The 72,089-nt window shown below is 41.4% G+C and overlaps 1 protein-coding gene across 1 annotated transcript; it reads left to right on the plus strand.

Annotated features, from left to right (window-relative positions):
- Positions 1–6,232: 6,232 nt before the first annotated feature.
- Positions 6,233–41,898, plus strand: cplx1 (complexin 1; the record flags this gene model as incomplete). Its single annotated transcript, XM_079744280.1, has 3 exons — positions 6,233–6,263; positions 37,206–37,381; positions 41,701–41,898. 3 exons carry the CDS (start codon positions 6,233–6,235, stop codon positions 41,896–41,898), a joined length of 405 nt encoding a protein of 134 aa, XP_079600406.1.
- Positions 41,899–72,089: the final 30,191 nt, after the last annotated feature.

The following is a 72,089-nucleotide window of genomic DNA, read 5'->3' on the forward strand; positions in this document are numbered from 1 at the left end:
ATCCCGCTTAATACACCGCTAGATACTGAAGAAATTAACAATGACACAAATATAACAATACAACAATAAAAAAAAAAAATTGTGTTAATTTCTACATTTGGAAATAGCGTCCATAGCAACGCTCTATTATTCATAGCAGCAGTCTGCTTTACAGAAATAACTGAGCTGAATGCCATATTTGACCAGAATCAGAATCTAGTATTTATTAAAGCCGTTGAATAAAGTATAATAGTAAAGTTTGCGTAATGGAGGGCAGTAAAGTGTTGTAGAACACTATGGCTTGAAAACTTTTTAGGAGGATTTCCTCCTGCCTCCCTACTGAGAAAACCACATTCCTATGGCACCATATTACCTGGCAGGCGGTGCTGACATAAACACAGCAGTCAGCTTTGGGGTGGAGTGGGGGAGTATGAATCTAAGACGAGGGAAAGAGGAAGAGAACGTGGGGGCTGGTAGGTTTGCCACAAGAGGTTAAACTGCCAGAATTTAGCTGCTTGTTTCTCATACAGCGATTAGGCAGAAACAAAGCATTGGGAGAGGAGTTACATTTCAAGGTTAGAAAGTGAAAGTCACCCTTTCGCAATTCAAGGCAAACATCTAGGTTAATGCATCAGGTGTAGCTTGGACCACACTGAACCATTTTTAAGACCAATTTGGGAACCAAATAACAGTATGGTCATCAGCAGAGTCAGAAAAAGCCGTCCTTCGGAGGAGAAGTAAAACCGAGGTCGTGACTCACTGAGGTCATAAAAGATCCCAGGGCACTTATCTCAAAGAGTAGGGGTCTCCCCGGTGTCCTGGCTAAAACTGCCCAACCAGGCTCATTCAATCTGGCCCCCACAATCATCCCCCTGTATAAATGGCAGATTTATAAATTTCCTCATTCTCCACCTAAAACTGATTGGCTGCCGTGCATCACCCCAGTGGTTTCTCCACATTGATGGTAGTAAGTGAGGTCCCCCCCTTCACTGTAAATTTTTTGAGTTTCCAGAAAAAAAAACGCTTTATAAATTCAATGAATTATTATTTATTATTATAAAAACAGCAGTCGACAGGATCTGTGTCCCCTTCATAGCTGAATGCGAATCAACAGGAGGTTTTCAAACCCAAGGACTATACCTTGGGTTTGTCTCTCTACCTGGAGGCATTTCTGGAAAAGATTGGTATCTAGCTGCTTCAGGGTTTTAACGGTTGCTGGATAATTAAGTTCCTCTGTCAATGTAAGCCTGAGACCTTCTCTTTTGAGACCCTGATGTGGAAGTTCCTTATTTTTCTTTCTTAGTTGTCAATTATCTGGGATTTTTTGCATGTTATTATGGCTTTTTTATTTTTATTTGAGGGACCTTTGTTTGGTAGCAGAAATGGAAAAATAAGCATAAAAGGATTCATTATGTTGCTCAAGTATGTCTTACGACTCAATGATAATGTGTCTCGTTTAGGGCTGGGCGATTAATCGAATTGCGATCTCAATTTCGATTTTAGCGTCAAACGATCACAAAACAGAACAGCTGGATACATATCTGTACATTATTTTAGATTTGAATATTTTCTTTTGAACTATTTTGTGTATTCAAAGTTCTCAGTTACAAAGTGTTTTTCAGAGAGATGTGCTGAATAAATACATCATGTTTTCAAACTCAAAAAATAATCGTTTGAATAACGTGGTTTCAATATTGACCAAAATAATCGTGATTATGATTTTTTCCATAATCGAGCAGCCCTAGTCTCGTTGTTAATCGTCGAAAACAAAACTTAATAAAGTTGGCTTGAACTTCTTGACTAGCCTCCCCCCTCATTGTTGCTGTCACCAACCAGGCCTATAACGTGTTGTTGCTTAGCAATATTACCGAAAGCTCTGGAATTCTTGTGAAAAATCGTTGCTATGCAACATACTTTTAGGAGGCTCATGAAAGGTAATGGTGGGTGTGCTGTCTTCCCAATCTGACAATTCCTGGATCAATGGGCAAGATGTGCGAGACAAACGGTCCTCCACAGGCCGGCAGGTTTCATCTGCCATGCACCGCGCTGTCTAAATTTAGCCTGCTGGAAATTATTTGACAGTCAAACGATCATCTTGTCTAGGTGAGAAGAGAAGCCAGGATTTGGGGGAGGGGTTGCATTTGTGGTCCTCCCATTCATATGGGGATGCCCAGCTGTGGGGCTCTTATTTCACGTGTGAAAGAGTTTATGTGTGAGAGAACATGTGCGTCTGTTAGTGCCTGTATAGTGTGATGATTGTACTTCATATGTGAGCGTAGGTGTGAGAGTTTATTTCCGTACTGTGTTCATTGGCCAATGAGTGTGATTGTGTATGTGTGTCTGTGTGTTTGTCTGTGTGTGTGTTTGTGCGTGTGTGTTGGTGCCTAATAAGTGTGTGTGTGTGTGTGTGTGTGTGTGTGTGTGTGTGTGTGTGTGTGTGTGTGTGTGTGTGTCAGTGCATGTCAACCAGTGTATTATGCATCTCTGTGTGACAATCGTATTTCATGTGTGCGTGAGAAGGTGTGTTTCTGTGATATGCTTTAAGAGCAAGCACTTGTTGCTGTATATTGTTGGGTCTGGTCTTCTCTGTATGATTGTCTGCGATATGAGTTTCATGCCTTGAATACAAAAACAACTGATTCACAATGCTTTACAATAGATGAGTCATATTCACACCCACACGGACGTACACCGACACATTCATACATGCACACACATGCCCATATACAAGCATACATTCATGCACACAAACATGTGACACGCACGCATCCACACACACGCAAATACATAAACAAACACGCATACATGTACATGAACCCAAACACACATACATGCACACACTCATAAGGCAAACACACAGGCACACACATAAACAGACTCACACACACATACGTACACCCGCAAAAAAAACAAACCAGTGATGGTGACGTGTTTCTGCAGCTCCTTTTCCCTGGATGATGGTAGGACCTTTCAGCCTCAACTCCATGAGGTGCGTTGGGTTTTAGGCTGTGTTTCAGTTGCACACTTTGACCTGGGCTGGCTGTCTCCGAGGCAAGGTGCGTGATGTAATGAAAGTAATGACATTCTCAATCATTCAAATACATATTAATAAAACCCTAAATTCCTGCATGTCTACCCCCAATACAAAGCCGCAGGGACCGGCCCTGCAGGGAATGATGTTCAGTAATTGTCTACGTTTAACTATTGCGTCATGCGTCAGGTAAATGTTGCGTCAGGTAAATGTTAGTTGGGATTATTATTTATAAATAAAGTTTAGAATTAATTAGGTTAGAGGTTAGATTATAGAAATATAATCTTTCTTAACACACTGACCAATATTAAGAAGACCAACTGCAGTACCAGCAGTGTGCGTGTGTGTGTGTGTGTGTGTGTGTGTGTGTGTGTGTGTGTGTGTGTGTGTGTGTGTGTGTGTGTGTGTGTGTGTTCATACCTTTGTACAGATAACAGCTGATAGATTAAATAAAAGCAAGTATGTTCTGTTATCATTTGGTTAATTAAATGACTAAATGCATTCCATCTCCCATGTGATCCTGGTCTGGGCACTATTGAAAGGACTCAGGTGAATTAACAACAACCAAAGGGTCATAGTTGACCCCTGCCACCTCTCTTCACGGAAGCGTTCAAAGCAGAACACACTGTGTGATGCAAGGAGGGTAATTCCCTGTGCCTGGCTGCCCTTGTGCCGATATTCGTGGTTGCATTGCCTCAAATGAAACCGTGCCCCAAAGTCTTCCACCACGTCTGGACAACAGGTTTGAAAGCAGTGGTGAGAAAATGAGAAAACGCTTCTGGAAAAGGCTGGAATAGGGGGGAGCTAAAGGTGTTTAGTTAGATTACAAAGTAACATTTTGTCAAGCTAGTTAGTTGAGTGCTGCATGCAGCGCTCAACTCTTGTTCTTCTTAGGCTGTGTACTTTCCTTCTTGCTCTACAAAATTTGGGGCCCTACTCCTAGCACAAGTATCACCTAAAGACTATTATTTTTAAAAAGTTCACACACACTCTGACACTTCAACTACTTCAGACATCGTAACTTGTCCAATTTTAGACCGCTAACCTTCGTTCAAACATTTAACAAGTCAACACACTTTTGTCTTCAAACAGATTTTAAATATATTTTATACTTTTCTCAGAATCAGAATCAATCAATACAAATATTTACCTCTTAATGGTATGGGGAAAAAGAGCAATGACATTATATTATAATGGCCTACATTAGGTCTACTTTACATTATGCTGTAGCCTATACAATGTTTCATTATATTACATCATATTATATAATAATAGATTATATTAGATTTGATTCGATTACACTGTGATGCCCAAATCAGGTCTCTTTCGGGAAAAAGATGCCTACTCTAAATGAGACAGACCTGTACAAAAAAGTATACCTTAATTTACATTCTATTGCATTGTATTTTGTTATATTGTGGTATATTAAATTAGTTGAGTTTTGCTGAATTTAGTTTAGATTAGAGTATTGGTGGTTAATGGTGAATGTGTAGGGCCTACCCTACAGTGTACAATCGTCTAGCAGAAACGCCTTTCAGGAAATCGGTTACATCTGGAAAAACATTCCGTATAATGACAACAATCCATACTGCCTCATCGTCGATGTATGTAAATCAAGCATTGATCCTCGCATACTTTCATAATACTACACTACAGTACTCATGTGAGTTGCATGTGTCATAAGTGTCCTTGAAAGGAACTAATGCCACAAGACTCGGTGCCATCGCACGACAACAATTAGACGAGCTTGGCGCTTGTCTTCCCCCCGTTGTTTCCTTTGCGTGCAGCCGGTGGAGCATCTCTCCCGGTGCAGCGGAAAGGGCAGGCTAAACAACGACAGAGCACACATGATTGATCTCTCTCTCTCTCTCTCTCTCTCTCTCTCTCTCTCCCTCTCTCCCTCTCTCCCTCTCCTCCTCCTCCTCCTCCTTCTGGTCAGAGAGAAACGTGGGACGTTTTGATACGTCCCAAACACTCCGTTGGTCCAAGAAGAAGAGGAGGCGCGTGTGTGAGATCGTCGCGATCGAGAGAGAGAGAGAGAGAGAGAGAGAGAGAGAGAGAGAGAGAGCGAGAGCGAGCGCGTGCGAGAGATAAGCTCCAAGGACGTCCTTCTCCAGCACTATATTTGATAGGGACAGCTTGAAGAACTCAACTTGGCTACGGGCAATTGTTACTGTTAATCTTTCAACGGTGAGAAGGAATATTTCCACCTCTGGATCCCCTGGAGAAAGGTAATCACAAGACCCCTCCAGAGCCGTGCTTTGTGCCTTTAGCCTCGAAAAGCTGGCGGTCCACTAACCGTGGTGCTGAAAACAGCCTCGGATGGAACAAGGAGGAGGAGCTCGCCTTATGTATCCCATGGTCTAGTTTTATTATAATTAACCACGCAATGAGCGATCGGATTACCTTTATAGTCCTTGGCTTGAAATCGTGCATGCTATGTGTTGCATGCGTGTGGCTGTGCTTTAAGTGTGCATGCTTTGTCTTTTCGTTTTCTTCGGGATGTGCTGGTGGTGTACGCACAACGATGGATTTCTCTCGTATCTCAGAACACCGGACGTGGGAAGAAACAAGTGTCTCGATCTGTACGAGGGAAAGTTTCGCCACATGAACAGAATTATAGTTTTTTTGTCTGCCGTTTGGCTTTGTGCTGCTACATGATGAATATCCTACTAGGCTATATAGAAGTCTAAATGGACTTTAATAAAATAGTTTCAATCTGGTGTAAATAGGACCAATATTTTGTCCAGAAACGGTTAAAGTGGACTGATAAGCCACACGCTCGTATCGGGTCAATCTGAAAGAAGACGTCATCACACGTACTTTGCAGAATAGTTAATTTTTTGTTGTTGTTTTCATGTTCTTTGGTTGAATTGTACATTTATGAGTTAAGGGCGTGTTTCATGACCTTGCTTGGAGCCTTGTTTGTGCATGAATATTTGACCTTGTTGTCCTTTGTTTGACGCATTGGAGACCCATACCCCCCCCAACACCAACTCTAACTATAGAGTCAGTAGCTTTGTTGTTGTTACTAGATGCGCCATTGTTCAAATGCTGTATGCATTTCATTAGAACTGTCGTTTGATTCCGGATATTAAACAATAAATTGTAAAGGTAATTGTTTGTTTTCCACTGAACTTAACAGGTGCTACTCTTGGCTTGTGGCTGCAGTGAATGTAACATCGAGCGGATAAAGGAGGCGAGGAAGTAAAAGCCATCGAGATGAATTTCGTGATGAAACAAGCGCTGGGAGGTGAGTTCTAGTTCCACTTTGTTTGGGTCTCAGAGACGGTGCGAGTTTTGAACAAAGAGAAAGTAAACGGGAGGGGAGAGCATGTGTTGAATGAGCATGGTTTGCGCATTGTTCAAGTCAAGATTTTCCTTTTTGCTTGAGGACAAAAAACATATGTAATCCAGACTTTTGTCAAATCCTTTTGATTGCTGAAATCGAGAACTGGAGGCAGCGGACGAAAACAAACTAACTTGCTAATTTCATAATTTCACCTCTCTCTTCCAATGATGGGTGGCTGGCGGCTCTCCCGCCCGTGATAGTAGCCTATACACGGACGGCAGTAGAGCGCGTGCGTGTCCCTCTTTTCTTCTCCGCATCGTGCATTGCACACGCATCTGCAGAGTTCTCTGCGCACACACTGACGCACGCACAGGCACACACTTAAACACACGATTAAAAGCCCCGGGGGAGACCCGACCTGGCTTACTGTAACAGGCTGGTGATTTGTAACATAGAACATAACGCTGCGTTCTGCTGCAATGCTACGTGCAGCCCCGGAGCCCCGTGGCCCCGCGAATAGCAGTTACCACAGCAAGCAATACTGCACCTTTTGCACCAAACAACACGACAAATAATCATCGAGGATCTAATTGAAACCTCAAAAATGCAGCATTCTGCCGTGGAAACGGGACGCATAGCTGATGGTTAACTGACTGCATATACGGATGTGTTGATTAAGTCACGGGAGTGGGTAATAAAATACAGATGTTGTCTATGGCGAATGGATGTGGGGAAGGTGTTGGTGGCGTTGGTGTTGGAGGTGTGAGTGGGGATTTAGCGTAAAATGGAGATAATGGTTTTATTCACAACGCTGGTTGATCATCTGTACATGTCAGCCGTGCTGCATTGCACGCACACCCACACACATATTTTTACTATTATATTTGTAGGTATTTGCCTGGATAAAAACACTGAGAGACGTGCGTGTCTGTGTGTTTGCGTGTATGCGTGTGTGTTCTGTGTTGCTTTCAGGTGTGTTATGGAGTGGTCCCTCCCCTCCCATGAAGTAGTGTGTCAGTGCAGACAGGGGCTGACTCAGCTGAACCGTGCCCAGGCTGAATGCACTGCCAGCGGGTAGCGTTGGCAGCGCGTGAGCCCTGCCTCCAACCTGAGGCTACAGATAACTTTCTGACTACGGGCAAACGCTGCTGCTTCTCTTTCTTCCTCTCCGAGGAGTAATACGTTTGTGATTTAGATTAGCTCTGGGGTGTTCTCTCTCTTTCTCATTTTTTTTCTCGTTCTCTCTCTCTCCGCTCTCTCTTTCTCTCGTCTCCCTCTCTCTCATTTTTTCCCTCTCATTCTCTATCTCTCTCTCTCTTTCGCGCTCACTCTCTTTGCTCTCTTTCTATTTATTACTCTCTGTAATTTTCTCACTCTATTTCCCTCCCCTTATCCGTTCTCTCTATCCATCACCTCTTTTTAATCTTTCTGTCTTTTTCCTCTCTTACTAGTCACTTTTTCTTGTATTTGTCCCTCTTTCTGACATGTAACTCTCTCTTTCCTCCATCCCTCACACTCTTTTCCTTCTTCATCTTTTTGCCCCATATCTTGTTCTCTTTCTCTTCTGATAAAAGACTCTTTCCTCACTCCTTTCCTCGCTCCTTACCTTCTCCCTCTCCTTCCCGCTCTCTTTCTCGCTGTGATGATAAATCACTCTCCCTCGCTCTCTCTCTTCTGCTGATGAATGACTCTCTCCCACCAGTCAGTGGTTGGTAGTCTGTCAAATAGACAAAGTCTAGGTCTTTCTGCTACACGGAAGATAGATTGACCATATCATTTAAGCATGACATAATGGTCAGCAGGTGTCACTCACACATGAATTCATGCACACTCACAACTCCCCCTCCCCCCCACACACACGTACACATCCCCACACAAACACACACTCACATACAGACTCAAACAACCTCTCACCTACACCTACACACACACACACACACACACACACACACACACACACACACACGCACTAATATATCCTTGTCTCTCCCAGTGCTGCTAATTAGGGTTCTCAAACTGTGGCTTGGGAGCCCTATGTTCAAGGGTCCGCCTAAATTAATCACAATTTAACTAAATAGAAGCTCCTCAAATGGAAAGGTCAAAGCCTAACCACACACCGCCACCATCTCTGCAATAATCGACATGATACCTTCTTCCATTAATATTACAGTATATGCCTGGTGTGTGTGTATGCGTGGTGTGTTGGTATTCATGTGTGTGTTAATTTGTTTTTGTATTTGAGTGCATCAGTTCTCTACTATCTTGGTATACTCATCTCTCCATCACTCCATCTCCTTTCTTTTTTTCCTGTCTTGATCTCTTCTCTTCTCCTCTCCATCTATCTACCTTTGCTGTATCTCCATCAATCTCAATCTCCATCCATCTCTTACACTCTCTCTCTCTCTTCCAAGGGCGAAGAACTAGAGAGTTTGTGTGTGTGTGTGTGTGTGTGTGTGTGTGTGTGTGTGTGTGTGTGTGTGTGTGTGTGTGTGTGTGTGTGTGTGTGCGTGCGTGTACAGGCATGATGTAGCTGTTTATATTAGATATCTGCAGTCTTGCTGTTCTGGAGGAATCAACATATTTGTCTAGACATTTCCTTGTGGCGGTGATGACTCTGATGGGCAGCTTAAAAAAGCAAAAGCAGTATGGGTAATGAAGGCATTCTAACCGCCTCAATCGGCTTTCCTAAAGCCTCTGTTACCAATGTCATTTGTGAAAAGGACCTGTGCCGATTCGGCTGAAGCATTTAAAATAATTTTTTTTTAACCCTTTCCTCTGTTTGAATCAATGTGTCAGAACTTTATTAAAGGAGTTTAAAGAAGCATTGATGTATATTATCACTGAGACCAAAGTGGTACTCCCATCTTTACGTTCATCGTGCGATCACTCTAAATACTTTGGCAGAATCGGCACGACAAAGTCATTTTGACAAATAATCGTGGCAACAGAAGTTTTAGTGAAGCTGTAGGAGAGACGGTTATGATGTCCCGCCAAGACCCAGATTGTCCTTTAATCTTCCAATCATTTCTTTGCCACCACAAAAAAAAATATTTTCCTCCATTCACTTTTCGTAAAATCGTTATATGAGTTTTAAGCCTGGAACCAAGCCAATCATTCGTCAAGGTAGTCGTATCCAGAAAACAACTGAACGAGTGAAGGAACTACTCATCCCATAAACCATTGCAAACTTTTCCTCAATGGTTACAACCCAATAGTGTAGCACGTTTCTTGCATCTTATAACCTCATTATTATATTTGTCATTATTATATTGTTTATATTGTTAATAAAGGTTTTGTCAAATACTGTGTGTGTGTGTATAGTGTTTCATCTAGTGTTGTCAGCAACATGGTATGTTAATTTGTTCCTGACTGCAATCACCTCTTTGGAAGGTCCATCAATTTTGGTTCTACCAATTGCCAAACAGTGTGTTTGCAAGATTGAGTATTAATACATGTGAATTCAATCGCGTATTCCAGTTACGTTTTATTCAACATTATGTATTCCTAGCTTTAATCCTACCCAAATTACTACATAGCACTGCTGGTGCTATATCATATATTTTTACTTATATTTTGATCAAATGTTCTATATCAGGGGTCGGCAACCTTTTCTTTGTAAAGGCCCATTTTTGGTTAGAATTTGGGTGTGGATAGCTGTCTGGGGTCAAATATAATTCTTGTGTAACAGACTATTTAGCTACTTTAGCAATTAAATAGCCTGCATAGGCATAAACAACAATTTGAGTTCATGCAATGAATATATGCAATTGCAATAAAACATAGGCTACAAAACAAGCAACTTTTTTTAGTGGATGTTATATCTAACAAGACATGAGGGAGGAAAGAAGGAAAAATCCGCTAACAGGTTTTCAAGTCGAAATTGAGTCGGCCTAGCTCTGTAGTTTCAGTCCATGATTGTGCAATTTAAATGAATATCATTACATCATAGATAATATCAGCCTAACCCTGAATTTGAAAATGAAATTTCTTTAAAACGACAACACGTAAACATTTCAAACAATTGAATTTTGACTGTCCAGTTCGGTGCTAAGTTGTCTTGTTGCATTGATTCCAAGCAACACTTGGACCGTACATGAGCAAAAAACAATATTAGCTCAGGGTTTTTTCTAAGAAAAAATGACAACAACTTGCTATAATGAGATAATCAAACAGACCCTACCTTTCTCATCCAGTATAATGGGATTTTGGTTTCGGAATTTCATTGCAGAGCTTCTGAATATCATGTCTGTATGATGTTGTTTTCAGCCTATATATCTTTCTCTTCTTCGGATCCATAGCTAGGCGATCTTAGCAAGCCACCCGCTCATAGGCTACTGCACTCAGAAAATAGGCACAAGGATAGTCTCTTAACAAATTGATAATGTATGGTTGACTTTTGGCTTGCAACAATCATAGGAAAATGAATCCCATAAATATTAGTTTTCAGTTAGGGCCTCAAGGGGCCCAGACCTCGGGTTGCCAACCCCTATTCCAAATCAACATATTTTTACATGTACAGCTCATTTCCTCTACAGCTCTAACAACAACTCGTTGTTATGGTTACAGCGTGTTCCACCAATCAAAGACATTGTGTTACACTTTACGATTGTGGGTAGTGTAGTGTTAAATTACATAACATGTTTTTCTAAAAACGTTTGCATCGGCAGGAGCCTTTACCATAGTTCACAATATAACGTCTTGTTGTAAGTATACCTCGGATGGTTACGTCGTAATGGCTTTTAATCAAAACCTCTATGATATTTACTTCCAGAACCACACTGTTGCGCTCTATTGGGACACAATGATGGCAGATTGACACGCCAGCGTCCCCTTTCTGCCTTGCAACAGCAACTGGGTTGGAAGTAAAGGTGGTGCAACTTCAACTGGGTTGTGTTGGGTGTGCGCATGTGCGTGTGCGAGTGTGCGCGTGTGCGCGTGCGTGCGTGTCGGTCGGAGAGGCGTGACTGCTAAGGGACTCCCAAAGTGGCGGAAATGGACTGTCAATCATTTCTACTGTCAACATGAAAGGGTGCACAGGGGGGCAGGAAGGGGAGAGCATTGTGAATAAATCCTCTGTGGAACGTGAGCGGAATGCACTGGCAGCACAGTGTAAGAAACACACATAGAGCCAGCTAAAAGCCTTCGTACCTGCAGCTCTCTCAGTGAGGAATCTCTCACTCTGGGTTCAGTCATGCATGTTGAAAGCACAGATTACAGTTCTTAGCCATTTCCCAGAATTCCTGGTCACCATATTGCCCTGAAGCAAAGTTATGGAACATTATATTTGTAAGAAGAATGAATCCTTCCAATTTCTTCCAAATAGAAGGGCAAATCCATTTAAAGACCAGCATGAAGAAATGTGTCATTTGTTTTATTCTACATACATTCTATACAATATGTTATATCTATATAGAATATAAAATGTAGTTGTCCCCAACCTGACCGCTAACTAATACAAGCTTTTAAAGCTAAAATACAGAAATCCTTAAATTAGTAAAATAAGTTAATAAGTCTCTGCTCTTGTCTTCGATTGGTGTCTTTTCTTTTTGTGGAGTTTTTACATTATCCGATTATCAGCCTTGAAACTTAGGAAGCTATACACACTAAGAGAACAACACTTTCTTAAGCTTACCGTCTGCTTACGTAGCACAAACACGTAAGTGTGTTCCCCAGCTGGACTGGCATGCTTTTTCAAGTAATTTCTCCTCTTGTTGAGGCCAACCTGGCCACACCAGGTTTGGCCCTGTGTCTCCATGTCTTTGGCCCGGGAAGGGCCGGAAAGCTTTTTGGATAGATTGATTAGAGCTATATCAAATTTGCATGGATGTGTGTTTGGATTTGGCAATTTATAACAAACTCTATTTATCACAAGTTGCACCAGTGATGCAGCACTTACTTGGAGAAATAAAACGTCTTACTAGCTAGATGTATTTGAGTAGAAGCAGATGGGTGCTAACAGCCAGGGCGTAGGTTTTGTATGAGCTTTGGTGGGGACACTACCCAGACACCCCCCCACCCCCACACACACACATACTAAATTAAATAACGTATGATGTACGCCTGACTTTAACTTTCTTGCATATGCAGTAAAACATTTAGTATAGCACCATTCCAATTGTACACATCTGCTTGGTAAGCAAAGACAAAGATTCCGTCCACCTACTAAATTATAAAACAGATCTGTCTCAAAAGACGTTTTTACACTGCCAAATATGCCCTTCTTATGCACACCTTTTTCCCGGCATTGTTCCCGCGTTTACACTGCCCGAGGTAAATTGTCGGCTTGAGCTAGCACCCCAATTTACCCTCCCGACCCTACACACATTGGCGGTTTCATTTTGATGTCAATGCGATTAGAAGCTCCGCGGGGGGGAGGGGGGTAAAGGTGTGGCTGCGTTGTCTAGACAGAGACAACGCAGCGATATCAACATGAGTAGTTCTAGCTGGAGAAGGGCATGTGTTAATTCTTTTGAAGTCTACGCAATACTATTGTATAGCCTACTATGGTTGTTTTTATAATTGCCATTTCACTATTTTCCTCAAATTCATGCGCTGGATAGTGACCTGATTGTGCGTGCGTGTGTTTCTGTTGGGTTATCTGGATTGTAAAGGATGTAACAAGCAAGTGATAACCAGTGATAACAAGATAAGACGGTGAAAACCGCAAGCTACTGACCATCATGGGAGAGAAGGTGGTGCAGGCGCATTACACAAGGACGGAGAGAGATGATGCAACATACGAGAAAGACGCAAAGGAACTTTCCTTACGAGAAGTCGCGACCGAACCGGCTGGGCAGTGTAAAAATTATGTTAGCCCTTGGCTAACATAATAATTATGTTATAATAAATATATAATAAACATGTTATAATTACCGCCATCACTATCATGACAAATACCACACATCAACGCAACCAAAAAGATAACCTAAGCATCTCAAGTCATACACTTAAAGGAAACTTATTTTCGATCATTTTGGGTCTAAGGGACTAATTCATTAGAATTAGAATTAAATAAAAAAAACAAATTGGACCAGCATGAGAACGCTGCAGCAACAATCTGCAAAAACGGACTGTAATGTAATCCTTTGGGGCAATAACGCCGGTCAATGTACGTTCTCTAATAATGCTTGTTTTACTGACAGGCTCTGATTACATTATACCATTATGGAAAGGATCCCTATAGAGAAATCCAACTTGATTGTACAATTCGCTTGATCCAGGTCTGTTTGTCATTGTTTCTCTCTGAAATCCTGATGTTGCATTGTTGCTAGATATTTCCCTTATGTCATTGCAGTCTCAACTCCCTGAATCTTTTCTATAACACCAAGCTAGGCTTTCCGTTGTCCAACAGAATAAACTTTTTTCTCTCTAGCTTTCACTCGTTTCGACCATTCACATCCTTAGCCAGTCAAACCTTAGCAATATACACTAAATATACAAAACTTTAACAACATCATTGGTTGTACCAGTACGACTTCTAGTTAAGAGAGGCTTGGTTCGACACAAAGTAAGCAGTGAATAGCACTTTAGTGACTATTGCACTGCAAAGGCTCCACTATAGCTCCAGCCATACAGGTGTGCAGCATTCCAACTGTTCAGTGATGAAAGGTAAACATAGGACTCTTATAATGCAGTGACTCTACCTGTCTGGTTAGTGTGCAGTAGTCTCAGTAGGCAGCCAAACTCAAATCTTTGTGAAGGGGGCGTTTCTGTCTTCATATTGTTTCGACCAATCGTGTTGCTCTAAACAGGGACATGAAAATGCGAAATTGGCTATTTAGCATACAATTCAGCCAGCAAATTAAACAGTTAAAAAGTTTCTGTAAAGGTTTCAAATCAACAACATGTAAACTGGCCACTTTCAACACACTTGTTAAAAAACCCAGCTGAAAGCTACGTATACTTGCACAGATAATGTTCTCTTCAGGACATTTTCTCCTTAACAAAACAAGAAACAAGGCGTAACTCTGCCCTTTCAGTGTTTGGATTCCGGCCCTGGTTCTGTGGTCCCCAATAGCTTTTTGCTGATGGATCAGGGGTTCTGCTGTAACATAATAGGACAGCTTGATCCCATATTAGGTGTGCAAGGACTTTGGCACTGAAGATGATCTAGCACCATATTGGTTCTCACTGTGTCGTAACATTGCCGTCTTTTATATGAGGAATACTCTACTTGTTGTTTTTATGAGTTCAAGACAAGCAGTCAACCCTACCTCCTTCCTGCTGTCCAATGCCAACACTGTCGGTATTGAACTGTGTGTGCGTGCGTGCATGCTTGCGTGGAAGAGTGGGTGGGTGGGTGAATTTGAGGCATTAACTCTCAAAGTGCTTTGAGTGGCCACAGTGGATAGAAAATCTCGATTTAACTTAGGACCATTTAACATTTACCACTCCAACCAACTGGGTAAAGTGGATTTTAAGTTTTTGGGCATCACTTGACGGAACCACAGCTGCCTAAAATAACCCTGGTGACGCGAGGCCCACTATTGGATCATCTTGGCTGTAACATACCCTGCCGCTAGGCTCTGTGGAAGCCATGTCCCATCCTCTGAGCTGAGGCCAAGGTCTGTCTGCCAGGGAACAGACGATCCTCCCTGCACTCTGTTGATGGCTGGCCAACATGGCCACCCCCTTCAGTATGCCACTTTGGCAGACCGTGGGCCTCTCATCATGGCTTCAGACGTCATCACCTGTTTCACCAGGTGAGATGGAGGTGGTTCCCTGAAAGTCTCAAATTGCTTTTAAACTCCCAACATGAACGCACGGCACACTCACTCAAACACTGATGCGCACATAAAATTGGAAGAATAACATGAACTGAATCCCAAACACAAATGCGTACACAAATATACAGAGATACACACAAACACAAAATGCGCACATGCATGAAGACTAATGGCACGTTTCCACCGGCGGGAGTGCTTCGGCCCAGCACGCCTTGGCCCATTAGTGAAGGTGCGGTTTGGCCCAGCTCAGTTACGGCTCACGTTTCAACCACCTGGTAGGGCGGTTGAAACGCGAGCCCTACCCTTACGGTAGGGCGGGGTTTAAGCCGGATGTCAAACGCCGTGGCAGCTACGTAAACATCGTGACCTCATAGCAGACCGACACAGTGTAGCCTGCTAATAAATCAAAGGAAAAAGGACGGCAAACACATGAACAATAAACACACACACACACACACACACACACACACACACACTATTTCTGGCAAATGCAATACTCAGTGCCTGTAGTCTCATCCATTATGTGTGCCACAGGTGGAGGTGGGCCCATTAGAGCCAGTTCCTCCATGTGATGTACGATGTCATTAGTTGGCGGGACGTTTGCATTGGGAATGAGGTGTGTATGTGTGTGTGTGTGTGTGTGTGTGTGTGTGTGTGTGTGTGTGTGTGTGTGTGTGTGTGTGTGTGTGTGTGTGTGTGTGTGTGCGTGTAGTGTATACATTTGTATGTGTGAAGAGCAAAATGTTTTTGTGTGGTTTCCCCTTCTCCACCTTCACCTGCTGCCATCCAACTAACACAGACAACTGGGGATGCCAGCCCAGTGCCTATGGGCTAGGATATGGGCCCAGCCATATTGCCCTGGTTATGTTATGAATACTGATTTGGAACTAGTTGATTGTACTTCATCATCATTTCAGATTTGGAGCAACAAATTCAAATCACAACTGCAGTGATATTGAATTTTATGACGCAAAATCTCTACTTTAGTTTTCCTATTTCGATTAAATATCTTATCAACCAAACCCTCGCAAATCCCCCCTCATATGGATCTAAATGCAGACCAGGATAGTCCTTTTGCAATCAAAACACTAAAATCAACCACAGGAGCTTGTATTAGTAATCTCTGATGTATATTTTCTGGGGCAGGGTAGTCTACTAGTTAGGTTGATTGACTCCCAGCTGAAAAGTTCTGTGTTCAAACCCCAATGTCCACCGTCTGAGCAAGATCCTAAGTGAATGTTCCTTAATGTTATGCATCTGTATGTTGCTTTGGATAAAAATGTCTGTATTACAGCTAAATAGTAATCTTACTATTTTAAAAGATTCCGGGCCACAGACAGAGGCTTGTTCTGCTGTGGTGATCAGAGTGCAGCTTAAGCATAGATATAATACAGTCTAATGAGTGTCAGAAAGGCTCTAATGGATTAAGTGGAGTGAGCCTCATCATAGTTAAGCTCTTGCTTATTGTGATGATAGACCTGGACAGTAGGGTTGGGCGATCGTCTACCAGCTTCCATCATCTGATTGCGCCCCCTAGCGATCGTCGAAAGCCCATCTGATCGTCCGTTTCATGTAACGCTGGATGCATCTAACTCCGCTCCGTTCATTCACTTTTTTTTAAGCTGATCTATTACATCATAATATTGCCGTTTTATTTTCTCATTTTCTCTTATAAACTATTATCAAGGGGGTCGTCAATATCACCGTTTCATGTAACGCCGGATGCAACTACCCCTTTCTACTACTTTCAGTTGTTTAATTGAAGCCGTCTTGTCAACCTCTGACAATTCAACACATCGTAACCAATTCATCTTTCAATCGTTTACCTTCGTTAAAACCATTGAAATCTACACACCTAGCCTTTATATTTTTTTCAGAATCACAGTTTTAGTTTCTTACCGGCTAGTTTTCAGTTGCTGTCATTGATCTCCGTTGACGCAGATATAGATTTAAAGATTTATTTACAGGCTATATATTTTACATTTGTCCTTTCAACATGCATCTTATTTAAAGTAGTAGGGAAATAATATATTCAAGTTTAATTAACTTAAACACAAGATTCTCGTCCAATTCAGTTTTCGCTATCTAGATTTCATAATTCTCCATTGTCAACAGGTTCCATAAAAAATAAATTTGGTACAATTAACATATTTTGGCTATTTCCTTTGTTAACAAACAGAGCATTCAGTTAACACTTTGTATGTAAAAAACAAGACATTACATTTTTTTGGCACATTATGCAACATTATGGTGCAGCATGGTCCAAGAATAACAGTTGTAATATATTATAACATCTTATTATTATTTTATTTTTTTATCACCCTCTCCTCTGATCCCTGTTATGTTGCCTGTGTCTTAAATGTCTCGTCTGTCATGTGTGGAGAAAGCCAGCTTACTTAACTGTACACCAAATCTACCACCGGGTATTAAAAAAGTTATCAAGTCTTCTTTTATTTTTATAGATTTATTTTTTCATTTTATTAGAGTGAGAAAGACAGGAAGGTATGGGATAGAGTGGGGATGACATGCAGCAAAGGACCATGGGCAATGTTCAAACCCGGGTCGCTGGGATCAGGTCTAGGCCTTAATGGTACGTGCTCTACCCGGCAAAATTTTTTAATCTCTGTATTTTTTAACAGAGATTAAAAAATTATTGCTTCTCGCCAAACAGCAGCCATGCTACAAACCAGTTTGTAATATTCATAGTAGTGCAATTGCAAGGGCTTTCATCAGTGTGCAAAAGGCTCGATAACCTTTTTGTTACCTCATTAGGCGATAGATTAACTGACATCTATTTACATTAAATTCTTTAAGAGTGCCACTTTATACTGACCTACATCTGAATTAACTTCAGATGTAGTCACTTTGTGTAGTTGCGTCTCCTAACTAAATGACTAAAGATGCTATTTAATATTTATCACAAGTACAAAGGAACACAAAGCAAAGCTGTGCTTGTATCCCTGTATGGTCCGTGGTGGGGCCTTGCCCTGTGCCTCTGGACAGCAGGCCGGGGGAATACCTTGCTTTGCCTTCATATGTCGCACGGTGTTGTCCCCGACGTCAAGAAATAGCGGAAAAAAAGACCCAGGCTGCCAGCGCCATGTTATGACTCCAACTACGACATGCCCAAGGTGGAAAATGCCCAAGCAACATCGCTGATCTGTTGACGTCATGTAAGCGATGGTAGGGTCCTCAAATTCAAACCACAACTCTGGTGAGGTTCACCTTATTACTGAAAAAAAAATCTGTTTGATTCCATCTTCTACTGACTACATTCTCTCCAGTTAGGCATTGTTTGGATCTAATTGCAGATTATTTGTTTGATTTGTTTAAGAGACGTTTTATATTTTGGGCTTGTTTCAGACAGACAGAATGATATCCACAATGAGTTTGGTTTGAGGTTATATCCCCCCTTTTTTGCTTCCTAATCTCAATAGCTCATCGAGAGCTGTCTTCTTTACACATTGAACATTGTTTCACGCATATTTCCCAGAGTGTCAGACGATGTCCTTGACAGTAGGAAAAATATATATCGATATCAGCGATCTAATAGTCAAACTAAAATTAGCTCTCGTAATCGTCGATTCTGATTAGATTCTGGCTAGAATTAAATATACGTGATGTCATGCGATAATCAATTCTTCTCCAAACTTCCCCCTTGAAACCTAGTGGACATTTTGTTGTTGACGGTGGAAGCAGTTGGAGAGTTGATGGCATGGGGATAGGTGGGGTGTTATGTGGACTGAGTCAAGGTTGACCCGTGGCATGGGTGTGGAGCTTAGCTTAGGTTTGGCGTGGTCAGGAGGGGAGGAAACTGTGATGGCCTGAGCTGAGCCCTGGGCGTCTGGCTCTGCCTCATGCGCCATCTGCCACTGGGAGATCCCAGAAGGGAAGACACCCCCAGAAGTTATGTGTCGATATTCACGATACAGGCAATTACATCATTTTATCAGGTTGATTACATGATTACATTGTGTGTACAAAATATCTGGGAATATGTATATGAAATGAGAATATTTAGTAACCCTTTACAGCATTAATTTATTTTGTATTAACCATTAATGATCAACATGCAGTAATAACCCATAATTAACATTAGTTGAGGTTAGGGGGTTCTTGAAATGATTTATCCTTACCCTAACTCTATTAGATAATGTATAAATGAATATTTAACATGAACATGAGTTAACATGAACACCATTACCTTGGCTAACATGAGCATCATTGTTAACAGTTACCATGACACCTAGATCATTAGTTAACTGTTAATTAACAATAAATAAAAATAAATTATTAATGTATCGATATTGTTAAGTGTTTCCGAATGTCATTCATATTTATTTAAGATAGTATAGAGCGACATATCTTACACACAGCAATACATTTTCTGTCACATCTCTCTCACACACACACAAGGACACTCACACGCACGCACACACACCAGAAACAATCTATCCTCAATCATAGTTGATGTTGGCTTTGCACCGAGTGTAACGTTTGTGGCATAAGTCACCCATCTAATAGCCAATCCCTGGTACATGGCGATGGGATAGCCGATCAATGGCTTCAGGCTTTGTGTCTGTGGACTCAAAGCTACCAATCACATTTGTTGTATGTACCTATTTTCAAAAGTTTGTAGTTTGTCTGAACTTGAGGAAAAAAAACAATAATGGAGTGGGCAGATGTCAAATAATAACCACAATGAGTCAATTGCTTTTGTCAAACAAATGTATGCAAAGGCCCAAATGAAATCAAAAAAGTAATAAAATAATGATGGAACAATGGTGAATTTGCTCTCATTCTGGAGATTAGAACAATGTAAACTGAGGGGTGGATCATGTGGACGGCAGACAGGTGGGCTGACAGGCTACCATGGGTGGCGGCTGGTCAAAACCTAGAAATATCCTCTGGCACTAGATCTACACCTAAGAGATCCAGACCTAAAGACAGACCTTTCCAATTGGTTGTTCCAATGAATGAAGCAACCAATATCCGACAATCTGATGCAACATGGGCGACGAGAAGATTGAGGCTGTGTCTCAATTCAGGGGACGTGTCCTTCGAAGGACGCGTTCTATGAAGGTGTGGCCTTCGTAGACCGTGAAGGCCGGACCGAAGGCCGAACGAACGTTTACAAAGGAGACGGTCTGGCCTACGGAGCATTTCAAGTTTGCGTAACAAGCCGTTAACACCCTTTACCCTGCGTGACGACGCACCACTCCTGTCACCTAGCAACCCTGACAGCTGCGGTTCAAACCGGACGGCCGAGGAGAAATATGGAGCCGTTATATAATAATTATATAAAATAAAACGTTAATTAGTTTAACGTTATATGGCTCGTGTTAATGTCATTGAACTCTGACAATAAAGTAACAACTTTATTTTAATATAAAAAAATGTGTAATTTGTAATTTGCTGCAACTGCCGCTTCCGCTCTCTCCGACGCCATTTCTGAAAAAAATCCAACCCGCAATGAATCTTGGGATATGGGATATGTGGATCCTTCAAATCCGGGAAAAGATGGCTGCATTTGTCGGCCGCATTTGAAGGAGCCTTCGAAATGGGACAGCCTTGACGCGTCGAAGTGACGCGATCGGCCTTCCAAGGATACGTCCCCTGAAGTGAGACACAGCCGTACTCTTTATTAAACTCCATCCGGCCTGCTGTAGCGACGTCTCTTTGTGACGTCACATTGTATACAGAATTTGCATTATACGTCGCTGATTTAACCACACCACGTTGGTTTAGGCAGTTTGATATCCTTTAACACACAAAGGGCAGATGTCCTCCACCACTTCCCTGTGATATCGGGGCCAGTCAGCTTGCTTCTCCTCTCCTCTCAAGGTCTGGAGAAGATTTGTTCTTCCCAAAGCAAGTCCTCCCTCTCGTGTGTGGCGTAAAAACAAGCAGCATGTCAAAACCACTGAAAGACAACTTATGGAGATGAGGTGGGGGAGGTAGTGTGGAATCTCTCCCGAGGAACACAGACAATGGAGGAGAAGCACAATAGCCAACTAATTAGTTTACGGATGTGAGTGTGTAGGCAACAGCCTCGCCTGCCCCAAATTTGAGGACAGTTAAGTGTGTCACTGGCAGCAAAAGAGACGGCAAGCTAAATCAGCCCAGGCGTACTCGTATCCCACAATGCCTTGGTTCACGATTCACTGAGGACCACCCAGAATAACATCATGGCCGCCACGCACCGAAATAAGCCCCGGCACCTCATTAGAAGGACTGAAAGTAGAGCCTTGCCTCCGTGGGTTGATTTTTCTCCAAGTGAAACATGAGGATAAAAGGTCCTAGTTGGGGGTGAGGGGGATGGTATATTGATCCACCAGCAATCGTTTTGCAATCGGGGATTAGTCAGAGGACACCCTAACATTCTTATCAATAACGTTTGTGATCGAGATGCAATCACCAAAAATCAATCTGGAACAATGGGGGAACTATAGGAACCACGTGATTACACCTTGCCTATCCTCTTTCTATCAACCCACCTTCCTGTATTTCTTCATTCACCAAATCGAAACAGTAGAAACACTAATGCGGTCTCCAAGTCCTCATCGAACTGTGCAACAAATCCATACCAGGAAGGGAATAATTATGAATATAGTGGAAACTATGTCAATAAACATGCAAGAAATAATATATATCTATTTTTCAAAATGGATGAATTGAATGTAACCTCATGGATTTTCATCAAAGTCAGCTATTAGTAATGGCTTGGTCTAGTAATGTTTCAACCGGTTGGTCTTCCAATAATAATAATAATAATAATAATAATAGGCATATATATGTGTATATAAATATATATATACTGTATATATATGATTGGTAGATTAAAGGTGAAATATGCAAAATGGTCGCCAACTGTCAAACTCTGCCAGAAAATAGGGTGCAACGTCTTTGACCTAACGTCAAAACTTTTATTCTTTCACATTCATCGTAACGTTTATTTATAATTATTACACTTTTCATCTTTCACCAAAATGTATTCCTTTTGTAGCCTGCTGAATTAATGAATTAAGACATGACAGATGTAGGCCACTTGCAGAGGGTTAGGCTACTGATTAACAACCCAATTATATATAATACAGATCAGCATTAATCACGCTTAAACTGACATAGTCCTTTCAGTCATGTGTAATAAACAATTAAAAGACTAGAAAATACAGAAAACATCAGGGGGGGTGCGTTGTCTAAGATTTAATTTATTAAGCACATATATATTTCAAAAACTGTTTCAAAAAAGCATGTATATACTTATACTGAAGGGGTTTATGCATTCCAAGACTAACACTCACTCGTCATGGGGTCTGATAACCATGACAAAGCCAGCATAAGGTCACCATATTTCTGACATATCAACAAAATATCCAATGTTCCAATGTTTTGCCTATTTTCATTTGGTGTATTTAAACTTTCATAAACCAGCCCGAAACAAGCCAAAGTAGGCTACTCGAATAGGCAATCATTCTATATGGTCTCAAGAGCTGAGAGCTGTTTATGATCAGTCATGCCTGCTTATGGTATAAAGTCAATAGACCCTACACTGACCACGTCCCTTAAACTCAGTCTCACACCAGAATGTAGTATCACTACGTTGGTCCATAGCGTAAAACGTAGTCGTACAATGGCGGCTCTAAAACGTGACATGCTTTTTTGGCCTCTTGTTTTTTCCAATGGACCTGCGTCCACGTCACGTGACTGTCAAGGTTGCTATGGTGGTTAGGGTTAGGGTTAGATATGCATGTTGGATGGCTAGGGTGTAGGTCTGGGAAAGTTCCCAGACACACCAGACACAAATAGGATGCTTGCAATGAGCATTTCAATCAACAGAAATAGTCAATACACACTCAGGATGGGGAATGACCTCTCACACACGATAAATTAATGAATTGTTTCAAATAAACCTACCTCGTTAAATTTATTAGCCTTGTGTTTTGCTTTCACAAATAGGTTTTTGCCTGTGTCACTACCAAATCTCCATAGCAACCACCATAGCAACCTTGACAGTCACGTGACCTGGACGCAGACCCATTGAAAAGAACAGGCCAAAAAAACGTAGGCATGTCACATGTTGAGATGTAAAACTGCTACGTTTTCCGCTGTTGACCAACGTAGTTATACTATTCTATACTATTCTAGTGTGAGACTGGGTTTAGGTGGTTTAGGTGGTTAGTGTGAGACTGGGTTTAGGTGGTTACTAACCCTGCAAAAATCAAGGATCTTTAGTCAGGATCTTAAGGTTCTTGGACACAAGCATTAAGTCACACATCAGTTGTGTGTGTGTGTGTGTGTGGGTGAGTGTTGTGCAAACCTATGAAAGCAAGATCATCATTGTGGTCATGACTCAGTAAGAGCAGATTTTGCCCAAGAGCAAGGCTGGCTTGTAGAGAGTCACTGCCCTCGATTATTCAAAAGTTAAACAGGGTCAACTCCAGTGTTTAGAGTAAAGTAACTAGGGTTGAGTCTGTTTTTGTATTGAGCTGAGGCAATGTAAACATCACTCTTTCACAAATACTAAAAAGCTAAATTCCATTCTGGTCGATTGGACAAGCATGGCCATCTGTATTTACAAACACGCTCTTGGAACCAGATAACCATTCACTGCATAGATTTATAATCAGGAGAATAATACTAATACAATTGAATCTAGACATGTGATTTGTTTAGTGTATAGTAGTTTGGTTTGCGTTTATTTGTATGTGTTTGATGTTTGTTCATTTTGTAGCATGAATGGGTTACCCATAACTCTGGTGTGCACTCATGCATCCCTCATCCGTTGTGTGTGTGTGAATGTGTGTTAGTGTGTTGGTATGTGTGTGTTTGCCTTTACATGTGTAAGTCCCTCCCTCCCACTATTGTATGTTGTACGTTTTACGCACTTACTGTATGTTGTATTTATTCATAGTACTTAATTGTGTAGCTAGTAGTTGTTTGTATTTCCAGTTCCTAGCTATCACTGCTGTATACGGGGAATGGGTTAGCCTAGCGATTGTTAGTACTTGCACTTGGTTCTATGAACATCTTGAGCGATATATTGTTTCACTTCTTATGACAAATGTACTTTTTGTAAGTCTCTTTGGATAAAAGTGTCTGCTAAATGCACTAAATGTAAAATATTTTTTTTGCATGTGTATTCTTTGCTCTGTGTGTGTGTGTTTGTGTGTATGTGTGTGTGTGTGTGTGTGTGTGTGTGTGTGTGTGTGTGTGTGTGTGTGTGTGTGTGTGTGTGTGTGTGTGTGTGTGTGTGTGTGTGTGTAAGTGAACGTTGTAAAGCGCTCGGCGAGCAGGTCTGCACGGAGAGTTTTTGTCATCTTATATTGGGCTCCCCGCCAAATAATTAGCAATTTGTGATGCCCAAGAAATTGTAGGGCGCCGTTCTCACAGGCCTGTAATTGCGAGCACTCGACCAAGACAAAGGATCTTTGGACGGCGTACATGGATATGCGAGCCACTCTGTTGTAGAGCAGCAAAAAATTGTCACGGTAATATTGCTCTCTGTTTTCTAAAAGACGGACTTAACAAGCAAATCTTTTTTTACATTGGCAAGTAAAAGTGAAACTCTAACAATGCCGAAACAACAGACGAATTGCTCAAACATACTTTGGCTGCCATGTACAAAAAATAAAAAATTAACAACTCTAGCATAATTGCTAGAGCAAGTGTCCCAACATATTGGAAATCATTATTGTTTCAGTTACCATGTCAGTTGACCTCATCCAATCTAGAATATATGTACATTAGCAGCAATGTTCATTTCCTTCAGGGTGTCAATACCACTATATATCAAGACGTCTAACTTTGCAGAGCCCTTGTTGGCCCTGGGTGCTGCTTCACAAAGATTTTTCCATTGTGTAACTAGAAAATCAATGCAAGTATAAGAGGCCCACTGGGTTAAGTTTGACCGAAGAGCCCACATGGGAGGTCAGTTACATTAATACAATGTCTCATAGTACACCGAGCAATGAAGGCATTGCGAGGAACGGCAGGATATATGGATCCATTGTATTGTGTATATTTATGTATATTAGGGCTGTCGAACAATTAAAATGTTTCATTGCGATGAATCGCATAGCATTTTTTATATTATATTTTAAATCCACAAAAATTTCAGTTAAATTAGATTATCTAATGGAATGACACATTATCATTCATACCAAATGTGCTTAATAAGCCAAAACTACAACAAATGATCACTCAGTGTGGGTTGAATGTGAAACTTTCGGAACACCACATATTTGGGAATTGTAAATAGGCAGTTACTACAAGTGTAGTTCAATTCAAATAACTACATATTTGGGAAATGTAAACAGGCTGTCACTTACTGCAATTATAATCAAGCACTCACTTACTGCAAGTGTAGTTGAATGTAAAGTAAGTGGAACTAAAAATAAAAATGAATTCTGATATGAATGTTGACATTCTGTTGGCAAAACCTTTCAAAATCAAAAACAAATTAACTTAAAAGTTAAGTTAAAGGTCAATTCCGGTATTTTGAACATTTTGAACCCTTTCTGGTCTGTCTAGGATGGAATAGAGTGGTTAACACAGAAACTTTGAATATTTGTTCTGTCTCGAGTGGCTAATTTTGAATCGCCCCTGCCTGCTTCACAATGGCTGGCTATTTGCATTCAAAAACAACCCTAAACCGGAAACTGAAAGGGGGGTGCATGTAGTCTTTTCGCTCGGTTCTAGCCTACTGTTGATACGGAGAACCGAGCGAAAAGACTACAACCAGCCCCCCTTTCCATTTTTTTCCGTTTGCTAATTTTAACATCCCTAATATATATATATGAATATGCTATATGAGGGTATACAAGTGTCTTCTAAAAGACAAAAGTTTGAAATATTTTCCATTTATAATTGCAACAAATCCTCCACTTGAATTTGCATTGTTCATGTTCACGGAATAGTAACTTATTTAAAACTATCCCTTTTTGTGACAAATCTTTATCTTGATGGCTGGTTGGCAGTGGCAGTGGGTCAATAGAGGGCGCTAGGGCGCCGCCCCTCTGTGAAATATTCACTTGAATATATCTGCCAACTATGATGCATAAACCATTACTAATAAAAATAAATCAACAAAAGTACTTAGTGTTTATCCTTGTTTAATTGTGGAAAGACCGTACTTGCCTTGCCAGCAACCATTTAAATGCGTCTGAACGTCAATTCTTTGGGCTATGCTTGTTATTGGTCATCCCAGATAAAGCCCTCCTCCAAGTCAGGGGCGCCGGTAATGATGAAATCTATGTGAGCTCGCTAACTTTTTGCTATCTATCAAGCAGAGACAGCTTTTCATTGGCGCATGTAAATTCAACTTTGGGCAATTTTTTGCGTCCCAGACCAATGGCATTGTTTTTCATATTTTTGATTTTTACATGGTTGGACAATTCAGCGAATGAATCAAATAGGCTACCTCCCTTAGCAGCATTCGCGCAACACAACTACATGCAGAGAAGAGATAGATTGCTAACTAGCAGAGAGTTGTAAAAGCACTCTCCACCCATTTCAGTGGAGGAGTTGGACTCCCCAAGCAATGCTATACTTAAAAGGAGCAAGTAAGTTACATATTGATTTAGTCTTTGGCCTGTAGCTTATAAAAAGAATGCAGCAACTTTTTATATATTTCTAACTGCATTTGAAATAGACATTGAGACTCACAAAAAATGGACGCTATAGGACAGTGATCATGATTTGCCTCAATATCAGAATAACAATAAGCCCCATCAACAATTTGTATCACCAGCCGCCACTGCTGGTTGCTGACACATTGGAGGAGGCTAAAATATTATAACTTTAATCTTTAAAAGATTAAAGTAAAAGAGAGATTTACCCTGACGAAGTACCATGCTCGGTTGAAATTAGCAATTGAATTAGATGCGCTGTCAATGCATCGGCAGCATAAAAGCATGGGACTCCATAGTAACCTTAAACTAATTATGATAATGTGCGTGAAGTGTTTCGAAGTGTGTTTGCCCTCTCCGCTAGAGGAGATTTGAGCCCACGCATGGCTGCAAGGGTGCCAATGCTGTGTAAGATTCAATGCCTTGCTCAAGGGTATTGAGGTAGGGTTTACAAATCACAGGCTTTCATTAAAACAGGATGTAGCCGCCTCGGTTTTGAAACCAAAGCCAAAGCTTATTCCTTGGTTCAATTAGATCAAGCCAGGTGCCATTGTTCCTTGGAACTATATCCCATGCTTCATTGGATTACATCCTTGAGATATGATATCCTAAGGCTTAGGAGTTTGTCGGAGGGGCAAGGAGACGTGAGTTCTGAGTAAAGAAAATACTTTCTGAAGCTACCAAGCATTTAGGGAGATTTTAGTGGCTACCACACTGCGACAGATAAAAAAAAGGTTAAACAAAACATGATGGAGGTCAGTTGAAGCATGTTCTGCGCGGAGAGATCCGTCTCGGTTCTTAAAGTAGGGGGAAAGGGCTGCCATTGGTATTCAGCAAGTATCCCATCCTTCTGCCAGGACACTTGCATGGATGATTCAGCTTTTTAAAGTCTGCAATCACACTCTGCTTCCTCTCTTCTCTTTCAGAATCTCAAGGGTCTTTGCTGACTTTTCTTTCTACTCCCTCTTTAATCTTTCCACGCTCCATTTAACTCTTTCTATTTTATTCCTCTTTCTCTATCGCTTCATCCGTCCCGATTTAACCCTCCCTCAGAAATGTCGACTATTTTTATGGAATTCTTCCCTCTCTTTCCTTATTTGCCGAGGGAAGAGACCGAAGCAAGAGAACCATTAGACCATATCAACCATTAGAGCATATCTTGAGTATCACCAAAAATCTTAGCTAATCCCTTCTTGGGCTTCCACTGACTTTTATTACCCAAAAAAACACACATCAGAAAACCCTGAGAGAGGCCGGATTTATGACAGATGAACATTGTAGGACTAGAAGACAGGAGAGGATATTGTAATAGTGAGGGTGTAACTATCGACTCCCAGCCGAAATGTTCCGGGTTTGAACCCAGTGTCCAGTGGATGAAGAAAATTGTAATATTTTTTACCATTATGGATTATCAATCTCAAATCTGATAACTTGAACACAAGCCTACATCATATTATAATTATACACATAATCAGCCCACCTGCCATAGCAATGGCCTAGCGTAGCAGCATGTTTAATGCAGTTGGTTAAGAGGAGAAGCGATAAAGGATGAAAAGTAATAAAAAGATCAAATGAAAAAACAAATATAAACTATGTATTCAATACATTATCAATTTCTATGGGTAAACTTCTGGGAAGGGTTCTATGAATCTAATGAATGGGTTAGCAGCAGAGAGAGGAACAGTTATTTAGCAGGAGTGGATGATTCACAGCGAGAGGGAGGGCGATACTGAACAATCCCACCCACAGTCACTCTGCGGCTGTCTGGCGGCAACGCTCATGGCTCAGGGCGTTAGTTGGACTGTGTGGTCTGGGCTGGGCTTTAGATAGCTTCACACACACTCACCTATCCAGGACACAGAGGAAACAAGCTCTCACACACGCCCCAAAACATGCACTCTGTTGGTCTGTAGTTCTGTCTGTGTCTGTCTTTGTTTTGGCTATCCGTTCTTATATGCCGTGCCACCCAGACCCCCGGTGGGGATGCTGGTGCCAATGGTTAACGTTCATGTACGAGTATATGATTAGCGCTGGTTTCTATTAATTTTCACATCAGACCGCCCTTGCCGCGACGGATGATGAGGGTACAACCTTGGCGCTGAGTGACAGAGTGAATTTACGCTCGCCCACGCACAATCACCCTTGCCGGCGCCAGCAAGGACATTCTTAATGCTTTGTGCGATGCTCTCGAACCGACGCCAATAGGAGGCCCGGCAGATTTCTCTACCAATGGATGATGATAGCCTAGCGCCAGGATCTAACAGCAGTGCTAGGATGAGCAAGGGGATTAACTGTCATTGTGCAAAGGTTTCTGCTGGTTTCTCCGATCCCAGCACAGCTCAGAACAAGAGATCTCCTGAAGAAAATGCATTTTCTGTGAAGGCACCAGCAAGTGTTCTGCGGTGTTGGTGCTTGCAATCTTCTTAAAAGATAGAAAGACATCATTTTCCAAGGTCCTGTCTCACCTTGGGTTACCACAGACTAATTGATTTTTGAAGATGCTTGACGATGATGATTTGATTTGGATGATGATCTACAATTCCCGTGGAGCTGATTGTTGGAGATGACCATACTTCTCCTATAGCCTTCCCTGCAATGGCCTGGTTAACTAATGGAAGCAAGATAATTTGCAACGTTAGTTGTGTAATAAATACCATCCACAAGATCTCCCTATGCCTTTCAGCTATCTTGAGTCTATTTGAATGGGGTTTTCGAAAGCATTACAAGCAGTGTAAGGGTTAATACATTTTTAGATGAGTAAGAGGCATATTTCCAACCAATATTTAACAATTATTTGCCGAAGGCAAAGTCAATAGTGGGAAATAGCCTAGAGGCTATTCCTCACTATTCACTGCACCTGAGGTGAATAATTGTTTTAGTATATACTACACGTGAACAATCCAAAAATAAACAAGATAACACCTTCTGCCGGTATTTTTTTGTTTTTATTAGAGGTTTATTTGATTTTATTAGCGTGACAATACGACCGTCACACGTGCGTAAACAATATCCCGAGTCCCATTAGATAATGCCCAATATCCCGAGATAGAGAACCAATCAAAATGCGTCATTTTAGGAGGTTCACGTGTAGCATATTCTAATCCAACATATACTGAATCCCCTGCTCATGCTTTAGCCAAAGACGATCCACAAGAGGATACGTCACCTGAAAGCCACAGCTGCATTTTAAGGATCTGAAAGCTCAGAAAACAGCAGAAAGAGGGATGTGATTGCTGGGTTTGTGAGGAGACGGTGGCGAGGATGAGGCCGTGAAAGCAAATGCAGTGGGAGGTGTTGCTGCAGAGCTGGGATCGAATCAAAATCAACATTTTAATTGATTCAGGGTGAACACAAATGATAATCTAAACTAAAGTAAAAGAGAACTGAGAGGAATCTCAGTGTTGCACCTTTGTAGGTGTTCATTTTTAATAACCCTTCTATTGCTATGGTCATGCTCTCCACAAGCAGACCTTCACTGTCTAAGCAGATACCGACTTGTAGATCGATGTGGCACAACCGACCTGTTGGCCGAGATTGAATTTGATTCAAAAAGGGAAAGTGTTTCACTTTCTACACTTTTTGCCTCCGAGTGACTTGTTGGAAAAACAGATATCAGGGATAACGGTGTGAGCTTGTTAATTGTTTCTATTGTGCTGGGAGTCACTTGCATTGCTGTGACTTCTCAGTTATTAAAAGGTGTTTATTAATAAATACATATATAAATGCATGTAAAATCCTACACAGTCTTTTCAACGAGCACTACTGTTTCATCTAAATTATAGATAATTATTCTCAGACATTGGAAGTTTGTTTTCTTCCCACGTTTACTAGCTAATCACAATTTACAGTTGAGTTCACCATTAACCAAATCAATAAGCATACTCATTTTCTGTTTATTAAATGGTTCTGTTGCAATCAAGGAAACAGAGTCACAGGAATCATAACAAAACACATACAGTCTCCTCCAAAAGTATTGGAATGGCAAGACCAATTTCTTTGTTTTTGATGTTCACTAAAGACATTTGGGTTTAAGATCAAAAGATGAGTATGAGACAAGAGTTCAGAATTTCAGCTCTTATTTTTATTTTTAGGGTTAGAACAAAAACAAAGAAATTGGCCTTGCCGTTCCAATACTTTTGGAGGGGACTGTAGTTCCTCCTCTCTCTTTCCACCCGGTTGTCAGACTTGGTTGGTTTGTTAAAAGTGGTTGTCAAGCATCTGAGCGGCCTAGTAAACCTATCCTGGCAGAGGACAGTTTACGTATTCAAAACACAACCAAACACTGGAAAGGTCACTCGAGTCATATTGATGAGTATCATCAGTGTAGTCATATCCTGCCTGCTCCTAAACCATTGGTTGCGCTGTGGTGACTCCACACAGGAGGAACGGTGCATGTAGCAAACGGCCCGGCAGCGTTGGATGTCACTTTGATGAAAAACGATTTGAACGAAACTACATGCCTTCTCTGCCGCCTCCAGTTGCTCTTTCTTTATCTCCTATCCTCTTCCTTTTATTTTTCTCTCTTCTCATTTATCATATTCCTCTTCTGTATTCCCATCTCCTCACCCTTCCTCTTCCCGTTCCTTTTGGGTTTATACTCACCTCTTTCCCCTCCACTAAAGCCTATCCTTCTTCTCCCCTCTCCTCCTCTCTTCTTCCTCTCTTCCCCTCTCCTCTGGCTTTTCTCCCCTCCCCTCCCCTCCTGTCCTCCTAGTGGGAGGTAGTAGTTTCTGCCATTCAATCGCCTCACTGACATGGAGCCCAGTGACTGGAAGGTAATTGCTGAAGAAACTCTGCCACTGCTTTGAAATGGCTGGCACGCGACCGCCAGCCACACAGCCAGCGCCGCTAGCTGCCTCTAGCTGTTAGCTCAGCTCCAGTGGACAGGATGTTTATCTTCTGGGAAAGAGACAACCAGTTGACCTGAATTCTCCGGTTTAAAACATACATATCATTCCCTTGCATTACAGCAGTGAGAGTGAATGTGGTATTCATCTTCGCCTAGATACATTTTAACGTGGGAAAAAGAAGGATGGATTGGCAGATAGATCAATAGATCGTTCGAGTCTGAAGGAGGCGTTTACTGCAACATCCTGCCTTCTCTGCGGTACCCGGCTGCCAGCCTCTAGAGTGATGGATGTGTCTCAACGCTGTTTACACATCACCACGGTGACGGGCCGGGGAGGCCAGGCAACCTTGCCATGATTAATGGGAGTTGAAGTTGCATGCGTATGTGTGATGTCATGTATCACCATCAAGCGAGGGCAGATGAGGCTCATCTCAGACATTAATCATTCATGCACTTTAGATTCTCCACTCACTCCCTCCGCCACAAGGTCGACCTGGGAGGAATATCTGGGGAATACATGCTGCTGAATCTATGTTTTGTCTCTCCATCCGTCCACCCGTCCCTCTATATATATACACCTCTCCCCCTCTCCTCCGCTCTCTCTGTCTCTCTCTTTCTGTGTCTCTCTCTCTCATGTTTGTTAACGCTTATGTTTGTTAACTCTCATGTTTGTTAACTCTCGTGAGGGCGAATGGAGGGTGGTCGCTCCAAGTTTCTTTGTATTTCATCCAGACTGCGTAGGAGCAGAAATGAATCAAGCCCCGAGACGACCTTTGATGAGGGAGGAGAGGTGTGTAATAATAAACATGGCCCTCACTTTCAGAACCTCAGAATGTCAGAGAAGGGAACATTTTTCTTTTTTTCTAAAGGGCTCTGTGAAATCTTCAAGGTTGTTGTGCACAATATTACCTATACACTTCACTGCCTTACTCAGATATCGTTTAGGGATGCACTCCTTTCTGTCCATCTCTGCTCTCTCAGTGTTGCTAGGGTGGGGTAGAGGTGGTGGTGGTGAATTGGGTGGTTGTCATGTCGATGAGGTGGTGTTGGTGGGGATGGGGATGGAGGTTAGGTATGCACAGGGGCTCCTTTGGTGGTGTTGGTGTTAGTGGTGCAGTTGAATGAGAAGGTTGAGATAAGGATTGGGTGGTGCAGCACGCAGGCCAGATGACAGATATATAGGAACTAGATATTAAGGATTCCTAGGGCTACTGAGCTGGTCGAAAAAAAATTCCTCTCTCCCTCCCTTCCTCATACTCTTCCACACTTTTTCCTTCTTTTAATCCCTTCATCTCTTTTCATCTCTCTATCTCAACCTATTTCTCTTACTATTTTCTGTCGGTGTTGTTCTTGTGCCCTTCCAATCTCGATTTAGATTAATCTGGGTCATAGTCCATCTCTCTTCCTCTCCTTTTTCTCCCACCGCCTCTCTCTGTTTTCATCTTTTACTCTCTGCCTGCCTCTCGAGACAACTCAAACACACACAAACATTAACCCAACCAATTGCTGCAATCCATTTACTCACACACACACACGAACACAGACACACACACACACACACACAATCGTTTATTCGTACACTTACACACCTGTACACAGACCAGTCAAACAATAAAAAAGAAATTGAGAGCAACAGAAGGCTTTAAACACAACATCAAGCTGACTTCTCACCCTAAGGCCCCCCTCCCCCCAACACACACACACACACACTTTGCACACACCCACAGAGTAACAACCACAACCACCCGACCTCCAATCTAAACATATACATATTGAACAAACACACTTTATACACACACCACTTGCAATGCAACAAACACACATTACTATTCACCCACTGACCCAACCAAATACTCATACATATCATAACGAACAAACACGTAAACAAGAGGAACACACGCAGAGCCATAAACACACCCCACCCACCTACATGCATACAAACGTACATGCATACATTATAAAATAGCCACCCACACAGCTCCAATGTACATGCATGCAGGGACACACAATCAAAGTCACACACAGAAACACATACACACTCACAGACACAGAGTGTCTCACAGACACTGACTTTGAACTTATTCTGACTTGTTCCCTATTTCACTTTTGTCTCTAGCCCTCTGTACCATCTCACTATTCTAGCCGTACATTCTATCTTTCTGCTCTGTCCCTCCATTCTACCATTTTCTTCCATTCCTCTTTCATCCCATCCCTCTCTACCTTCCATAGTGACCCCAGTCCCAAGCCTGGCCTACTGAAGAGACCTCTTTAGACCCTCTGAAGAGCTGAACCCATTTTGAGTCTATCCTTCTTGTCTATGAAGATTTAGTACCTCAGGTGTCCCTTTATGCTAAACAGCAACTTTGTCACGCGAGCGCTGGGGTTAACTGTTAGCATCGGGATTAGTCCTCCAAGGTTGGGGGGTATTTTTCACCCTTATTTCGCCATCAACCCCAAACTAACATCCTCTATTCTATCCAGTGATAATCCCAGCCCGCTGGCGTGCACGCATGTGCCTGTGTGTACGTGTACGTGATGTGAGCCCGTCTGTGTGTCTTTGTTCTGATTGAGTGGGCGGTGGGAGCGTAGCTGGGAGGCCTGATAACAGTGTTGAATCCACAGGCAGCGTGCTCGTGTGCTAAACCCCCGTTGGCTCAAATGGATGTCCCATTGTCTGCGGCGCACAGGGTTAATGACGAGGTTAGAGCTGAGCATCTACCCGCTCTAAGACATGGCCAAATCGGGTCTACAAATTCCAGCCAGCCACAGGGACACGCTCATTAGTTATCGGGCAGACAGAGACATGTAAGAAATGCAAATTTCTACTGTTCTCTCTTATGACTTGAGTCAACAGAATGATGTTTGGGATTTTCCTGATTCTTTCTTTAAAGTCGGTTTCAGGGCTTATTGGTATTTTTTAACACAATGATGGTTTGAAAGAATGACTAATGCTAACTTATAGGCATGAACAGTCAACTGCCAGAGAAATGCCAGTGTCATTATGCCTTTACCTCTCTGCTTCCTGTTTCCGTCCTTCCTGTTAAAGAGTATAAAGGAAATCATTTGTATCCATTCACTAAACCCATAACAGTGTAAGAACATCTCACAACATCGAATGAGCTATAGGACAGTGTATTACCGTATTAGTCAGTAGACCATAGGGAACCTTGTTAAACATTTTATGAGTAAGAGGAGGATCAAGCCAAAAATTTAAATCCTTATCCGTATCACACATGTTAATGTACTACATGGTTCACCCAGGTCTATCACAGTTCACAATTATTACGTTGTACCAAGCATTAGATAATAATTCACTTTGAAGACAATACAACATGTTACATGTACAAAGTACAGGTATCATGATATGACTTACCATAAAATGACTGTAATACCTCACTTTGATTTAACCTTTAACATCACATGTATAGAACCACATAAACCATCCAGGGGAAACACAAAGACGCGCACCATTTAATTAGTAGCAAGGGGACGCGGTGCAGTGGAGGATTAGGCTGATCATTTGGTTGTGGTTGATCCACACAGGAAGTACTGGAACGAAGACAACCACTTCAAGGGCACGGCTGTCTCCCACCGGTCTCTGGCTTCAGCAGATTTCTCTCTCTCTCTCTCTCTCTCTCTCTCTCTCTCTCTCTCTCTCTCTCTCTCTCTCTCTCTCTCTCTCTCTCTCTCTCTCTCTCTCTCTCTCTCTCTCTCTCTCTCTCTCTCTCTCTCTCTCTCTCTCTCTCTCTCTCTCTCTCTCTCTCTCTCTCTCTGTGATGATCAGTGAGTGAATGTGATGATCAGTGAGTAGTAGTGTAGTAGTTCTTTCCTAAACCTGGATTATATGTGGATCAGCATTTGTGTGTTTGTGTTCATGTGTGTTCAAATATGTCCATCTGTATGCATTGATATGTGTGCTTTGGATTTGGCGTGTGTGTGTGCGCGCGTTCTTGTGTGTGTGTCTGTGTGCATGTCTGTGTGCATGTGAAAGCGCTCATCTTTTTTTGTGTGTGTGTGTGTCTGTTAGTGTGTATGTGTGCGTACGTGCGTGCCTGCGTGGGTGTGTCTTTGATGGTAGTCTGATTAAGTCTGGGGTCCCAGTTCTCATTAAAAATCAATACGTGGAGAGGCAGAAGGGGGCAATGGAGGCTAGTTGTGGGGGTGGGTGAGGGTGGGGGGAGCTCTCTGGGCTCTGGCCCATCCGACAGAGTCCCCAGCCCTTGCCCTGCTCCAGCCGACGAGGTGGAAGATGAGGGGTAATTCCTCTGGGGGGATGTCACAGTTGTTGATGAATGTACCAGCCTCCCCAGTCAGGCCAGGCACTATAATTTGACCAGTTCAACACCACACAGATTACTTTTTAGTCGCCCAATCTTTTGGATTATATTATTGCCATGCGTTGCCTTGTTTTAAGATTCGGGCCGAGTTTGGAACAAGACAATGATTTTGATTGGTTCAGGGAACTGGGAATATATAAACCGATTAAATATCCAAAAAATGAAAAGCTTTGTTTTGCCACAATTAAGCTTGGGAATAGATTAAACATTAACATTGCCAGAGCATTTCAAAAATAAAACCAAGGCATTACTCTTTCCCAATCTCTCCACTATTTGTTAGCAGTCAAGTTGCAGCAATGACCTGAAGCTTAGCCCTAGCACCCATCGTCTATATTATTATAACATTTTTCACCCACAATTCTCATTTTGTCCATCAGTAAGAGATAAGACTTTGATATTATTAAAGGTGATCAATCCAAAAACATGCTAAATTAAATCTACTTTGGATTTCTCACACCGAAAGGACTCAAAGTTGAAAAATGCTTCCAGTCTTCTTGGGCAGGGCCAAAAGGCAGTGCCAGGGTGAGGCTTTCTGGTGCTGTCACTTCCCGAAGGATAGCCATTGGCCCCCCTCCTAGCGCCCCCAAGAAATGTCTGTGGTTAATTTAGAATTTTAATGTGTGAATACTATAATTTATTGTTTGAAAAGTAAATAAATGCATGAATAAAGCAAACCGATTATTTTAGACTAAATTACATAAAGCCACCTCAGTTGAGCTGATTCATCCAATGGGCGCTGGCGTGGCAGCATGCATTAAAACCTTTGATGACTTCCACGTCCTATTAGCCAGAGCATAGTAAGTTAGCACTGGCAAAGCATTACATGAGCGATATCGTCATGGATCTGTTGAGAACCAAACAAAGGAAAACATCAACAAGAGTGATTGTGAACTTAGGGCGTATTATATTCAGGCATAATCGACCACAACATCAGTATCCCACGCGGGCTTGTAATGTGTATGCAGATTCATATGAAGAGTAAAACCAACAAGGTATCAGTTTCCAAAAGCAGCAGAGATCAGTGGAGTGTTTGTTTGGTTTATGTAACAATGCTTTGATGCATGGAAGGAGCATTTTTTCTGGGTTCATCTTAATGTCATGCCTTGTATGGTTATCTCTGGGACTCTGTTGCTGGACTCTTTTATCCCCGGCCCGGGCTAAAGGTGATCAAACACTCACAGTACAGGCTCCTTAAGTAATGGGGACAAGGAAGACGAGCCGAGGACACCTGGCATGTTGTTGATCTTTGACGGTCATTAAGTGCAATTAACTGGATTCACAACTTCGGTTCAACAACGTCTGGTTGGCCTTGGTCAGACCCTGTCTATTAATCACTCTTGTGTTTTGTGTTATGACCACAGGGGCCACCAAGGACATGGGTAAGATGCTGGGGGGCGAGGAGGAGAAGGACCCCGATGCCGAGAAGAAGGAAGAGGAGCGACAGGAGGCGCTGAGACAGCAGGAGGAGGAAAGGAAGGCCAAGTACGCCAAGATGGAGGCGGAGAGGGAGGGAGTCAGACAGGGGATCCGGGATAAGGTACGGCACCTAATACCCAGACCTCTAAACACAAAAACAGTAAGCCCTTAGATACATACATTTTTACATGAAATAATAAATTATGAATCCTGGTTTACATCAAGGAAAGGTTATTTGTGGGGAATATGCAGATGAAGAAAACACAAACCATTTACATTTAAATAGCTTACAAGGTATTAGGTTGCCATAAGAAATTACTTTACAAATATAAAGTGTGAGTTATGGAACAACAGGCAACACTGAAAATGGAAGGCCTTCATTTTTGGCTACAATATTTCCACTGTATGAGTTCTTCTTGCCTTCGGCTAGTTCCCAGCCTCACTTGACCTATGAATAAATGTGGATCAGACATCCACTCTAAATCGTGGGCTAGGCTTAGTGTGTGTACAGAGCAGAGGCAGTCAAGCTTTCACTGATATGAAAGTATCTGTGTCTCCTTCCCATTTCTCCCTATCTTCCTGCCATCTGCTGGATCAATAGTTATTTAAGTTGCATTCAAGTGTTAAAACTTGGAATCAAGGGGGGGTTGAGCCATGTGTTCAATTTCAAAAATCAGGATCAAAATGTTTTACTGCATGTTTTACTGCATGAAGTATCAGAATAGTTGGACAGCACCAAAAATCTCATTGGCGCAAAACACTTTAAAAAATGACCCCAAAGATCAGACACAAATTCTTCGCTCCAGTAGTTTTCTGGGACTGTTTTGGTAGCGCTTCAATGAATGAATGACAGAATATCCCCCGGAAAAGAGAGGAGCAGGAATTATTCAAACTGGAGAGGAGTTGAAGAGGCGTGACTGTCTCTCTAATACAAATTCTCCTTGTTACTGTAGCATTGGCCCAGGGTTGAGCTAGGGGCGAGTTAAACGACACGACAAGAATGTGATAACAGAGAGAGAAGAAGAATGTAAAGGATTTTCCAGTTGGTTATCAAACAGGACCTCTTCTTCTGCAATTAAAGGGGCCGATATCTTAAAAAAATAACCACCATTGCAAGAGATTCTCTCCTTCTTTAACAATAATCACTGCAGGTATATACAGTGTAGCTTCACCAGCTAGCTACCAGCTTACACTTACATAACCATTCTTTGTCATTCATATTGATCAAAGAGCCTCAAATCTGTAAAAGGGGCTCCCAAGTGGATCACTGTGTAGAGCGTGTATCATCAAGGCCCAGTCCTCAGCGAATGTGATTCCTACCCGTGGTCCTCAAGACTAACCTTGAAACAAAAATAGTCTTTCTAATAACAAACTAGCCCCCTGCCGGGCAGCGGCGGTGGCTGCCCGTGGCGGTGCCCGTGGCGGTGGTGCCCCGGAGATAATCCCGGGCAACAATCCTTTTGTCCTCCATGTCGGCGGTGTTATACCGGGAGTCCGCAAACGGCAAGATCCCTTTCTCCTCCAGGTTGCTGCTTGGTTTGCACTTCAGATTGACATGGAAGTGGAAGAACCAGAGACGTCGGAGAACCCGTCGCTTCAAATACTGTATTAGGGGCCCACTAACACCTATATAAAAGCATCCATAAAGTAGCATGCCATGGGACCTTTAACAAAACTTCAACAAAAAAATATATTCACAGGTAGAGGCACCTAATAAAGCAAACCACAGAACAGAAAACAGACCAATTGCCACAGTGGCAACAAACACCACCAAAACACAGCTAACAGGCGGGGACTCTAAAGTTCACGTTTAAAACAAGCATGAGCTTGATGGAGCATCCGGCGAACCAGGTTGAACAGATGAGGCCTTTTAACCGGTGTCTGTGCCCTCGTTGGCAAGCCTCCACAAATCAATCGAGCCCCGACTGAAGAATGACCATATTTGAAGCCTTAAAATGTAGGACAGGGAAAGGAAAAACAGAAAGGGGGAAAACGAAAATGCCACAAATACATAGGAACTTAACACACAGCATGGTATTTTTGAGTGTGATGCCTAATCCTTATCTGCTCCTTAGTGACATGTATATACAGTTCACTGTAGGTCACTTTGGATCAAAGCATCTGGGATATGAGCAAGTAGTAATTAATCTTCATAACCAAAAACCTGTTGTACAGCGCCTCTCTACCTCGCCTTGATGTCAGCCAGAGGTTCTCTTTTGAAAACAGACAGTAGCTTATCTCATCGTCGCCACCAGTAAGCTTTGATTCGCCGAGCCAACAGAGGCACACCAACACTATAGTGTTTGCTCTCATTGTGTGTTCCCAAATCTCAAAATTGCTTTTTTCTTATCTTTGTTTTTGCCAAACTGATTGACAGAGGATGTGAGGCGTCAATCACTTCTCCAAGAGCTCTACTTACCTAGCTCTACTTACTAAGAGGCACGTTTCACCATATCAAAACTCCACAAAGACAGGGTTTAGCTCCCACAGCGAGAGTCTCTGGGTTTATTAATGAGAGGTTAACAAATGAGCGTTGACGTTACAGCGGTTCAGTTACTCGCAATAGCTTGGGTTTTTCTCTTTTGCTGTCAAAGCTCAAGTCATTTTACCTGACTGAAACACACACCCACACGCACCCGAACACACACCCACACACATTCAAACATAAGAGCACATCACACCCGCACACATACAAAGAGATAAACAAATGTGCATACATTACCTTAAACATGAACATGCATGTAAATATGCACAAGCACACAGCAAATTCACATCGCTCAGCTTATTCACTAAGCCGTTCATCCCGCTCCTGAAACTGAATCTCCTCCAAATGATAACATCTTTACTCAGAGTACCAAACCTTCTATTTAGAATGTGACTTAAAGTGTATTCCGGCGAAAAATGAAACCAGGGTCCTTTTCGGCATGAAAACCCATAAAATAAGCACTCCAGACACTTTTTGATAATCGAGTATAGAGCTTGCCCAAGGTTGCCCGGAGCAATGTAACAGCCCAAATTACTTCCATGTTATTGTCTAGGGGCACTATAAATGCTTCCAAATAGGCATTTTTTTTACCACTAATATTTCTCAAAATAGAACCAAACCTCTGCAGTAGCATGATTAGGGTCCCTACACATAAAACTAAGCATCAAAAACTTAGTTAGCGTACCAGGAGTTTATTCAAAAAACAAGGTTTTCCAAGTCTGTCCCTTACCGGTAGGTCCATGTTTCCAGGAAGTCCACACAAGTCAAAACCATTTGGGCTGGCACATTGCTCCGGGCAACTTTGGGCAAGCTCTATACTCGATTATCAACGAAAAAAAGGGGTTAAATTTTCGCCGGAACTACACTTTAATTTACTTCATTTGAAATCCTACAGACCATTAGATATGGAGGGCAGTCGTCTCCCTTTCAGAAAATATACCCCCCAGAAGCCCATCCAGAGGTTCTGGGTGGCAGTGTTTGCTGGAGACCACGGTGTGTTTGAAGCCTCTCAGGAGGCTTCCTCATTTAACCTCATCGGTTCAACATGCAGGGTCTTAACTGACCAGCCTGTAGCCCATCATGACCTGAGGACCCATTCTCCGGCAGTGCCTGGACATCTTAGAGCTACAGTGTCTGCGAAATCCAAGACAACACCATACTCACTTATCCTCAAAAAAGTGATGATGAACCACATTGTTGTAAAAGCCAGGCTATCAACCCCCAAAGCGAGTTTTAAGGGAATTTTTAGATCCTACAGTTAGTTAGCGGACAGTGGAGATAAAACCCAGAACCTTTTGTCTGGGAGTCACACAACCAGACTATCCTACCATCTATTTGATAGCTACTTCATATGCTATATAAAATGTTTTATCGTTGCTGTAGCTCGCTACACTGCTATTGCTATTTCTAGTGTCAGATGTGGAGAAACACCTGCTAGTTACCGTCGCTAGTATTCTAATAGGCCTAAATTGGTGCCAGATGATGTCACTTTGCTCCAATGTGGCGCTACCAGGACAATTTCACAAGCTGTGAGTGCACGACTCAAATAATAATCTTAAGAGTTGATTGTTTAATATCCTACAACCAGCGGTTGTCTGCATTGAAGCCAGATGAAAGCCGTGTCAATGGTAATCAACCCTGTTTGGATAATAACCTACTCAATATAACAGCAAGCACTGGAAACACACTCCCCGGTGACATACTCAAAACACACACACACACTAAAGCATAGCAGAGACTTATACACACACAAACATACATATAAATGGCTTTGTGTCAATGAGTGTGAGAATGTTGCAGCACATCCTCCTTATATAAACCTGTGTGTGTATGGGTGTGTGTGTGTCTCCTGCAGTACAGATTTTTGAAGGAGGGGAAGAAGTCTAGTGCTAATGCAAAAAAATAGGGCTAATCCTAGGGCAAATGAAAACCTGTGTGTGTGTGTGTGTGTGCAGTATGGCATCAAGAAGAAGGAGGAAAAGGAGGCGGAGGCAGCAGCTGCTATGGAGCAGGCCTCAGAGGGGAGTCTAACCCGGCCCAAAAAGGCCGTGCCTACCGGCTGTGGTGATGAAGAGGAGGAAGAGGAGAGCATCGTGGACACGGTCATGAAGTTCCTCCCCGGGCCCCTCATGGATATGTTCAACAAGAAGTAACGCCACGAGTTCCCCGCGTTACACATCTGATTGTTACCTTCTGATGACCACACCCATGGCATCTCACCTGACCCCTGACCCTAAAACCTCTGTTCTTAGCGACCCCAAATCGAGAGACATAACAAGTTTTATCCTGAATGTTCAAAATAGTAATCTGGGCTGTGGTGGTGTTAATTTTTTTATTTTGTATAATTTTGTCTGAGAATCTTTGTCGATATCGCTAAGATCTTGAACTAAGCCTTTCTAAAAGATCTAACTTCCGCACAGTCCCTGTAATTTTCATGACAAACCACATGGCCTGATCTCTGATTGGTCCATCTCTGATACTGGAGTTCCAAAATTTACATATTAACTGCCATTCCACATTTATTTTTGTAAATAGCTAAAAATAGATGAATCCATGAATAAATAATTAAAGAAAGGAGTATATGTGCGTCTTAAGATAGTATAATGTATTACTAAATTATTATGAGAATAAGCCATATTTTAGACTTTGAAAAACGTATCATATCATTTCAATGTTTCTTTCTGAAATTTCCTCTTGTGTTCCTGCTAATATTTGATACATCTAATGTACATAAACACTCACAACTTTTTTATCAGTTCAGTCCATTGTGAGGAATCTTTTTGTTTTACTGTCTGATCACAAAGTTTACTGTGACATTGTGCTTTCAGTACCGGAAAATCACAATTGTAAAGCAAGACGGTCAACAAGGATTCAGCTTGTTATTGCTATTTTTATAGATTTTTGTTAAGCATGCATTTGTTACAATTCGTGAAGTACAGTGCGCTACATGCAGTACAAAACAGTCATTTTGATTGGTTACTTTTTCTTCAAGCGAAACATTGTGAAATGTGAGGCAATAACTTTTTGGTTTTCAAATTTATGACGTCTCACTAGCCGTGTTCAGCAGGCCAATCTCTCCTCCATACGTGAACCATACTTTCACAAACTTTGTATAAAATGACTATGAAATAGCTGTACTTATGTGTTATTGATATTAAATCCACACAACATTTAAACGTCCAGCTTTACATGTTAATAGCTCTGCTTTTGCTAAAGAGGACATGCATATTTTTCAGTCAATTTGTCAGTAAAAAGACTTTGTTTTTCCATTTTTTGTTATAAAAACATTTACAAAGATTTTCATTTTTGGGACGAAACACAACTGTGTTGTGAACACAGCACACTATATGTAAACAGACAGTGACAAAGGTGCAATATATTGTAGGACATGAAGTTGTTCTGTGTGTATTGTTTAACTGACGGGACAGCAGTCCTGAATCAGCAATAACAGACAATCTTCATCGTTCCCTGTTTTAAAATGATTTCTCAGCGCGTTAGTCAATGTCATAGTTGCCGTCCAACGCTCAATGGTGACGTTTTATTAACAGCTTTTTTAGGGCAGATTGAGGGGGATTTGTTTAATGTCGTAAAAAATGTTTTAAATGTTTTTGCCACACAGTAAAAAAAAATAAGAATACAGTCACAATCGATGTTCAAAACAGCACAGTACAACTACATTGCGGTTGTTTGTTTACATAGAGAAGAAAATGACAGAACAATTGTAGTTGTCATTATGTCGTATAATCGCAATGTGCTAATTTATAGGTTACAGAGGTATGAACATTTTTGAAAAACAAGCAAAGTGTCAAACGCTGTCAGACAAGGACAAAGTTGTTCTGCCTTATTTCCGTCTGCTTATTTTCTTGTGATCATTCCACAGTGTCTTTTCAAACATTCCTAATATCTACGACATTCCACACCAAGGGCCACTAAATGCCCTGTTGTTCAGATGAAGAAGTAATAGTGGGATTCCAATAGTTTATACATAGATTCCGTACATGAGTAAATCAGTCATATCAATTGCTACAATGCCTGCCACCTAGGGGAAAAGATAGAAAGATACTCCTGTAGGAAGCTAAAATAAATTAATCAGCATTTATAAACTGCATTATTAACATGAATGAGATAACCGTATATTCTTATGTAATGTGATAAAAAGTTGTGTTAGAACGTCTTACTTGCCGTTTACAGAAATAGTTGTTACACAAATGTGCTATACCTGTAGGTAAACTGCTCGTAAAAACATATTTCATTGTTAATATTGGCAGTTTAAAAAGCAGTAGTGTGTTGCTGGTTACTGTTGCCTTCCTCCGACCTGTGCTAGGACGATGTGTTAGCTAACATTTAGCTAAAAGAAATGGCCTACATTTTCTACCACACTAATGATTCTGACCAAATAAAATTGATCTTATCTGATTCATGCATAAGCAGCATCCAAACCATGAATAATCTGAATAATATATCCAATCAAGCCAAAGATAAGAATCGATTTTTTAGACTTAGATGTAGTGTTCCATTGTTACATTTATTAACTAGACCTTTTAAATTTATTTCTAATTCTCAGGTATTTCAATTTCATTTGCTATCTAGACATATGAAGATTATCGCTTAGAACGTTTTAAAAAGAAGCTCTAAGATATTTAATGTTTGTTTCGCAAGAGGCCAACAAACACATGCCCTCTCTTATTTTGATTTGTAGTATTTGTTTTATGTTCATTATTTTTCCCAGAATAACCCTAGAAAGCTAAGATTACTGCCTAGTCAATCAATAGCTAAACGCCTATTGATCGCACAAAAATACTGCCCAAGTCAAACGAGATCCATATCTTGCCCTATAAAAGGACACCGCTCTAGTAAAGTGGTTTTAGTGACGTTCATGTCGCCTGTTCGGTCGGAGGTCATTTAATTTGTGCCGGTCACACCCCAGTGATGTTACAATGATTATACTGCCTGACCATTAAAGAGATGCTCCTTGCTGTGAATAGATTGTGACCGTCTTACCTGCATCTGTCTCTTTGTGTTCTGTACCCGTTGAGAAGAAGCTTGTATCTGTCTTCTATGTTTGTTTGTTTGTTTGTTTGTTACTCTTGTATGCAGTCAGACCTGTTCCTGTGTTTTGGTGGTTGGTACTTTACTGGTAAATTGTTATATTTTTTTGCATTAATTAATTGTATTACTGTAAAAACTGTAAAAACTCTTCTCACCCTCGTCCCTCACTATCTCCCTGTTTGTTGAACAAGTGTATGCATGCTTACTGTGCGCAGACTAGAACCTGTTGTTATGTGTTACAGTGCCCCCACCTTCACTGCATGCCACTTTAGAAAGAAAGACTCTAGTCTGTAAAACAAAAAATCTGCAAAATGGAATCACTGCACACTCTGAGAATAAAGTGATTTCATATGACTGCTCATCGTTTTCTGCAGTCAATTGTTTTGTTTGGACACTCAACACTTTCATTGTTTAACCCGTGTTAAACATTAAAACAAAAATGAATAGTTTGGAAGTTGTATTGATGTGTATCCTATGCTGTTTTTTGCTTCCAAAAGAGTTTTGACCATCAATAAAGCGAAAGGGCTGTGAACAGTTTGCATTGTGTTGATGAAATCGTGAACCAATAAATTGCCAAAACAAAACATTTAACAGGCCAACATAAAGTGTCCTGGGTGATGCTAATCCTCCCGTCTGATCCATATCTAAAAAAACACAGACACATCAAACTGATTCACCATAAATCTATTAGCGATTGCATGGATGAACTCCCCCTTGGTTTTAGGAATATTAGTTAATATTGAATAGCTCAGTGTAGTTTAATCTTGGCCTTGATATGTTTACCCTACTGTCGGCCTGGGCTTACATTTGAATGCCTAAAACTGCTCTATAAAAGCTTGCGAGCATCAGCCTGTGGTGCAGTTCTTAATAATAATCTGAAAGCTAAACCTTTTTTACTCTTGAGGGTAATTATTTTCTGATATGTGATTCAGCTTTTTATTAACAAAAATAAATAATATTTTATTCAGCAAATGAGAAAAACATCAGGCTTAATATGGAGGTTAAGGAAATTACAACTTTCTAACTGTTTCTGCTGAATCTGTGGATAACGTTAAATAACCTGAAACCCTGAATGCTGGGCTCTTTGAACCAAGGAATACACCACCTCAAAGTCTGTTTATGTCTGATTTAATGCTATCCACCCAATTGGCAACCATGCAACAGAGCAGGTTAGGGGCCGTCTGTATCATTAACAAATTTTTCTTACGGGGGATTAATAAAACTGTATCTAATCTAATCTATCAAGAAACAGAGCTGCTAAAGTATCTGATTTTCTTTCTGCCCTTTTATTGCCAAGGAGCAATGAGAGAACAGATAAGAACAGGCGTGGAACCTGTTGTTATCTTCACTCTGGTTGAAGATAAAAGCACAATGGTCTTTCTGCCGGAAATCAATCTCATTAACCTTCATGTTCAGAGCCCAAACCAGTCCAGATTTAGCCCCATACAGTTTCTTTCTTTGCCTGCAGAAGTATTTAATAATAATAATAATAATAATAATAATAATAATAATAACTTGAAAATGCATTTCCTGAGACCTCACAGGCCGACATACCAGCTGGAGCATACGCAAGGTTATATGAACTGGATAGCAAACTTGACAAACTGGTAGACCTCCACAAGGCAACAAGCTTTTGTCATCGGTTGTAAAAAGAGTTCATACCATTGTCGCGAAAATTGAAAAGTTAACAGGAGAAATGCACGTGCAGATGGTCAATCAGGGCACGCAGCAATGCCGCACAAAAGACCTTGAAAACAAACTGCAGCTCGCAATGGATTACATTGACCAACTGGAAAATCGCCAGCGAGGCTTCTAAATGTGTCTGAACGGCTGGAAGATAACGTGGGAATGAACACATTCCTGGTTAGACTCATAGACCCAGAGTAGAAAGTAAAACCGAAGGAAGAAGACTTCAAAAGTGCACACCACCTTAGTCCCTTCAATGAGAATGCGAGTTTCCCCCGCACCATTATATTCAAACTGCATCACCTTCAGAAGAAATACTGATCTTTAGAGCTGCGAGGGAAAGGAGACAAAGTAATCCTAATGACACTATCAATTACAGAATCTCCGCGGATATCTCGACACAACTACGGTAGAAACACGAGGCGTTTTGGCCGCTGAGAGAACAACTGCACAAACTGGATATAGATAGATTTCATAAGACTACACGTAAGATGAAGAAATTACTCAAAGGACAATAGTGGGTTAAAGTAAAAAGCTAATAAGTCAACTCTGGACCCTTTTTCTTTTTCCTTTTTTGTATAAAGTGTGGAAGTAATGAATTCAACCGGTCAAATTTTATTTTAAAGTAGACTAATTGCTTTGTTTGTTTTTTAGTTATAGAGTAATTTACTTTATTTGTCATTGCTGTGTTTACTTGGAGAGGGGGGGATGAGGGAATGGAAGTGTGTGCTAGGTGTATGAATGTGAACGTGTGGAGGAGTGGGTGACATGGCGGATGCGTGAGGATGCTGAGGTAACGTGAGAAAAACAGAGGCTATGGGCATTGGTAAATCTTTCTTGGAGGAATTTTGAATGATTTATAAGGGGATTTGTTTTGTGTTTTTTCTGATTTTATCCTTTAACCAATCTGCATCCTCTTGTAGGCCTATGTTTGAGGAACAGTGAATGAATTACATAGCATTTTTGTTTTTTGCTCTCCTTTTCCTTTCCTCCTTTTTAACCAATTTGCACCATTGCAACACACCAGGGGAGGGAGCAAATGAATTAGCTCAGGAAAGCATGTTTAGAGATGAGAAGTTTCTTTTCCTCATGTATGTGTTTATGTCTTTTATTGTCTGTGTCAAAAAATGTGTCTATGCTCTGTTTCCAGGATCTCCACGGTGGTTTCCCCTCCCTTTGAAGCAGCTACACACGTGGACAAAATTGTTGGTACCCCTCTGTTAATGAAAGAAAAACCCACAATGGTCACTGAAATAACTTGAAACTGACAAAAGTAATAATAAATAAAAATTTACTGAAAATTAACCAATGAAAATCAGACATTGCTTTTGAATTATGGTTCAACAGAATCATTTAAAAAAACAAACTAATTAAACAGGCCTGGACAAAAATGATGGTACCCTTAACTTAATATTTTGTTGCACAACCTTTTGAGAAAATTACTGCAATCAAACTATTTTTGTAACTGTCAATGAGACTTTTGCACCTGTCAACAGGTATTTTTGCCCACTCTTCATTAGCAAACTGCTCCAGTTGTCTCAGGTTTGAAGGGTGCCTTCTCCAGATGGCTTGTTTCAGCTCCTTCCACAGATGTTCAATAGGATTTAGATCATAGAAGGCCACTTCAGAATTGTCCAATGTCTTGCTCTTAGCCATTCTTGGGTGTTTTTAGCTGTGTGTTTAGGGTCATTATCTTGTTGGAGGACCCATGACCTGCGACTGAGACCAAGCTTTCTGACACTAGGCAACACATTTCTCTCCAGAATGCCTTGATAGTCTTGAGATTTCATTGTACCCTGCACAGATTCAAGACACCCTGTGCCAGATGCAGCAAAGCAGCCCCAGAACATAACTGAGCCTACTCCATGTTTCACAGTAGGGACAGTGTTCTTTTCTTGGTATGCTTCATTTTTGCATCTGTGAACATAAAGCTGATGTGCCTTGCCAAAAAGCTCCAGTTTTGTCTCATCTGTCCATAGGACATTCTCCCAGAAGCCTTGTGGCTTGTCAATACGCATTTTGGCAAATTACAGTCTCGCTTTTTTATGATTTGCTTTCAACAGTGGTGTCCTCCTTGGTCGTCTCCCATGAACTCCACTTTGGCTCAAACAACGACGGATGGTGCGATCTGACACTGATGTACCTTGACCTTGGAGTTCACCTTTAATTTCTTTGGAGGTTGTTCTGGGCTCTTGGGTTACCATTCTTATTATCCGTCTCTTCATTTTGTCATCAATGTTCCTCCTGTGGCCACGTCCATGGAGGTTGGCTACAGTCCCATAGACCTTAAACTTTTGAATAATATGTGCAACTGTAGTCACAGGAACATCAAGCTGCTTGGAGATGGTCTTATAGCCTTTACCTTATACATGCTTGTCTATAATTTTCTTTCTAATCTCCTGAGACAACTCTCTCCTTCGCTTCCTGTGGTCCATGTTCAGTGTGGTACACACCATGTCACCAAACAGCACAGTGACTACTATTCACCCTTTAAATAGGCAGACTGACTGATTACAAGTTTGAAGACACCTGTGATACTAATTAGAGGACACACCTTAGTTTAACATTTCCCTATGGTCAAATTATTTTCAATCTTTTCTAGTGGTACCATCATTTTTGTCCAGGCCTGTTTCATTAGTTTATTTTTTAAAATGATTCTGTTGAACCACAATTCAAAAGCAATGTCTGATTTTCATTGGTTAATTTTCAGTAAATTTTTAGTTATTATTACTTTTGTCAGTTTCAAGTTATTTCAGTGACCATTGTGGGTTTTTCTTTCATTAACAGAGGGGTACCAACAATTTTGTCCACGTGTGTATGTGTCCCACAAGCAAGATTACAAGTAGAAATGGTACTAAATAAGTCTTTAGAAACCATACCCAACAAATTTACCATTTTTACCTGGAATATTAACAGAATAAAAGAAGGTGCAAAAAAACAAAGTTCTAGGCCAGTTAAAAAACTGTCATAGGGCCCTATTTTAACGGTCTGAAACGCAAGTGAGAACGCCAAGCGCAAGTAGCTTTCTGGGCGGTTCTATGGCGATGTCGCTATTGAGAAAAACCTAAAAATGACTCTTGCGCCCGGCGCAAATCTAAAAAGGGTTAGTCTGAAGTAGCGTAATTACCCGTAGGTGTGGTTTGGGCGTGATGTGCAATAAACCAATGAGAGTGCCAGCTCCCATCCCCTTTAAGAGCCATGAGCGCATTTGAATCTGACGAGTTGATAATTTGACAGCGCGTCTGCAGTCTCCGATGAGACAGATGAACATGAATTTCAAACTTCAAATTTCTCAGTTTATGGCCAAATAATATGGCCTAATTCACACATGGAATAAGGTTTTCTTCCACAACTTCAGAAATACTGAGTAACTAATAATTTCGGCAAAGAAAACTTAAACACACATATGACATGCGGTAACTGTGGTTGTATTTAAACAAACGTAAACTAAACACGTAACACACAATACAGTCCATGGCAATGTGTATTAATGGGGGGACACATGCATATTATGAACACAAGTCGATAACAATAATGTATACAATACTGGTAACAAACAATGTTAGTTAATGTATTGCCCCATATCATTAATTAGTATATGCTACATGTGAACTTCCTAAGATGCCGCAATTCGATTGGTTCGCTATCTCGGGATATTGGGCAATATCCCATGATTGAGATCTCAAACTCGGGATATTGCGTGAAGGTCGTCTCGTCACGCTAATAAAAAACAAACCGCTAATAAAAACCAATAAATCAAAGCAAAAAGTGTTATGTTGTTTATTTTTGGAGTGTCATGGCTCATGACGGGGATGGGAGACGGCACTCTCATTAGTTTATTGCATGTTAACCCTAAAACACACCTATGGGTATTCAGAAAAACCCATTTTAGATTTGCGTTGGTCACAAGAGTCATTTATCTGCCGGTATAATAGCAACGGCGACAGAGATCTGCCCACAAAGCCAAATGCGTTTCGCACTTCTCACTTGCGTTTCAGACCGTTAAAATAGGGCCCTCAGACTTGCTCATCCAAAGACATCAATGAAGCCTCGCCAAAGCACTTCTTCACTATGTAGGATACATTGATGTATCCTTTAACCAAAGCCGCTCTAGCAACTTGTTTAGGATGCTTCTCTAGCTTATTACCTATTGGGTCAGTGTGAACAATGACGGTTGTGAAAACAGAGAATAAGTTATAGTAAGGGCGTTATCTATATAAAACAACAAACCGAACACAGCCATGTGTTCCCTTCCACCATAGTTAACATACGGTACGACATCTACATCATAAGCAGCCCGTTCTCCAGGAATGGAGGAGGAAGATGGAGATGCAGAGAGGCGTATGAATATTGTTTTCCATATGCCTCAGCAAGAAGGAGGTGGGGTTGAGCGGGACGTCCCCGAACGCTTTCTAAAAATACCACCGCTCTCCAATAACAAATCATCTTCACTCACCAGGGCTGTCACAACCACGCATCTCTCCTCTGCCAACCCGTAATCACAGAGCATTCTGAGGCATGAATACATTCCTGATGGATCCCCCACTGATGGCAGGCTTTGTCTGTCTTCGAGTGGACATAAACCAGTTCATAAACCAGTTTAAGTATGCCTCAGACATAATGCTATAAAGTTTCATGTTTGATTTCCTTTTTGGGGTTTAAACATGACCTATCGTCATGGGAAATCAAAACAACACAGTTTCACAATCTCAGCTAACTCTCAAAGAGAGAACGTAAGCTATTGTAAACCACAGCTTCCTAACTCTCTCTCTCTCTTCAACCAGAGGATTACACCCATATTCTCCAGTTCTTTTTATCCAGCTCATTATAATATCTACACCTCGCTCCATCTCTCCTGATCTGCTTTTTATGGAAAATAACCCCCAAGCTCTAAGCTGTGTGTGTGGTCGGTCGTCACCACATTGGTTTTATTAACTCAGAACATGCCACACATATTGAGCCGTAAATAAGATCTCTGAATGGAAGGGTGATGCTAGAAGGATTGGTATGGTGGTAATGCATTGGAAATTGTTCCTTTTGGTTAATGCAGGAACCCTTAAAAAAACAGAGGGGTCTAGAATTATACTGAGTAGCTTATAACATGGTTACTAACTAAAGAAAGCAATCATTTGACCAAATATATAACCACTAAAAAGTACTAAAAAGGACACAATATATATATATTTTGTGTGTGCTTAAAAAAAACCTCTCCTTTCCATTCTATGGTTGGACCTGCGTCCATAGCAACTTAAACTCTTTAGCCTTCTGAAAGGATTTTGGCGGTAATACCCCAGGTTAATTGTTGACATTGTCTATGTCGAGAAGTAATCAGCCATGGTTTTCGTCCCTATTGCGAGGGGCCATTCGTTGTATCACAATTGATGTCATTGTCTCCTCTACTGCCTAATTTCAGAATTACACGAGGGGATGAGTTGAACAAAAAAACATGGGGGATTTATATCTGGACATAGATAATGTCAACAAAAGGATTGGCCTACATAGCATTATAACTCCAATAAACAATACATTTCCATTATTGGTGAAGTGAGACAGAGTGAATGGGACTTCTTTGGGAATATTGATGTTGACCTTTCTGTCATTTCATTAATTTCTATGTTCCCTTATTGCCTGGGCTTCGCAGTTGACACCCCTTTTGTGCTATACTGGTTACAACGGTTAGGCCTACTAAGGCCTATCCCTATCGCTTAAGCAATAAGCAACTAGGAAAGGAGCTATCCAGATCCTTTGCCATTACCGGGCTCGGAGGACAGGATCTTGCTCCACATTTCATATCCGTCTAGTTGTAGCTCAGCTGCTCCTCATACTGCCCTCATCTCTGTGCCCAATCACAGGCAATATCTCCCTACTGTCAAGACCAGGGCAAGAGAAGAGTTGGACAGCTGTGCTCCTCAAGTATTGATTGGGTTAGCATAAAAAGGGCAAAGGGATAAATACTTTTCAAAACTGGATGTAAGGCAGTTTGGTTTGTCAGGCTCAGTGAAGATGCAGCCCCTGTACTTTTTTTTTTGATCTTTGAATAGACCTTTGAGAGATCGCATCCTATTTAAATTAAGAGTCTCTTGTCAAGTCTTGATTGCCCTCTCTGCCTCGTCTTATCAGATGCAGCTGTATCTCAAACCCAAACGTTCCAGGCCGTTCGCATTGGCAGAGACAGCACCTCGGAAAACCTAACTGAGCCTCTGCCTCCGAGATGGGCATTTGGTGCTGGGTAAAGAATCTTTTCTTGTTTTATTGTTTTTGGAAGGTTTTCTAATTACAGATTTAAATACCCTTTTGATGGATTTGAGGGTAGCAGATTCATTCTGTGAAGCCTCGGGCAGTGTCAGCTTTTCTTTGGTTTTGTCGATTTCTATGTAGTCCAGCTCTTTGTTGCTTTTACCTATATTATATATGTTTCCATGTTCTCTTTTTCTTTTCGTTACTGCGGACAGTTCAGTAATGAACCCTGAATCTAAAAATAATAAATAATAATAATATATAGAAAATTCTTCCATGGTATTTTATGATGGGGTAACTTTTCTGGCCCAGGAGTGGGGAAAGAGCTGACGATGTCAATTTGATTGATAATAGAACAACATTTAATGGACTACCTTCTGTGGATTGATATGATCTAGGTCCTCCAGTGTATATGATCCATAGCAATGGTCTGTTTTTTCTCAGGAGCAGTCTGCTATTCTGAAATAAGAGACTGTTATCCCTTAATTGAACCAGCAGCAAGGAAACCCCCCATCTTTTATTAAACTAGGCCACTCACCATAAGTTCCCGTGTTTTTCTATTTTTCCATCTCATTCTCTCACTCTTCCGCCATTTACTTTCTCCCCCTTCCCTCCCACCTTACGCTCTATTTCTTCCTATTTTCTTTCTTCCGTTCTATCCCTCCTAACTAAGTCTCTATCCTGCCCTGTATCTCTCTCCCTCTCTTTCTCATTCTCTTACCATCTCTCTTGCACCAAACCGGCGTTGGGTCGTTTTGATCTTTGCGTTCAGAAACCCAATTACTTGTCAGTGGGACCTAATTAGGTTCAGATATTGATTACAGGCTACAGAAGTGGTTTATGCTCAAAAAGAAGAGTGTTTTTGAGGGCACGCAGCTTTGAAATTGAAATGTTAGCTTTTGCCTCAGAAGTGGCTTCTTGTTAGGTGACGGGAGTCGGTGGCTTTGCGACATGATCATGCTGGCGGTGACCCGGTGATTAAGGGGAGTTGAAAAGGATATTTTGAAGAGGCTCTTTGAATTTACTGCAGACTAACCTTCTCACGCTGAAGCATAAAGGGGAACCTTTGTGCATGGGTATTTTCTAATAAAAGAGAGTGGTGCTCATAGGCTTGTTGTGAAAATGACACAGACAAGGACATGGAAAAGCTTGACTGTTGACTTGTATGATAATTATTTTATACAATAATCTCTCTCTCTCTTAACACAGAACCAGCACCATGTCGAAAGGTATTTATAACCATACACTTTGGTGAACCAAAGTGTATTGTACTTATATTGCAACAGTATTAACATACCTTTCATAAAATATCATTGCAAAGGATTAAATTTACGTTTAATTGGGTCCAGCAAGACTTTGAGCTCTACCTCTGGTACTAAATCAACCAAAAAGTACAGTAATAAGCCACTCAGATGAAACATAACTATCCCCCAAGGTGTCCTAAGTGACCTGGCAACTCAGGTATCTGTTCAACCAGCTTATTTAAAACAAATTCGCCATCATGCCCTCATCCACCACCAGCACTCTTCCCGGCAAACAGCCCTATTCTAGGCCTCTTTAAAATGTTCAGCTCATGATCCATAATGATTCTGATTGTAATGGAGTGTTAAACACTCATATGTAGCGACACCCCACGGGACGACCGTGCAGCAATCCTATCCAGCATGCCGCCAGCCCAATGCCAATACTCATCAACAGCTGATGAACGCTCATCACATTAGCTCCTCATCACAGCCCCCACCAGGTGGACTCACCAGTAGGATACAGAAACCAAGCAATACCCAGACGATTCGTGCTACGAAGCCAGGAAACAAACAAACTAATCTCTCTCTCTCTCTCTCTCTCTCTCTCTCTCTCTCTCTCTCTCTCTCTCTCTCTCTCTCTCTCTCTCTCTCTCTCTCTCTCTCTCTCTCTCTCTCTCTCTCTCTCTCTCTCTCTCTCTCTCTCTCTCTCTCTCTCTCTCTCTCTCTCTCTCTCTCTCTCTCTCTCTCTCTCTCTCTCGTCAGGCTATACATAGCCAGGTCAGAGAGAGACAGAGAGAGACAGAGAGTAAGTGAAGCACCCTCTGAGGGCCAGAGGAGTGAGTATTTCAACATTGTTGGTGTTGGCAAACATAGTCAGGGCAGAGTCTGCTTCCACCACTTCACTAAATCATATTTTTATAGTCACTATTCATCTTAATTTATTGTGATGCCTGGGATGCTGGCCTGCACTGAAACATTAACAACAAATACAACACCCCCCCCCCTCACATTAAATCTTACAATATATTTAATATTATTCAATAATTAATTATTTCCTTCCACACTCAACTAGAACACAGGGCTCACTTTGTTTCACAGATAGACATTAACCAACAAGTTTTTAATGGTCAAATTCCCAAGCATGGAGACCGAAGCATTTGTAGTGTGTCACATGATTCATTCTGGCTCTGTTTGACATCTCCATTGCTCATCTCCCTGATGAATGCTGCCTCCAGTTTTCTCTTCTTCTGTTTATTTTCCTGTCAACAACCACAAACTGGTGAATTGAGCAATGCACTCTGACGAAATAGAACAGGCCTTTGGCAGTTGAATAGTATCCTGCATCCTGAACGGTTCCTCAAGGCTTGTCAGGAGTGATGGTTTAGGCCTATAACTAAGTATCTTATTCAAGGTACTTAATTGTGTAGCATCTACAGTAGCTGCTATCGCTGCTTTACACGGGGAATGGGTTAGCCTAGCGATTGTAATACTTGCACTTGGTTCTATGAACGTCTTTACTGTACCGACAGCGATATATTGTTTCACTTCTCATGACAAATGTACTTATTGTAACAAATGCACTTATTGTAAGTCGCTTTGGATAAAAGCGGCTGCTAAATGCCCTAAATGTAAATGTAAATGTAACTACAGAGCATTACCCCAGCATAGTATTACTATGGTAAAGCCTTATAGCTCCATAGCATTATCGCTACAAATCACTACTCTCCATAGCTCTAACACAACCTATCATTTCTATGGTGTAGCCTCAGCGCGGCAGAGCATTACCACTGAATAGCATTAGCGCTGCAAAGCATTAGCGCTGAATAGAGTTAGCACAGCATTAGCACTGCAGAGCAGGAGGCAGCACAAGCCAAGCTTCCCAGTAGAACCAAAGATCCTTATGGAAGGCAGAGCAAGGTAAAGTGAAGCTAATCCATTGCTAGAATTAATCCATTATTCACCTGGGTATCGGGTCTGGTGAAGAGGGAATGTGGCCTCTTGTCTATAAAGAAGTCGATAGGCCTTGGGAAAAGTTGAATGATGGATTTTCGCATTTAACGGCGGTCCCTCACTGATCAACAGCTATCCTTCTGTTCTCCATCTCTCTTAATCGCGCTTTTCACTCTTCCATTCTGTTCGTTGTCTTCTCTTTATTTCTCTCTGCATAACTCTATTCATTTTTTTTCTCCATCTTCTCGAACCCTTTATCGCTCAATATCTCTTTCTTCCCCTCTGCTCTCCATCTTTCTTTACCTCTTTATCTCTCCATTCCTCTCTTCCCATCTGTTCTCCATCTTTCTCTATCTATCTTTATCTATCTCTTCCTATCTTTATCACTCTATCCTCTCTTCCCCTTCTATTCTCCATCTATCTATCTCTCTGTTCACCTCACCCAATAATAAGCCTTCCAGTACAACCCAATACCTGTGGGAAATGAATCGGCCCCGGTTGGCCCATCGTGATGTATTGATCTTATCAGTGCTTCCCAGGTTCCCTTAACTTGATCACATGATGTTAAGAGAAGAGAGTGGGTGGAACCCACGTACGATCGACTATGGTCTAGGATTGCATGAGAGAAGGAAAGCTTTTGACATGACAGTGTCTTTGGTCATGTGTCCATCTTAAATGAGATTTCCCAAACATCTTCATGGGAATCTGCTGGATCAAAGCCTCAATCGTTTCATCAAGGTCCTCTGTCAAGACTGGTACAACTGTGCCAGAAGACAGACAACTGGAAATTAAAATAAGATATTACAAGTTTTTCTTTCCATACCTAATGCTTTTCCCCTCAATTGTATCCTCCTATTGCAGTCTATTCTACAAACGACATGCTCTGAGGCGAACAGGGCGACTCATGAAGATATTGGATGTTAATTATTCCATTATATAATAACTGGTTGATTAAATGGAGGTCTTTGGACGATGAGGAATGACAATAGCCCCTTTAGCTCTTAGCTGCAATTTGTTTTTGTGCATAATTTAAACACCCTCAGAGACTCGTCCTGCTACAACACAGGTCAAAGGCAAATTGGAAAAAGCAGCTCATCTGTAGGTCTATCTGGTTTGATTAGCAAATGTACTCCAACACTCTCAATCTAATATTGATTGCTTTTATTCTGACTTATAAGTGTTTGGACAAAACCTTTTAAATGAAGAAAGATGACATGAACCAGCGCACAAATCTCTCATTCCTGGGAGTTGCCTCTGAATGTTTTATCATACTGTAGATTTGATCAGGAACATTTCAGTTTAGCTGAAGAGCCCTGAGGTCCTAGGTGATGGATTAGTGGAAATCTGCATGTAGGCGGGGGGAGGCAATTGTACTTCTCTACAACACCAAGACACGCATCCACTCCAAGTTGGATGGGCAAATACTTTGAACAGGAAGATTGTTCTGTAAGACGCCATGCAGAAAGGAGATGTACGTTATTATGGACTGACGGACTCTCGCAGGCTCTGATCTCAACTTAGCCCTCAGGATCACTGATTTATTGATGTGTTTTGCAAATGCCAAGTGTGACTTTATCTACTACTCACATTTACTCCTGGAATACTAACTGTACTTTTTTGGAACATTGTCTAGTGGTCAGGGTTTTTGGGTCAGAGCTTAAAGGTTCAGAGTTTGAACCCCAATGTCTGCCCTCTAACTGCAGACACCCCGAGAGGCCTAACCTCTACATGCTGCAAATTCAATAAATCACAAAATGATGAATCATACAAAAATCTATCTGAATATATATACAATATATGTATATAAAAAAGCCAGTGTTGGTTATCTCATAATACCAATCACATTCACTAGGCTAAGTTGAGTTCTGATTTCATAATGAACAGGCATCAAAGACCAAGTGTAACAACACTAAATTCCATACCACCAGAGAGGAACAGACAGAGCTTCATCCTTGTGAGAAAGATAGTAAACCCTGATAAACCAGACTTTTTCTCCCGCTCACTTCAACGCTTCCAATTGTTCCATCAGTCTGACACAGGGCTGAACGGGGCTATGACCAAAATTCCTCTGTAGAGGATTGATATTTGCTGGTTCCCCCGCCAAGTGAACGCTCTCTGAAGTTTGCATCACCTATGGTTGTGAGAAGGTTAATAATTGCCACGACAAGACTCACTTTCTTTCTCTATCTCTGGAAACTCTGGTCTCACAGGGCATCTGTTTTGCATTCCAATTATTCTGTATGGCCTGGAATAACTTCCGGACATCCGATTGACATCCATGGAAACCTCAGACTATAATTCAGCAATTAATTGCAAGATGCGATCTTTCTGACGGATGGTACATGGGTTACTTCCACTGGATTAATCCATGAAGGGGACAGGGCTGCACGGCTGACTGTCAGAGTTTGACCGACTTTAATTATGCTTAAGGATGAGGTGATGAGCAGAGGAGATATTATCACTCATAGTTATCTGATAATACTGTTTCTTTTATCCGGAAAAACAGGTTATAGCAATATATTATATATAGCAGCCATGAATACAGAATCCCTGACTTGGGTTTTCTCAAACCCAAGTCAGGGATTCTGCTGAAAGACTCAAGGTAAAAAACGTTTTCATCAGTGGGGGTACAGGAGTTTAAGGCTATTTCCTGGATGCTGGTGGAAGTGATGAAGGGTGTTTTTATTATGAGTGTCAACTAACCACCTTCAACAATGACAATATTCATAAATCTATGCCAGAACATGTAAGAACAACATGCAGGGGTAGTTTTACTATGGTCATTCACTTCACAGCCATCTTGACTCCATCTTGGATTTTAAATGTTACCAGAACTGAGCTTGTGTAAATAAGGATCATTGCCTCCCTTTTAGATTATGGCAAATAATATATATCTAGCACCACTCACAAGCAACCTCTCACAAAGATTCACAGAGCAAATTTGAGGATTTCAGGATTCTGTGATCATAAAATAAAATGACACTCAAGCCATTACTTTTTACAAAAGAACATCTGCTGTCAACAATCAATGAAGCCTGAAGGATTAAAAAAACCTTCTTGCATCGTGTACAAATGCTGCTGATTGAAAATACTGGAAAAGAGCCGACAGGAGAATAAACAGGTTCTCTTAACACATACTCAGATCTCATGGATGTTGTGATGATCATTTTATTTTGACATGTGGAGGGGGATGAGGGGGGATAGGGGACGTGGTTATAGCTATAAATAGAACCAAACAAAGCAACATTTTCTGCAGTTTAAAGAGACAAATATTAGTTTCTAGTAAGCGTCTCATGACAAGGCATACACCGTATGAAGATGTCACACTACAATAACTATTAATGAAAATAGGCCAATAAAAATCACATTCAAAACAGATCATTACATCACATGGATTGCATTAAAACAGTATATTAGTATCACCAACATGGCTATATAACACGTTCATATGTAGCAGTTGTTAATAGATAAAACACGAATGAAGTGTTTTAACATTGACAAATCTTATTTAAAACTTTTTCTCGGCATGGTCCGCGAGTGTACACTGACTGAGGTCATATACTGTCTTAATTTCGCACCCAAATGTCACCTCTCGAACCCTACACATATTGGGGGGCATCCGTGGCCTACTGGTTAAGGAGTTGGACCGGTAACCGGAGGGTGTCCTCGAGTCCCGACCGGTACACAAGAAATGTGGACGGGGGGAGTAGTTGTGCAGCACCCTCCTACATCCTCATCCATCATTTCCAAAGAATTCAAGATAAAGTTCCCGGTCCTCCAGCCAGAGACAGCATGTAGTGAAGTCAACCTGCTCAATGGCATTGTAATCTCTAGCTAGCAAGAAACAAGTTTTCTATTAACTGTTGTCAAACAGATGCTAATCGCTAGTTAGCGTTTAGCATTCCAATGTGAATTCATGAACAAATTCATGAAAAAGGGAGTAATTTAAAGCCAATATTACCATGTATTTGTAGCTTAATCATCAGAAAATTATAATTTCTCCACCTTTCTGGAAAATCTAAACTTACAGGAAACAACCACACGCCATCACAAGCTGTGCCTCACAAGTAGTGTTTGGCAGAGCACTGAGCCCCTCTGGGGTCACATAATGGGAAAAAAAAAAAGTGATGTGTAAATCTGTGAACGGATTTGTAAACCGTGCTCTCGGATTCAGAATCTGCGCAGGGTATTCTGAAATTTCCTCGGATTTGGTTTATTCTATACAGGGGGCATTTCCCATGAAGCATTGTGACGCATATCTGATTGTGGCAGAATGATGACGACGGCACCGTGTGGGACGGCCCCACGCGGCCGGGCCTACTAGCCTGCCTGACGGGAAGGTCCCCACACCCAGCCTCCACACCCAGCCTCCACACCCAGCCTCCCCCCACACCCAGCCTCCACACCCAGCCTCCACACCCAGCCTCCACACCCAGCCTCCACACCCAGCCTCCACACCCCTCAGGGACCCTGAGACACTGTGACCGCCACAGAAGAGTCTGCCCCACCTCGAAGGACGGAGGACTCTAAAATTATAAAAATATACAATTTAAAATGCTACTCCTTTTGTTTTTAGCTCTTCACACCCTGGCCCCCAGCTACATAGCTGGCATCATTCATCCCCATGTGGCCCCCAGGTCCCTCAGATGCTCCAGCCAAGGTTTCTTACATCGTTCCATGGTCCTGGCTTAAGCAAAAAGGTGATGGAGCTTTTATGGTTGCTGGTCCTCATCTGTGCTCTTAACTCTTAACAATAAGGTACGCAAAAACATGGGCAGTTAATGAGGAAGGAATGAGTAACGAATGATGAACGACTGGGTGGTTAATGAGTAGGCCCTAAGTGACGGTTATTCAGTAACTACAGAGGAGCTACTGGTAAACAGACTAGGGGACAGTGGCGGTGGGTCAGTAGAGGGCGCTAGGGCGCCGCCCCTCTGTGAAGTAATCGCTTAAATATATCTGCCAACTATGATGAATAAACCATTAAAAATATGAAATAAATCAACAAAAATACATTGCATTTATCCTCGTTTAATCCTCGTCTGAACGTCAATTCTTTGGGCTAGGCTGGTTATTGGTCATTCGAGATAAAGCCCTCCTCCAAGTCAGGGCCCCCGGTAACGATAAGGTCTATGTGAGCTCGCAAATGTGTCTTCAATGAGATTACATTGATACACAACACATAAAGTAGGCATTTAAAAGACCGATGGTGAGCACAAAGCTGGATGCGACCTGATTGACTTAATAACTTTTACGTTAGACACACGCATGCGCCGTGTGCAGGGACACAGCCACAGAAAATGTATGTTTAGTACATGAGCTAAAATAAAACAACCCTCAAAATAGTCAAGCATTAAATGAACTTACATTTATGTAGAAATTAGATTTAGGAGGTTTGAGTGACAGATCTGATGGCCCTCCCTCGTCCCTAATTACCATTGGACAGCTGCCTCCCACCCCTTAATGCTAACGTTGTTGCGTCAAATCGAAGCATCAACCATTGGTATTGATTGATGTTTGTAAAAAAAAATTATAATAATCCCACCAGTTTTTTTCAAAACAAGCCCAAATTGTATGTACCCACCCAATGCTAATATTTCCAGCCTAATGTGATTAATACTAGCCCAATTGGGCGGAAAACCAATCTGGTAAGACTGCTAGAACGTCCTCACACTCTAGCCTCACTGCCCAATCTGGCAACAATGCTAGAACATCCTCAGGCACTAGCCTCAACGTAAGTCAATATAAAAGAGTTTCAAATATAAAAAATCTGAAAGGATATGAAAGGAAAATCTGAAATCTAAACATTTTAAAATGAAAATGCAGTCTCTAGGTGAAAGATTTTGGAAGGAGATAGGTCCCAAACTGTGTAGAGAATAATAAAGAAGAAAGAAAAAAGAAAGAAATAATACAATTAAAATAGGTTCTTTAAATGTAATGATCGATTGATCGATTTTTAATGATTGATTGATTGATTGAGGTAAGAGTTAGAAGAAGAAATACAGCCATGTTGCCGGCTAAAAAAATGTGACTTTGAAAACTGTATATCTTCCAGTGTTAAAGTTCAACACTGTAACTATTGTGGGTTTGGTGCCTCAAGATCTTACTTGAGGCAATACTTTTAACAAAAGTATTGTTGAAACAGTTGACGTTTCAGAAGGCTTTCTCATAGAATATGTTTTGCTTTAGTCCAAACCGGTTCGGCGAACCTGTTTAAGTTAAACAAACACACTCTGGCTCTGCTTAAAATACAAATTCTAAAGAAACTAGAATTGTAGAACTAGGTAATGAACAAGCTATGAGCAAGCATGTGTGACTCAGTGACAAGCACGTAAGCACACAAATCTCTTTGCACACACACAAACACATGTACCCCACACACACGCATGCACCCCTATGCACACACACACACACACAAACACACATTGGGGCATTCTCTGGGGCGACACACAGACTCTGGTAACTGACGGGTCGCTAGTACAGCCTTGTGCGGCCCTCTGAGTCGAGACACCGCTGGTCGGGGCCCCTGGGGGCCCATGCTAATCAGCGCCCTGCTATCCCCTGCATCCACCCTCATCCTCCCCACCTCCCACAGAGCATATAGCCTAGTAATTGGGGTCTATGTGGGTTTTCCTTCGTGAACGGAGCCATCCCTGGGCCATCTCCCTCAGCCCATTCCGGCCGCTTCAAACCGTGGGCCAGCAAGGCGATCCCTGTTCCTTCCGTTTGGTGGTTGTTCAGTGTCTGCCGTTAAGAGCCTCTCCCGGAGCGGAGGTCAGCCTGTGTGTTGCGGAGACGCTCAAGGGCGCTGCCGACTTCTCCATAACAGCGACTAGTGGCAGGATTGGGAGTGATCTAACATTTACAATATGTCGGCTATAACTGCGGGTGGAGGCTGACACACAGCTGCAGTGACATGATGCTTTGTGTTACAATAGAAACAAATAGTCAAAGTGTTCTGTATCCAGAAAGAGGAACGATATGGACAACCTCACAAAAACACACACACACACACACACACACACACACACACACCCGCACACACATTCCGATGGACGCGATACATTTGCCAAAATTGGACTTCACTCCCTGCTACATTTATTCTGCAATTATTCTCCACACTAAAGAGAACCATGTTCCACTTTTCTACATTCCAGCCCTGAGAATGTGGTGTTGCAGACACAGGTTGATTTCAGGCTGTGTAGAACAGAAAGGGGGAGAGAGTGAAAGAGGGTAGGGTAAGGAGAGAGAGAAAGAAGGGCAGACAAGAAAGGGAGCGATAGAAGCATGGAAGAAACATGGAGAATGAATGGGAGGAGCTGGGGGGCAGAGCTTGAAATGAGAGTGGATCAGACATAAGGCTAGAAGAGGAAAAAGAGAGAGAGAGAGAGAGAGAGAGAGAGAGAGAGAGAGAGAGAGAGAGAGAGAGAGAGAGAGAGAGAGAGAGAGAGAGAGAGAGAGAGAGAGAGAGAGAGAGAAAAGAAAAGAGCGGATCACGCAAAGAGAGTGAGAGAAAATGAAAGATATACAGTCTCAGCAGAAGGCAGATAAAAGAGATGGGGGAGACCAAGGGAGAGAGGGAGGGACAACGGGGGAGAGAGAGGGGTTACCGTCTGCAGCTTGCTGGTGTTTGTAAAAGATAAAAGAGATTATTCCGGGGAAATACATTCATTATACAAAGAGGAAGCGCAGTGTGAGGGAATAAGCTAACAGCACGGTTACTCAGACCTAGCCTGGGAAATACCACACGCTTACATATTATTCACAACATGGCCTAAAACTACAATATAGGGCCACGGTATATTTGTAAATGTTACTTTTGTGTGTGTGGTGTTAATATCGGTTTAAGATGTAGTGCACTCCCTTGATCTTTAACATAACTGTCATCTTTACTACTAATACTATACATTTGATTCATGTATCAGATTCTGTTATCCAAAAAAGGTTGATACATGTGCCATTCAGCAGCAGGTGTTTCATTCTACTCAGGCCTACAGGTTAGACTGCACAAATTGGGGATCATCTGTCAATACATGTTCCTAACACCGGTTATGTCCACATGTCCATCACAGCTGGGGTGTAACAAAGTAGGAGGTGGATATAGAGTAAATCACACATACCGAGCCATTGACGTATGTCAATGGTATGTTAATTGACCAGATGATTTCTTCTGTCTCTCCACCTCTTCATTGCAGCATTGTTCTGCATGGTTGTCATTGAGAGCATTCTGAGCATCTCAGTGATGCAACCTGAGGAATGGAAGAAGGTTGCCGTTGGTAATGTCGTGTTTTGTATACTGTCACAATGTCACTCTCATTATGATCATTACTACTGTCTCTGTTAACGTATTTAGTGAGACACAGGCAACGAGAGAGGGTGCATGTCTTTCTCATGAACGCACAGTGGTGAATCCGGCCGCTAATCAAACAACACCACTGCTCTGCTGCTATTCCTTTTAGTCAGTTTGCTAGCGGAGAGTTGGAGTAAACCTTTGGTTAGTACCTTGCGCGAGGTAGTCTTGTGGTGTAATACCATTACTGAAAGTAAACATAAGTCATGTAGTTTACTGGTTACGCTGCTCATTTGCTCATCAGCGTGGATACTTAAAGGCATTTATTTTAGGGTAAATCGAATTGGAACTGGATTTTGCGTTCTGCACATGCTCAAGATTTTTTCTGTCGTAAAACGAGAAAAAGCGTTTTATTTTAAAAGGTGGTGCAGAAGATGGAGGAAGCCGGCGTCGTGCCAATGTGGTTACCCCCTATAAAAAGAGTATCCCCGGCCGCGGGAGCGCGCATACATTCAGTGCAGGTCGAAGCACACAGACACTACGCTTCGATTTCACAAGGCTGAATTAAAAGTACATGTTTTTCTAAATGTTGGTCATCGACGAGGTTGTAAGGTAGTAACTTCGGGCACACCTGTCAAATGAATGTTTTTTTCTTCCGACGTGTTGAAGATCTTTATTCATTCATTGCGCCGCGGTCGAACTGACGGATATTCTCTGATATTATGAATCTTAAAGACTGCGTTGGGTTCTCGACTCTGGTACTTCCACACATGTAAAGACTCGTGGTGGGGGTTATCTTGGTCATGGTGGTCGGAGTGGAGGGTTTATTCATTTTTTTCTAAATAAAGGGACGTTGGACTAGTGGGCTAGCGTCGGAGAAATGACATGAATCGATTTTCTCACTCGGACAATTGCAGTTGTCCAATTGAGGAGCAGAGTCGAACTATGGCTGTAATCGGATTAAGATGTGCATGTATACTGAATGACGAAGCCCTGAAGCTGCTGTGTTGTGCCAACTACATTGGCTGGCAGCTCATATTGCATTGTTTTCTCCCTCTTTCCCACATTTGCGGAAATTAACCTGATTGTCAAGCTTAACACTGAATTGAAACATCACCACTCCCTTAATATTAATTCATTTTTTATTTGCTTTTCATGATTCTTTCCCTGATTGGTGGTGGTTACATCAGCCCTGGACACAACTCATCAAACTACCCAAAGGTAAGTTAAACTGCAGAATTAGAGTGCTAAAGACTTTTTTTATGGCTTTAATGTCACGAAATGTTTGGTCATACCATCTGAACCTAAATCAATTTCAACACTTAAGGTGGAGTGCAGGTGATATTCAAACAGTGCTGTCTGAATCTTGTTTTCTACAACATGTTTTGTTAATGTACTCATAGTTTTGCAAAATGTAGTATTAATGCTCACAAATTAGTAACCCATTGCAGCTTAAATCTATTTAAAAAATCCTATCTAGGCCAGAATGTGAACTGACTGTAATGAAAAGCCTCAGTTTTCATTACAGTCAATTACTGAGCCCCCAACAATTTGGAAGATATCCACATTGGATTTGACGAATTCAGACTGTTGAAGTCTTGCTTTATCTTAAGATACAGTTTTAAACAGTTTTACACAGAACAGTGGCTGGATTTTCCCAACTTGATTTACATTTACTTGGGAAAGTGAGCACTTTACAACCTGTACTGACAGAAGAAACAATCAAATGGCCACAAATTACTTCCAATGGCCCAGTGTGTATTTCCCTTAAGACAGACTTGATAACTGTAACCCTTAAGGCACAGAAGATATGTTCTTTGCCCAGTTAGACATCCACTCAAGTCAGCTAATCAGAGTCATCCGTGCCAAAGGTGGATCAACACGCCAAAAGACTGCTGACATCATGGACATTTTGGACCAGGTGCATCTAGAGCAGGGGTCAGCAACCTTTTCATCCTGCAGTGCCAGTTTGACATTTTCTCGTTAATGAGTGTGCCTTAAGCAACAATACATTAAAATTAAGCTGAATTATGACACAGCGACCAAAGACATTTCCAGAAGACCTGGAATTGTACTATTTCCATATAGTCCACAATCATGCATCAACATTTTAAATGTTTTTTTGGTTGTTATATTTACAACATGGGCTTACAAATTATAATTACATATGTCCCATCTTAAAACACCATTTTCAGAAACTCATTCAAAAACATGTTTGCACTGTGACAAATGTAAAAAACGAGAATATATGAGAATGTTGGAACCATCCACATCAATATCTTTAAGACATTACAGCTTTGCAAAACCATGTGAAGGCGATGCATACAGGCCTGTTGCAACAATATTTTAAATATTTTCTTCTCTATTACTCACAACATAGGTTTAAAAACTAATAATTGATCCCATTTCAGAACACTGCTTTCTGTAACTAATTTAAACATATTTGCACTGGGAGGAAATGCCCAAAACAGAATAAAGTGCAAAAAAAAATCTGTAATGATTATGCTGCCGCATTGTGCTGTGAAAATGGTTAATAATAATAATAATAATAATAATAAATATATATATATATATATTATTTTTTTTAAGTGTGCCAATGATTATGCTGCCCCGTGCCAGTGGTGGCACGCGTGCCTAGGGTTGCCGACCCCTGATCTAGAGCATCAAAAGTAACAAGTTTCCTTGGTTGCTTAGAGGGTGTCACAGTACCCCTATCTATTAAAGATGCACCATCCGGATTAGCTTAGCTCCAGCGCCGGTAGGTAAGGGGAGCAATAGCGTGCCTCCGCTGGTAGCAAGAAGATGAACTAAACTAATCACTAAACGCTCCTGTTTATTTATCCAGTTATGTTATGCTCGTTATTTCTGGCACGTGTTATTTTAGAACCAAATGCATACCGGTAGGAAACCGCATGGGATGTAAACAAGACGTCAGTGACTATAAGGAGCAGAAGAGAGGTTGCTGTGAAGATGAAATAGAGTGGTTGACACCGACATTTTGACTATTGGTCCATTTTGACTGTTGGTCCCTGGACCAACAGTCAAAATTTCAGTGTCAACCACTATTTAATCCTAGATAACCCAGAAAGGGGTCTCAATGTGCCAAGTACCGGAATTGTCCTTTAAGCTATCCTGGATAAGCGACCTTTGTCGACTGCTACATCAAAAATGAATGCAGTTACAGGAATGGTTAAGCAATTCAAAATGACTAAAATCTTTTTGTAGTCTAAACTGTAATGCATGTTGTGCATATATGGTCAAAGAAAAAAGTAAATTTACCTGTATATATTTAATGTGAAATGTGTTGGAAGATATCGGCATGTTGTGTTTTATACTTTCATACAATAAAGTATTTAAAAAAAAAGATTTGAAAATGTGATTTGAAAGCCAACTTAAATTTTTAATTGTAACAAAGTATTTTAATTATGTTGAGTAAACTTACATTTCACATTAAGGTTACTATAAAAATATTCTTAACCTCAAATCAGAATATTGGGTTCTAAGGAAGCAGTATCTTACTTCAGGATATAGCAAATAATTGAGTTGGAAGAAAAGGAAATTTTGATTTGTTGTGCATTCATTTTAAGTTTGATTGATGCAAATTGTTTATTTGAAAACGTAACATTTTAGTAATTTGAAATGACTTAAAACAATTGGGTTAGTCTAACTTGCTATTTTTATTTGAATAAACCTAATTCATTTATGTGTTACCAATTGAAGTAATTCAATTAAGTTGATCCAACTATTTTCTTTTTACAGTGTAACTAAGCCGGCACACAAAAGAAACAAAATAAAACAATCCTTTACAAAAGAAAACCCCGTTGCAGGCCTGTTGATGAATAGTCCTCTTCGCTCCTCCGAGCCAAGAGAACTCGGTCGGCTACTCACACGTCCAGGTAAAACGCGATGGGCGTCCTTGAAGGTCCGTGGAAGTCCGTGAGAGTACTGGGAAAGTCCGTGGAAGTCCGTGAAAGTCCCGAGGAAGTCCGTGGAAAGGACACAGGCGCTCCTCACTGCTTTTCCCGTGATTTCCTTCGCCCGAGCCCTGTCAGCCCACCCGCGTGGTCACACCCGCTATCTCGTGCGGCGGTCCCTCGGAAACCCCGTGGCAGTTAGTTAGCAGGCCGCTGTTCAGCTACTTCTGTCAATTAACTGACCGTGTCGTATGTGTACCGGTCCGGTGGAGCTTTCAAGTTTTCAAGTTCGTGTTGAACGTTACTTTCGTTTACCAGACACAATCTTGAATCTTAGGGGTTGCTGATATGTCATCAGCCTTCAACAAGACTGTACTCCATCGCAAGCAGGTGCTCCGTCTCACAAACGTCTTTTTTCCCCTACCTCCAGGAAGTCTTCCCTTTCCTCCCCATTCCCGCCTTCTCCACATTCACCCGCAAACACCTCATTGCGCCCCCTTCTGGTTGGATGGCCATATCAGTAACAGTTCAATTAAGCAAAGGATATATACAACATTTACAATACATCAAATAACATTAACAAAGTTTGCAACCATTACACAAACGTCAACAAAACATTATGAAAAATAATAAACTCTTATATAATACTGTTTATTATTTTGAATAACCAGAACCCGAATTTCAACTGGGTTACACTTACGAAAGACCTTCAGATGCATAAATCACTGTCACAGCCAGGGCGCTCTGAAGAGATAAATTAAAAACACTTGACGTGTCCACTGTTTCAAGTTCAAGTACAACCTCATTTTGAAAATATAACAATATGGCTGAAAGGCAGCAGGGTTTTGAAGGTTGCAAGTAAATATCTCAATGTCTTGCTTTAAAAGCTCTGCCAGTGAAAGATAAAGCCTCACAGTATTATAGAGGACCGGGCGAACAGCACATAATGGCCAGTAAGGCTGTTGATATCCAACCAAGCTTGTCCAGTACTGTCAAACTGAGATGCACCATGCACCACTTACTCATAGCCAGCACACAGACACATGACAGCTTTTGGACGCTTGAGAAGACAATGCTCATTTGTAAAGTCACAAACCATCAGAAAATACTGTGTTGGCACTTTGACATAAATCTAAAATCAGGGTTAGCTAACTGCAGGCTAGCAAATTGTAAATCACTCAGTTGAGGGGAAACTCAGTACAAAACAGGTAAAACAATCATTAACGACAGCTACTCAAATGCTTATAGCCGGATGTGACAGTCTCCATGTTATGGGGAAGTAGAACGAGTTGACCCAAATGCTCAACACAAAGAGACACAGACACATACAGTCAATTATAAGGGATATTACTGAGGGCAACAAATAAGAAAAGGTGGGGAATGAGGCGAGTGGCTTGATGGCAGGCGGGTAGCCGGACAGGCGAGGGTTTCAGCAACAGGAGGGTCGGCAGACAGGCGAGGGTTCAGCAACAGGAGGGTCGGCAGACAGACAAGGGTTCAGCAACAGGAGGGTAGCCGGACAGACAAGGGTTCTGCAACAGGAGGGTAGCCGGACAGACAAGGGTTCAGCAACAGGAGGGTAGCCGGACAGACAAGGGTTCAGCAACAGGAGGGTAGCCGGGCAGACAAGGGTTAGGCAAAAGGAGGGTCGGCAGACTGTACACAGGGAGAAGATTGTTAGCGTGAGCGATGGAACACAATGACCAAAACAATCTAGACACGAGGGCCAGGGACGAGGTACTGACAGTTACGTGTAAACAACAATCTAGCGATGATTGTCTGGAGAACTGGGGTTGAAGTATTGTGTGCTGAAGAAGATTGCTGGCAGGTGTCTAGAGCGGTGGAGATGAATGGTATCGTAGGAAGAGAGACTCTGGCCCCGCTAGACGGCCGTGGCGGATGGCGTGACAGTCCATTTATGTCATTATATCTACTTAATGTGATACCTCTATAGTTCAACTATGCCTGATAATTGTTTTTCACAATTACATTCATTAAAACAAATGTCCATGACATTACCATGAAGGAAAATGCCCAAAGTGTTTAAGTGTCTACTACTGTGCTAATGCTTGAGAGAGCAACATATTCACAGCACTATGCTTAATAAAGAAACATAATTCATCTTGCACCACAGAGGGCTCTATAGGATGATACAGGAAAACACTTAATGTTTAATAAATACAATGCAATACAATTCTAATGAATCATATCTGCAGAGAAAGGGACATTTGTTCCTACTAAACAATTTAGTACATTTAAAATATTGAAATCATGATATCAGTATGTCGCAAAGACTATTTTCACGGTGGTGCTGCCAGACTCCACAGCTTCAACCAGACTCCCTGTAACATTAATAAATCAGAAGAGCTCAAAATTATTAATGAACTTCGGATTGCTTTCAACTAAAGCACTCTTGGTCCAGGATCTAATTGTTGATGATAATAAAGATATTCTGGGCCTATGTGAAACCTGGTTAAAACCCAACCCGGTATCATGCGAATTCGTGCTCATGCTCACGAAAATGTATCTCTTGAATCATGTCCCAGAGCATGATTGTTTGCCTTTTTTCATGCTAAACACAACGAAATTGGTTTGCGTATATTGGCGTTTCCACCGCCAAAAGTTAGGCAAGGTCCCGAAATAAACGCGCTGGGCGCCATGCTATTTTTCGGCACTCCTCCATTGGGTTACCAAGCCGTCGGAAAGGGTGCCGAAAACGTGGAGCTACACACACTGTAATTCTGAAATCACTTAAAAGATCCAGTTTGGTATGACCAGGTCACTGATATCTTTGGATTGGAAGGATTGACTTGATCTATAAATGAAGTCCCTCAATCTTTATTTGCTTAACACCATGCCCAACATTCTGAAACATCCATTAATATCCACATTTGCCTAAAACAATGTTAGGCTTACAGCCCAGGTTAGTAGTTGTGAAATAATGTTCTCGTTGTTCTTTTAATTGTTTGTTACTCTGACCATTATGTTTGATATTGTGGAAAGGATGTTAGTGAATGATTCCGAGAATTATGCATTTTAAATGGCATCACTTTTGGTCTTGGGTCTTCATTTTTCTTAAAACAACTGTAGTTGAAAATAAACATGGCAAAACATATCCACTGGTGGATTTGTATAAATTGTATTATCCCTCCCTGCTATTTTGTAGTTCACCAAAACACCCTGAAACAACTTGAGTCTCACATACTTATGCCACCATAAGCCACTAAAAGTGCAAGCAGGCCAATGGCAACCAAGCACATAGTCCTTCCTCCCTCACTTTAAAATCCACCAGCCGCCATATACATACACATATATATATATATATATATATATATATATATTCACTTCTTCGGAAATATTTTTACCTGCTAAAGGATACATTTTGTTTACCAATGCAGGCCAATTTAGTTAGCTGCCTTTCAAGGAGATAAATCGATAATGTGAAGAAAAGGCACCGCTTTTACTTATCAGTCCTCTTCTGAATCAGAGATAAATGGTCATATCGTGTTTCCTGCCCCCAGCAACAGATTGGTCAAAATAACTTTAAAGCGAAAGCAAATGGAACCTTGATCACACCTGCACCATTTACCGACATTTGATCTCGTCTGCCATCAGACTTTAGATGTTTATCCTAAATCGGATTTTTGAGATTAATCACTTACAGATCACTGCCTCAAGCAACATGATCGATCGAAACAAATATGAAGTGAAAAGAAATGAACAGCCCTGTTCACCCAGATTTGCACTTGTCTGATATCTGACTCAGATAATGAGTCTAATGTATGATGTCTGTGTTGTGACCCTGGGAGGTGAGGTGAGGTTAAAGCTATTCCTGGGGAACGCTTGGGTCAGAATTAAGGAAACAGGTGCATATCAAAGTGTACTCTTATTGTTTGATCCAGGACTATCTGCATAATAAGGACTGAACTCAGCTGTGCTGTTTTATTGCACCCAAACAACCAAACAACATTCTA

This window comes from Pollachius pollachius (assembly GCF_949987615.1).
Source record: "Pollachius pollachius genome assembly, chromosome: 10".
NCBI classification, from domain to species: domain Eukaryota; kingdom Metazoa; phylum Chordata; class Actinopteri; order Gadiformes; family Gadidae; genus Pollachius; species Pollachius pollachius.